The sequence below is a fragment of the Amblyomma mixtum genome, chromosome 3 (assembly GCF_055824585.1).
Source record: "Amblyomma mixtum isolate Tamu chromosome 3, ASM5582458v1, whole genome shotgun sequence".
NCBI lineage: Eukaryota > Metazoa > Arthropoda > Arachnida > Ixodida > Ixodidae > Amblyomma > Amblyomma mixtum.
This window is the reverse complement of record NC_143014.1, coordinates 425,379,564-425,450,589: the sequence shown is the minus strand read 5'-3', so window position 1 is coordinate 425,450,589 and position 71,026 is coordinate 425,379,564. Positions and strand designations below refer to the sequence as shown.

The following is a 71,026-nucleotide window of genomic DNA, read 5'->3' as shown; positions in this document are numbered from 1 at the left end:
CCCTAGGCCGTCAGCGTTCGTTGTGTTCATTGGCGTTGGCGTTGACAAAGTTTTACACTCTGGTCATTTTAAGGAAAGGAGAAGTGCGCATGACTGGCTTCCTGGGTAAGTGGACGCCTGAATCGCGCTTATAGGTACGTGGGGTGATGAGAAAGAGAGATGTGGGCTGCATGCGTTAGCGCTGACAACGGTGAGCGAACTCTCGCGATCAACCATTAACTGCCACCTGCCAGGGTGGCAAAGTGGGTGGGGACTTTAATGTAGATATAAAGGCAAACAGGAATTCCTTACCACTTATGCGGGATAACATCCCGTTCCTCTCGCTCGCATAACGCCTCCCACGGCTGTGACAACCTCGCGAAATACTTGCACAGACCTCGTCTTTGAGAACCCAGCATTGGTGCAGCAAGTCGAGCATATATCCATCTATTTCCTCGACCACAAACTTCCTTCATGAGAGTCAAGAACTGGTAGTGGAGTGTTTCTTGAAGAACAAAAATGTGTGAAAAATAACAAGTTGTCTGCAATCGTACATACATGTCTTGCTCGAATTCTTTGCCTCTATCTATCGAAAAGCAGAAACAGCTGATGAGCTGCGCTCAAATTTCACATTAAAAAGTAACGTAATCGTCGGCAATTTTTTTTTTCCGCTTTCATTTCACTCAGGGCAGATACTGCGGCCGCGACAGTAGGATTGTCCCTCGATGTGTGCTTAAGCTTAAACAGCTTGTTGGTTCTCGGAAGTTGCCACTGATAAGCTCCATCTTGATGCGCACTGCATGGGGGATCATGGAATGTTGGTTTTCGCAGCGTTGGCTACAGTCGTTCTCTGAAAGCGCACGCTACAGTTATCGCTACACACGAACGTTTGCCGCCAAAACTCCCACTGCAGCGTATTACGCAGCTTCACAGCCGCCCAACGAAGCACTGGCGCCCATATTTCGCTTCCAACAAAGCATTTTATGTCTGTAAGCAACAGGAAGCGTCGTTCGGTCGAAGGAACGGATGGTTGCAACCGCGAAGGAAGACTGAGGAAATTCTGTGAAAACAGGGGGTGTGTGCGTGTTTCTATTGCGTTTGCAATCTGGTTCAGCCCATGGCAGTCACTTATTTTCTTTATTTCGTTCTTTTTGCGCTGCTCTTTCCACTTGGTCGGTGCGGGAAGTTATAGCGCGCGTATTCTCTGTACGTGCGTACGTAACCTGCCACGAAGCAAGCCATCCATATATCTTGGTGTTTGCCGCTGTGTTTCAGTGTCACGAAGCATATTTTTCGCGTTGTTGACGATAAATTACGCCATTGCTTTCGCCATTTCGCTGCAAACTGCTCGTCAGTCTATCGCCCTAAAACCGGCTTCTCGGTTCTTGTCGGCGAGCTTCACCACAACTCTCGACCCCAAAATATATGCAATTTCCACGTTCCCGACTCCATAATTTTCAGCCTATTGTAAGATTTCATCGCAACAACTAATTATATCCGAACATCTACTCACGGCAGGCCTCTCGTTTTGCGTACTTTGCAGTCAAAATTACGCCCCATTAGTTTCTATGTTAGTCGTAACTACCAGGTGAGAGCTTTGGAATCCTTCCCTAAGGCAGATTTTGCGACGCGTATAGGAAGATCAGACCCTTCTGATCAATGCGTTTTCAAAGCATCTATCAATATTCAGCAGTTGTCTTAAAATTAAAGGTTGAAAATTTTCCCATTCAGTTACGGAGAGCTTGCCGCCAGCGGCGGACAGATAGCGTTAGCAGGTGTTGTCCAGTGGAGTCACTGGAATAACTTCTGGGCGTCCGGGCTTTGCGCTACTGCCAGAGCACCGCAAAGAGCCTCTCCCCGAAAACGGATTTGGAAGGGATAAGGTGGCCGCTGCGTGACGCTCGATCGCTGCGTGGCAATTACGTCGGTGGTGTCCTGCGTATCTCCCATCGTAACGTTGGTGTTATGAAATGCAAAATAATCTTCAGCAGAGTTAGGAGAGACACCTTTAGTGACGTTGTGAATAAACACTCAGAAGAAACTGGAAGCAATGATTTTTGCAACTCGTCTAAGCCGCAACTTGCATGTGTATGCAGTCCCTAAGCCCAAATGCTTTGCACGGCCGCCAATCCATGCATTTCCCTGCAAATTTGGTGCTTGTTGTTCCGGCAACGTGGGACCATAGCGACCATATTCCTTTCAAGCCCAGCGCGCGGGTAAAAGGTATGCGGTACGCTGGCCCACTAGGGGCCTGGATACCCGCTCGCCTCCGCCATCGAGGCACCCTATTTATTGTCCACAAGAGCTGGACTTGCGTGTACTTCCCTTCGAGAAGCCAGAGGCGGTTACGAGCTCGTTTTGTGAGTGGAGCCAATGGTATTGTAATCCTTGTCACACGGGCAAGTTCAGTGTCACTTTCAACGAGTGACACTCGTCTTTAGTGTCACTCGCGCAGCGTCACACGATCCACTTCAGCGATTTTCGCCGCAGAATGTACTGGGTGCGAAGCGAGTTCGGCGAATTCATTATCCTCAGCTTTTAACGCTGTCCGCGTGCACAGACAGACCGTGCACTAGGTAGTCAGGTTGGCACTTGATCCGCGTTTTTCCTACTCAAGGCAGCTAGCAAGCCAAACTTAGTCTTCTTCCTCTGTTCAGGTTGGTGCGGGGACTACGTCCACATCTGCCTGAGCCAAGAAGATACTAGCACAGCACCTAATATATCGTCCCGAAGTCCGTCGTTTCATTACTCGAGGAATAACTTGTCCTGGATGAACAGGTGCGGCGGCTTCGTCTCGCGAGAATGCATGGTGGCGAGGAGGCAACGTACCGTCGTCAGCTTTATGAAAGGGAACGCGGTAGTGCGTGGCAGATAGTCTCGAACTCTACTTGTGGCAATAAGCGGTGGCCGCTTTCAGAAACGACGTGTAAAGGGAGGTTCGATCCTCCATGCCAGAAGCAGACAAGGCAGCAGAAACCGTTCCGCCACGTTGGGAAACGCGGCCGGTATGTATCGCCACAAGTAGAGTTCGAGATTGTCTGCCACACACTCCCGCATTCCCTTTCATAAAGCTCACCACAGTACATGTGCAGTACGCTGCTGGAAAAGCTCCATTCTGGATGTCATTTTCTTTCCCCGTGTAGCAGCATGCTGCCACACTGACATTTCACGAGGTGAAGTGAACCTGACATCAGTGTCTGATTTCGTTAATATCCCCAGTGGACACATTACCTAAGTCTGATGATATTGCCACGGACGAGCGAAGACATGGTGGTAGACAGACGGAGGGCTGATTTTGAGAGAGAAGTGGATGTTGGGTCGGCTGGACGCTATCTGCACCAGACCCAGGGCCATCCCCAGCGTGGGTATCTGTCATCGCTTCAGAGGCAACAACAACATCGGGAGCTGACTTGGTACGCCTGGTCCGCCTGGCGTAAACCGACCTTGAGTAAAGGCATAGGCCTTCTATGGTAAAGGTTATGCGCCGGTATTAACAACTTTAACAACATTAACAACTTTCTGGAGGCTTCCTGAGTACGCCCTAACCAACAACGGAGCATTCGCCTGAGCCTCGCTGGAGTCGACGTCTTGGCGGCCCACCACCTCCCGTGCCCGAGGTGTCCCTAGATGGAGAAGCCACCCCCGGGCTTGCACTCAGCAGCTCCTGGCCGCATTACCGTGAACCCCGCACCTTCGCTCGCGCAGCTGGTGATGACGCGGACGAGTGGCTGACGCATTACCAACGAGTGAGCCTCTGTAACAAGTTGGATACAAACTTGTAATGCCATGAAAGGTTATGCGCAAAAAAGACGACACGAAGAGAGAAGACACGGCAGGACGCGCGGAAACTAACAACTGGTTTATCCATAAGCTGACACCTCTAAATATAAGACGATCAGATGCACGCGCGGCGGAAACACCCACAGCATGCCTGGGAAACGTGGTAACACCATCATACCCTACAAGACAAAGCTGACTCGCTTCTATACAAGGTAAGAGACGTATCGTTGACGCAATTTTGTGCATTTTTAATCAAGAAGGATTCCATTATTTCTCGGGCCACGGCGCGAGAAATAATAAATTCATGGCAGTATCAAGCCAACTAGCCCGAAAACATCTCTTGCTGCGATACAAACGACCAGCTAACGAACGCCGTTTTCTCCTTCAGGCACATGGTTCTTACATGGTACGAAAATCATAAGCGCATCAAAACATATAGAAATATGTCATATATCTGTGTAACATATGTACAAAATACATGTTACATGTACAAAATATACAAAAACAGCTAAACATATGGACAAACTTGAGACAATGCAAAATAAAGCAGCTCGATTTGTTATTTACGATAAAAAATTAAGCGTGGCCAACAGAAAACGTAATTTTGGATGGAGTGAACTGAAAGACCGCGGGGAAAATCTTCGCCTTGAACTATTCCATAGTATTTATTACACTCAGGTATAAGTAACGCTCGACTCTGGTTTGTTTTCGCTGCGGGAATCCTGGACAAATTTCAAGATTTTGCCACCGCCGTCGCTCTAGCTCGATCAGTCAAAAGCCTTATCGTGTGTCGCCGTCGGAGCGCAAAGAAATTGACGAGCAAGTCCAAGAGATGCTTGAGACGGAGGTCAGTCAGGAGTCCCTTGGGCTGCTCCCGCAATTCTTGTCCGCAAGAACGACGACACGTGGCGATTCTGTGGGAAGTACCGCCGTTTAAATGCCATCGCCGAAAAGGACCTTTGCCTCGCACTGATGACGCCATAGACTGCTCCTCTGGCGCTTCTTACTTTTCCTGCGTAGATCTGCGATCAGGTTACTGGCAGATTCCGGTGCATCCGGCAAAGAAAAATCGGCGTTTGTAACGGGGGATGACCACTTTGAATTTAATGTGATGTCGTTTGGACCTTGCAATGCGCCTGCGTCTTTAGCGAAATTTATGTACACGGTATTGCGCGGCATGAAGTGGGACATTTGTTTATGCTATCTTGATGGCGTCGTCATTTTTGGAGAAACGCTTTGCATCCGAAATCATGGGCGCCAAAGCCAGACCATATCGACCATGCAGAGCGTAGACAACATGCCGGCGGCGGCTATCGTAGCGGTCCTTGAAGCGCTCTCGTGAAGCAATGGATCGCAGGCGGGCAGTCCTGCGAACTTCTTCAGCTAAAGACAGGATCTCGTCCATACGAAGGTTCTCACTGTTAGAAAATGGCAGGGTGGTGTCCAGGGTGTAGAGCGGTGGGCGAGCGTACAAGAGGTAGAATGGACTGTATCGGGTTGTTTCATGAGTGGCGGTATTGAAGGCGATGAAGAGCAGTATGCTGTCCCAGTTCTTATGGTGAGAGTACACACGGCAATCGTGTTGGCGAGTGTTCTGTTTTGTACGTTCCGTCAAACTGTTTGTCTCTGGGTGATAAGGCGTTGAGTGCCTGTAGGTAACTGTGCACAAACGTAGCAGCTCTTCAACGATATCGGCGGTGAATTGGTGGCCTCAGTCATTGATTACCACTCGCGGGGGTCCATACCGCAAGAGGACAGAGCTCAGAAGGAATAGCGACACATCATGCGCGGTAGGGTTGCAGTTGGCAGATTTTAAAAGCAGCCAGAACTCAAGCTAAAGGTAGCCAAAAGTAGCCATGCCATTCATTCTTGGCGCCAGATTTCTTGCCAAATGTAACAGAAGCCATATTATGAGTGAAATTTTTAATAATTAACAACAAATAATAGAATTCTGAATAACGCAAGAATAAAGACTGCAAAATTTTGCCCTTTTGCTTTGTCTTCGAGCAACAGGTACGTTGCAAATAAACAAATAAATTAAAATTTTGTGCGTGTGCAAATAGCTAATCTGCAATTGATAGTTGTCTTGCTCCAATGTTTAAGGGAATCCCCCACAGTGGAGTAGACTTGTAATAAGGGAGTAATTACTCATTACTAGCAACCCAAGCGCTTTCTCAGAGCTTTCACAGAAAGTTTGAAGCTGGAGAAAAATTCTTTCTGGTCCAGGGTTCCAACCCGGGACCACCGCCTTTCCGGGGCAGGCCAGAAGTTCGCAAGAAGCTAAGCAGTGCCTTGGAGGCCTTCACCGCCGACGATCGCCGCGGCCAGTGGCCGAGAATCTTCATTTCCGTCAGTGGGCGTGGATCTAGGCGCACCAGCGCACGGCTGAGAGGCTGCCTTTCGGCGCTGTAGGCAGGGAGTCACAAAGAATGTGGGTTATAGTCTCGTCATACCCGCAGATGGCACATGCAGGGCTATCAGCCATACCAATTAAGAAAGAGTAATGGTTGGTGAAAGCTACACCAAGCCAGAGGCGACACAGCAAAGTTTCTTCACGTCGTGGTAGGCCGGATGGAAGCCGGAGCTTCAGATCTGGGTCCAAGGATTTTAAACGTGAATTGCAAAATTGGCCGGAATTCCACGCGGCAGAAATGTGACAGAAGCGATATTATGAGTTAAATTTGTATTAATGGACAACAAATAATAGTATTTTGAATAATACAGGAATAAATACTGCAAAATTTTGCCCTTTTGCTGTGTCTTCACATAACAGGTACATTACAAATAAACAAACAAATTAAAATTTCGGTGCGCATGTATATAGCTAATATGTAACAGATAGTTTTCTTGGTCTATTGTTTAAGGGAATCCCCCATTGTGGAGCAGATTTGTTATAAGGGAGTATCTTGATGAAAAAACAGCGCAAAAGGAACACGAGGAACGGAAAGGCAACGATACAGACAAGCGCTAATTTTTCATCATGAACGTTATCCAACTTGCCCAACTTTCGACTTTACTTAATAAGAGAGTAATTACGCATTAATAGCAAGCCAAGCACTTTCATACGGGAGCAGAGGAAAGCTATAGAGTTTTCACAGGAACTTTGTAGCTGAAGAAAAATTCTTTCTGGTCCAGGGTTGCAACACGGGACCACCGCCTATCCGCGGCAGCCTCTTTATCAACTGCGCTAACCAGGATGGCTAGCGATGGTAAGGCGAGAGTGAATTTATCAACTCGAAGTGGGAACGGTGTGGTTTCAATGTGTCAGGTAATCCCACCAATGTGGACCGTGGAGTAGATAGGGAGGGAGTAAAGTAGGGAGTAATTACTGATTACTGATTCCTGAGAACAGCCAACGGCTGCATCAGCATCCACTCAACTTTCTTGTCCTTTCACCATTCTTCCGGGAAAGTACGCTTTGTACTTGTGATCTTACCTATGGCAGGCGGCGATCTCGGCAGACTGAATGCATTAAACAGAAGCTCTGTCCCCTTGAGCTGCACCAGTGTTCCTCTCCGGTACTGTCCTTCTCGTGTTCTAGGGTTACGTTGCGCTACGCCGTCGACATGGTTTCAGGTTCGCGCATTGCTTCAGGTGCTTCGATGCACACCATTCCCGCTGGCGGCGATCCCACTCGCGTGTCCAGAAAAAAAAACAGAAAGAAAAGGAAAACCCTTGTTATGCAATGGAGGTACTGTACTACACGCTATACTCCGCCACAAGCAAAAAATGCAGCGGCGAATGCCCCTCAAAGGAGGCCTTCTCGCCAATGACGCCGACCGTTTGTTGTTGTTGCGACTGAAGGAAGGATGAAAAGAAGACTGCACGGGCCTGCCCACTGGCTCGAGCTGCGCCACACTCGCTGCCATGTGCAAACAGAGGAGGGGTGAAAGATAAATGGGATAAACAAGACATGACAATTTGTAGACGCCATTGGCCGAAGGGCCTCCTTTGAGGGGTATTTGCCGCTACGTTCTTGAGTTCTATCCGACTATAGTAAATTTCAGTCTGCAGGATAAACTAACCATACACGTCCTCCACACTCTACAAGGTAAGTCCACTTCTCGTCATGGCTTAACTAAGTCCACTGCAAGACAAAGGCCCCTCCCACTGACCTCAACTTAACCCACTCCTGCACCAGCTGCACTCACCCTATCCCCCCCTCCCCGACTCACTGTTAAACCACACTACCGTGACATTCTCTGTGACCATAGGAACCAATGGTTATGTGTTCTTTGCATTACATCCCCTGTGCATATTTATTTCCTCTTCTTGATTTCAGCTTAAATATCATTAACTTCTGTGTCTCCCCTAACCCACTCTGCTCTCTTTCTGTAACCTCCACAGTTTTCCTTTCCGTAGCTTGCTGCACCGTCCAATTAAATTCAAGCCTTTTCGTTAACCTCAAAGTTTCTGCCCCATAGGTGAGCACTGGAACCATTCGGCTGTCGTAACTATTCCATCGAAGGACACTGGTAAGCTGTTCTTTGTTACTCTTGTTCTTTGTTATTCTTATTCTCCCTTCTATTTCACTCTTAACGTATCCCGTAAACTCCTGTTCCTTTCCAAGATAGATCCATTCCCTTACCTATGCTAGTGCTCAGCAGCCTACCGTAAACTCTTGTTTCTTTCCAAGGCTGCTGAAAATTGCTTTAAGTTTCTTCATATTAATTTTTTAGTCTTGCCGTTCTGCTTCGCCTGTCTAGGTCCTCGATCGCGGTCTGCAATTCATCCATCGAGTTATATAGCAAGCAGTGTTGTACGTAATGCGTTACAAGTAATTGATTACTTGTAATTAATTACACTTTTGTTATTGCGTTATTAATCGATTAACCTGTACATCATTATGCAACTATAGCCAGTCATGTGCACCACAATGGTTCGCAACTAGCGCTGATGTGGAACTGCATGTATGAATTTTGTGAGATGCAATGTGAAATGCTTCTCAACGATTTGCTGATGACCTTCCAAGATACAAACAAAATAAAGTATGATGCCAGCACTATCACAATTTGTCGAGAAGCAAAGCAAGCCTCACAGCGGTGTTTCTGGCTTTTTCTTAAAACTGCAGCCAATAAGGGTGGCATGTCAGTTATTAACACTAAATTTTGGCGCTAACTGATGTACAGCGGCGATTGAAAGAAACGAGCACAGAGCGGAGCCTAGGCACTCCGCTGTTCGCATTTCTTTTCATCACGCTTCTACTTCGCTGGTCGCAAAAAGACGCTAGGGTTGTCTGTGATGCATTCTAGGATGACTCTAACATCCTTTTTAACAAAGTAGGTAAAAGCGCAATCAAATAAAGTCAAACAGTGGAGTGCGTTGGCGCCGCGTTCTTTGTGTTTTTTTCCATCGCCACAGTATGTGGTAACAATGTCCGGCAGCTGGAACTTCAACACAGTATCCTACTACTGCAGAGCTAAATTACTAGTTTCATGTGCTCATAACGACTGTAATAAGAGTGTTCCTAAATTCTTCAAATAAAATTTGCAGACGACCGGCACCGTATAAGAAAATGGCCTTCGGAACTTGCACCATCAGGAAGTGCACTGAAGTTCTACTTCGACAAACTTAGATTCAATCCTACACAAAATAATATTTCGACCCTTTCATGTGCTCTTTAGACACTACAAAGCAGCACTCTGGCACTTGGATGTAAGCCAGACAAATTCCTGAGACTAGACAACCTAGCCAGCAGTACATTGTTTGAGGGGGCAGTAAAGATATTTTCATGTGCCATTGATATGCTTCCAGAAGCTGTAATTGGGTCTTAGATCACACTCGTTTTTCTATAAACGTTTAGAAGCATTCTGTTTGGAGAAAATTGCTTTAAATCAGGCTGTGAGTAGTTTCTGCATTTTCCAGAGGTGAAAACATCCATGAAGTCATTCGAGAAATCTCAACTTGATCTCCGAAAATAATTTCGTTCACTCTCTTCGCAAAACCCTGAAAGGCAATTTTTCTGTGGCGTCTATTTCGAGAAAAGCGCTGTACAGCTGTCCATTTGGCTCATCTTGGTCACTTACCGAATGACATGACACACTGTTTAGGCCAATATACTTGAGCTAGCATGACGAAAAATGGAGTCTATTATGTCAGCCATGACACAGATTCATGAGGTGTTTTAGGCAAGCTAAGGCTACGAAGGGTATTAAAATGATCTACCAGTGTCTCAAAGTTTAATATGCAAGAAGCAGGCTGTACTGACACATTAATGTTCCAAAGAGGAGTACCAAATGAATAGCCAAGTAATATGACTTAAGCCAGAGCCTACCTGCATGTAAGGCAACATGGAAGAAAAGGCGAAAAAAAAGAATGGCTGTGTGACTACATTAAAAGTGCCCCAGATCACGTACATGAACTCCATTTCGCTTCAAAAACCATAACTATGCGTTTATTGCACACTTGCTGCCATGCTGCTACTACTGCAGTATGACTACAGTTTCAACTACGGCTGTAAAATGTTCGGCACTGAAATTAAGCCACAAATACACCCTTTACACTAGAAAATATTGGAACAAGTGGCAAAAGAAATTAAAAAAGGAGCAGGATAAAGATACAATGTTCTCAAAGATGTATGCTAGTCGTATGCTTATTGTCAGTTATGCAGGTTGTCCCAGCTGAAAGCACTAAGATTTAAAGATAGCTTCTTAAGAGAACAGAACCATATGCACTTGACAAGGTTATATACGTGGTGTCCCAGCTAAACGTAATCAAGCTTTTAAAAAACACGGAGGGTCCTAGTTCAGTGAATTCAACTGAGATCTGTTGAGAGTCACCTGGTCTAGTCAGCAGCCTTTTTTCGTTCTCCAAATTTCATTAATTAGCTAAGACCATTTAGATAACTTTTAATTATTGGCTTCAGGAACAATGTGTCAATACAGAAGTTGTAGTTCGTTTTGAAAACCAGCTGACTTAAATGTTTGCGCCAAGATACCGCTTACGTAAAGTAGTTGTATTAATAAAACAACAAAACTTCTGTTTGGGCTAGTTGGTGCATTTTGAACCCAAGGAAAGGAGCAGCGCCAGAGCATGCAACCACAGACGAAGAAGCGCTGACTATCAAATGAATATAATTCAAGGAAGGCACAGCTTAAATGAAGCGAGGAGCAGAGGTGAAGAGGAAGAGAACGAACAATCGTGAAAGATAACAGCAAACCCAAGCAAGCAACCAGACATAAAAAGTCAAACGTTAGCTGCTTCTAAAAAGTCGACCTCTGCTGAAAATAGTGATAGTGGGGGAGTGCTGATGCAAGTGTCGCCATATCTCTTAATACAGTATGCTTCCAGGCTAACACACGCAGTCTTTGTAGTGTAGGTTGCGCTGTATGACATTCCGCGCCCTACATGCTCTCTCATCATGCCTTCAGGAGGGATGCGATATAGCGAGCGTCAATAAAGGCTCGGGGGGAGTTTTCCCGCCCCCGTAACAATGGTGTAACGTCTGTTCACCACGTGAATGTTCTCGGTTTGTTGGAAAATGCTAAGGTGTTCTCAAAGCTGGATGCTACCTCCCGTTTCCACCAAGTGAAGCTGGCAGAAGAAAGCCAAGAAATGACCCTTTAAACGCCTTGCGGGCGCTATTCTTTTTGTCGACTTCCGTTTGGAATAACTTCTGCGCCCGAGTACTTTTAGCGACAGATGTCATATATTCTCGAAGGCCAAGAGGGAGTCGTCAACATGATCGATGACTTGTTAGTGATCCGCAGCGATCGCAAGGAGCATGACAAAAGACTGGCCGAAGTGCTCGACCGCCTTAGGAAAGCTGGGCTGACTTTGAACAAGGAAAAGTGGAAGTTCAGAGTATCAAGCTTTGACTTTCTGGGAGTAGTGTCAAATGGTATTTCGCCAGATCCGACAAAAGTTGAAGCTGTCAAGAAAATGGAGCCACCCGTTGATGTTGGAGGTGTCCGCAGGTTTCTAGGCATGGTAAATCACGTTGCAAGGTTCCTGCCTCACCTGTCTGACACCATGGCCCCAATTCGGGAGCTGTTGTGCAAGAAGTCCACTTGGTCTTGGGATATACCTCAGCAATCCGCCTTTTAAAAGGTAAAGAACATGCTTTCTTCAGACATTTGCATGGCCTGCTATCATACTGAGCGCCACACAGTGATCTTTGCAGACTCAAGCTCCTATGGACTGGATGCAGTCCTCCTGCAGGACCAACCCTCAGGTGAAAGTCGTCCTTGCCTTTGCATCTCGTTCGCTGACTGCAGCTGAACAAAGGTATAGCCAGGCAGAGAAAGAAGCCCTCGCAATGACTTGGGCTATTCAACGCTTCGGTGAGTTCGTAAGAGGCCTGCAGTTTATGGTTGAGACTGATCATCAACCACTTACAGCTCTTTTGGGCAACATAGACGTTGACCTTTTGCCGCCCAGAGTACAGCGTCTGCGGCTTAAGCATGCGATATCAGTATAGCATCAGCTATGTTCCTGGCAAGCTACTGGCCACAGCCGACGCACTATCAAGAGCTCCGCTTCCATATTGTCACCGACAAACAGCTAAAGAGCACAGCCCAGGTTTTATAAGACAAGATCGGCGTTCCAGACAGCAGGGAGCTCGAGCGAGGAAGAAGACGATCTTCGAGCCCCTCGAATGCCCAAGGCATGGCAAGTTGCAGCAACAACAGTTCGGCCGCGGTACGGCGCCACTGAATGGTTCGTACGGTGGCATTGCTCCCCCTCTCCGAAGGGCACCGACTCGGTGCCGCAGCAATGAAAAGCGCGAAGAGAAGGGACGCCACATGTGTCCGGCGGCAGGCGTAGACACGCCTGAAGCGCTAGCGGGCGTGGTACGTCTTCATCCGTGCGACATGGACGACTTCGGAGGTCGGCCGTCTAGAGGAGCGAACTGTTCCTTGGGGAAGAACTTCGTAGTTCACCTCACTGACTTGGCGCAGTACCTCGTAGGGGCCGAAATATCGGCGCATAAGCTTTTCGGAGCGCCCACGCATGCGGATTGGGCTCCAAACCCAGACTTGTTCGCCGGGCTGGTAACTAACAGCTCTGTGGCGGAGGTCATAGCGGCGAGCGTCGTGGGTTTGCTGGTGCCGGATGCATGTCGAGCGAGTTGGCGGGCGGCCGCGGCATGACGAACGAAGTAAGCAGCACCCATAACTGATGAGGGAGTACTGGTCGGAAGCAACATTGCCTCCAGCATGGCGGTGGCTTCGCGACCATGCACAAAACGAAATGGAGTGAAGCGCGTCGTTTCTTGTAGAGCAGTATTATAGGCGAATGTTACGTAAGGGAGTATGGCGTCCCAGTTGCGGTGGTCTGCGTCAACATACATGGAAATCATGTCGGCGATCGTCTTGTTGAGCCGTTCTGTGAGTCCGTTCGTTTGATGGTGGTAAGCGGTTGTTTTGCGGTGACTGGTGCCGCTAAGGCGCATAACCTCCTGCGTAAGGGCCGAGATGAACGCCGTTCCCCTGTCAGTTACAACGATGGTCGGTGCACCGTGACGAAGCACAATGTTTTGAACGAAAAAGTTCGCAATATCGTTCAGCGGTACCACGAGGGACAGCTTTAGATTCACAGTACCGGGTGAGGTAGTCGGTGGCGACCACAATGTAGCGGTTACCCAGCGAGGATTCTGGAAATGGGCCGAGTAAGTTCATGCCAACTTGGTGGAAGGGGGCTTGTGGCGGATCAATAGGCTGCAGTAGTCCGGCTGGCTTAGTCGGTGGTGTCTTGCGACGTTGGCACTCGCGGCAAGTTATGACGTAACGCTATACAACTGCAGCAACCCTGGGCCAGTAGTACTTTTTGACGTATCCGCGCCAAAGTGCGGGAAAAACCCAGGTGACCAGAAGATGGGTCATCATGGCACGCCTGCAGGACTTCGTCGCGCAAGGCCGCAGGTACGACGAGCAGGTAGACAGCTTGCGTCGGGTGGTAGTTTTTCTTATACACAACGCCATCGCGCAAACAGAACGACGACAGTCCACGAGAGAAGATTCGCGGTGGAGACTCAGTGCTTCCTTCAAGACACTCAATGAGAGGCCGTAGTTCACTGTCGTCTCTTTGGTGTTGAGTGAGGACGGACGTGGAGATGGCGCCGAGTAAAACCCGGGGATCGAGTCCGTGTCTCCCGGGGATCGAGTCCATGAATGATCCCTCGGAGTGTGGTGGCTGGAAAGGGGACGTACGCTCGCACGGGGTGGGGGTTCCCGTCCAGGGTGAGGTGGGTGATTTGGCAAAGCTCCGCCGCTGTTTCTTCGTGCGGGGTGCTAACCACAGGATGTTGGACCCGACATGAGGTCGGAGTATCTACTTGTCTTTTACCTTGGCCGGGACTCGACAGGAATGAACGAGTGCTGCCGCAATGACCCGAGCCGGGTTGGTCTTGAGTGCTAGTCCGCGCGTCGGTCGGGTGACGACTTTGATGTCATTTTTCGGTAGTGGTTGAAGCTTGGGACGGCAAGTTCCCGGTTGACGAATTGCGTTCGATGATTGTCCAGACGTGTTCGGCGGGTTTCCGCCCACGGAGGCAGAAGAGTCCGGAGTGGATGAATTTTGAGTTTGCCTGGCCTGTCTGCGGAGCTTCTTTGCCCGTCGCTTGCTGAGTGCGTGCTCCCAGCATGGGCCACCGCCAAGAGGTAAGCCCGCACTCAACACGGACGAAGAGGACAGAAGATCCTGGTTCTGCGGGGAAGTGTCACGGGAATCCATTTCGGAGTAGTCGTGGAACGGGTTTGGAGAGAATGCATTCGCAGAGGTGCGGCATAGCGGTGTCGCACCGCTCATCGACGGCCCAGTGGCCATTTGGTGGTCCTGTGGCCTCACGGGAAATTAGTTCGCTGAAAACCGCCAACACGAAGCACGGAGACGAGGCGCGGGAGGCGAGCGGAAGGCCCTCATACCGTGGCGCCGTCGTTCCGGCAAGCAGGTTCCGCGCCGAACCGGTCGGGTCGGTAGGGAGGCGGTCGGGGCAGCCGGCTCACAGCAGGCGATGGTGGGGAGAGATACTTGCAGCCTTCGGGGTCGGGTGGGAGCCCATCCGCGCACGTCTGCTCCGGTCGGTGGGCGCGAAGCGAGACCCACTTCTCCCGAGGCCGGGGCCGCCGCTAGGGTCCCTAGAAATATTTGCAAGTATTTCTAGGGACCCTACCGCCGCCGCTGCCGCGAACTCTCCATTGCCTCTCTCTCTTTCCTCGTTGCTTTCGCAATCCTCCAGGTTTAACCAGAGCTAAACCACTGCCAATTTTTTAGACTGGAAACCAAAGTTCTCTGAAAGACATGTTTGCTGGGGCTATTACCCTCGTACGAAAAAGATTTTGCTGCCTTATGAATCGGCACAATCGAAGACTCTCAAAAGGGCCATTACGTCGCACTGTATGGAATTCTGTCTCAAAAAATCGTGTCCCCATCAAATGCAAAGCAGTTTTCAAAATCAATTTAGCTGACTTTTGGCGGCGGGTTCCCCGCTTTCGGTTTTGATTACTGTCGCTGAAACCCTACTTTAGAAACTGAAGAATGGAACAAGGAGAATGGATGGGGATCATCGGAAGCCCGATAAGCCTGTGGTTTTCCCATACTTGCACAAGGCATCGTACAACATCAAGAAGGCGGCCAAGAGGCATGGCGTGCCCTTTGTATTTTCGGCACCCAACAAGTTGGGAAAGTTATGCCAAGGCATTTGCGGCTCCAAAAAAAGACGATGCCAGATACACGCCAACCTCTTATCCACTCTATGCCACCTGTTAGGCTTTAGAACCACGACCTCAAGCCTTGGTACAAGGTTACATTTGTCGGTGCAATATTAGACTTCCACCTGAGGTTTGATAAACACTAATGATTATCTGGGGAAATTGGAGTATTCTTCAGGATACTAATCAAAGCGCGCTAGAACTTTGCGCACCACATACTATCGGTTATGCATTCATTAACAGTAACGGCGATGTTGCCAGTCAACTTATCGAAACACGCACATTCAGTTTCTTGAGCATTCAGGCTCAAACATTGACTGTAATCGCTTTCATATCACCTGGGGCACACGGGGCTCATTTTTTTATTTTTTTTAAACATATTGTTGCCTTGTCAGCGACGAAGTGGCTATCTGTGCTCTCAACGACGACGATGCTGAAAGTGTGTGTGCGCGAGTGTTCAAGCCTGAGGTCATTGAATTCCACCCAACGCAGCACAGTCATTTGTAGAGGCCTCCTCGTAACAATATTGATACGTGGCGGCAAGCCAAGGAACCGAACGACATGATGACCGATGAAATATGATTTTAATGGCTGCGGGCTTAGCGCGTGCGCTCCGTCCCGCGCCACAGCCCGCTTCTTCGTCATCTGCTTCGTAACAATATTACCATTGGTCTACCTTTTACGAAAGACGCTTACTTTACTGGCGCATTATTTAGTAAATGTTAATGCATTTATTTATCCTGTCTAATATAATTCTAACATTTAAAACTGCTCCGGATTCAGTTGCAGCAACCTATGGTACTCTACCTGGTCGCATTCAAGAAGGTCCTCGTACACCAGATTCTGTGCACCCTAGCACTTTTCTCCAACCACTGATTTGTCAGACAGAACGCTTTTTAGTCGCGAAAGCTTCCCCGTCGCCCTCGGACACTTCATTGACAACTGCCAGTGCACTGGGAGGAAGTTTTCGCTCGGCGTCCATATTGAACCTCTCGGAATCAGTCTTCGGCGCCGCGCAAACAGCGCAAGAACGCCGGGGATGGGGGGGTCCAGGCTGAGAGTGCGCAGTGGCAGATGCAAGGCCACAGCAGGCCCCTCGAGGCCGTCTTCGTATGCACAGATAGCCTTGCGTAAGTGTATCCAGGATCGCGCTGTGCTAGGGCTCTCTCTGTTAAGACATCCCACAACACACGAGTAACCAGCGCAGCACGAGGCGAGAGGAAATCAGCTTATTTCCAGCATAAACTCAATGCTGCAATGGTGCCGAATGCGCTGTGGATCAGAGATGGTCTTCCTGGTTATCCGACCCAAGGACAGCGCTCCATATAAGGAGCGGTGGTTGCAGAAGGCAGAGAGATTCATGCGGGCGGGAACACAACAAGGGGATGTAAGCCATGGCGACAGGATTCAGTGCAGCGTAATTTTACGGGCAAAGCACTTCGGATGCACCAAGCCCCTGTGGGATGCACCAGTGGGCAAGGGAGCAGCCATTGCGCCAGCATGGCTAACACGCATCTGTTCTTCGCACCCCAGGCGTTCCTGTCCCTGGCGACGTGTTTCCTGCTTGCTTCGCAGCCAGTCACACTTCATGAAGCTGGCTGTCTACCCGATGCCGATGCGACCGATCGCTGTTGCCACGCATGCGCCTACATCGCGGAACAATCTCCTGTCATCGTACCAGATATCAGGCTCTTCGCTACCACAGCGACACCGCAGCAGCCTGAACACTTAAAGGCCCTGCAGCCCGTCACCATCTTCAGTGGGCAAGGGAGCAGCCATTGCGCCAGCATGGCTAACACGCATCTGTTCTTCGCACCCCAGGTGTGTAACCGGCACTCTCTTTTCGTTAAGAAAAACGATAACAGATTCCTTATTTCGCTCCCTTGCCCAAGGGTGATTGTGCTGTTGCCCGCGATTGCTTTGACTCTGCATATCTGTTGCTATGCTGCGGCGACGTCGAGTCCAACCCTGGTCCCAACACACGTACCGCCTCTGCCTCTACTGATCCGGAACGCGATTCTCAGCAAATTAATGAGATAATTAAATTACTTAGTCATTGACAAAAAAACGTCTGAACTCACGACTGGCCAAACTAAACTGAGTGCAGACGTTAACACAATCAAATCAAGCCAGGCAGTCCTCGAAACTAAGTTGGTTGACGTGTTCAACCGTTTGGAACTGATTGAAAGCAGATGCAAAACTCTGGAAACCCTAGAACTCGACGTCGCCGCAACTCAAGATACTGTCGAACAGCTGACTTCGCGACAGTATGAATTACAGGCTCGTATAGATGACCTTGAAGACCGTTCACGACGGAACAATTTAATCTTACGCGGTATACCCGACGCACGTGAAACCTGGGAACAGACTGAACAAAAAATTATCACTGCATTTTCAACTTCTTTAGGCACTGATTTTGATCAACCGGTCATTGAGCGCGCCCACAGGATAGGTACGTTTTCGCATCAGAAATGTCGGCCTGTAGTTATCCGGTTCGGCTCATTTGAAGACCGTGGCAGAATACTAGCATGTCGAGCTAAACTTAAAACTAACAACATTTCTGTATCAGAGGATTTTTCGCCAGCAACCCGTAACGCGCGCCAGCAACTTACTAATTTCGCTAAAAGCCTGCCTCAGTCACCAAAGTTCCAGCTTCGTTACAACAAACTCTACGTTAACAATAAGTGCTACATGTACGACAGCGTGACAAACAACATCGAACTGATAAAGGAATTTCCCACCGAAGTGCCCGAAGAGGACACACCGCGGTCGCCTTCATCAAATGCCCAAAACACCGAAAACGCCCTGTAGCATCACGAGAGGGGACGTGGGCAGTCGTCGCCTTCACCACGCACATCTGTTCTTTTCGCTAACGTAAGAAGTATCGTAAACAAACGTGACGCATTTCATTCCGTAGCTGACACGTGTAACGCAGGTATTATTGCACTTACTGAAACATGGCTTCATTCTAACATTCGTAACACCGAAATTTTCCACAACTCATCCCGATACACTTTTTATCGCTGCGACCGCACGTCACGTCAGGGTGGTGGCGTATTACTTGCCATTTGTAGAACACTCCGGTCTTACGCTATTAACATCACAACAGATCTCGAGATTGTCTGGGCATGCGTGGAACTTGGACACTCAAAAATTGTTTTCGGGGTATGCTACCATCCTCCCAGTCACTCTGCTAACTTCCTCGTTGATCTGCACGATGCCATAAATGCTGTTTGCACACGACACCCCCTGGCGCCTGTTTTCTTACTTGGCGACTTCAATCTTCCTAACATATCTTGGTCTTTTGATACCCCAGTTCAGAACCCTTCTTCTAACTTAAGCACCGATTTCTTAAACCTTTGTTCCACTTTTTCCTTTTTCCAACTAGTCTCTCAACCGACAAGAATTACTAATACCACTGCAAACACGCTGGACTTAATACTGACTACCCATCCCGATATGGCCTCAGAAATCACTTACTTACCTGGTCTCAGCGACCATCTATCGCTCTCATTTGACATTTGCATCGTTACTCCCCCAGCTGAGAAGATTTCTAAACACATCCGCGACTATAAAAAAGCTGATTTTCAGGCCATTAACAGGGAACTCGCCGAATTTCTCGATTATTATTGCAACGGGTTTGATGACCGCTCTGTCGATACTAACTGGAATCTATTCGTTGCCAAAGTTAAAGAACTAACAGATACATACATACCATTACGGACAATCTGTTCCCACTAGAGAGCCCCGTGGTACAACTCCTATCTTAAACGTCTGTCCAATCGAAAAAAAACGTTTTTACAGAGTTGCGAAAAGGTCTGGTAGTAACGCAAAATGGGAGGCGTACCGCGAAGCTAATGACGTTTACGTAACTGCACTTAAAAGCACAAAAAATAATTTTCTTCACAATACACTTCCTAGCATTCTTTCCACTGATCCTAAAAAGTTCTGGCGCATTGTCAACCCCAGCCACAGCGATACCATTAACTTATTAGACGAGAATGGCCTTGCCATCCCAGATGCAGAATGCCCAGCGGTACTGAACTCCACATTCTGTAATAACTTTGTTCATTGTACTAACACCATTTTTCCACAAGCGCAGACTTACAACTATTTAACTATGGATCCCATTTGCATCGAAGCTTGCGGTATTGAGAAGATTATTGAATCCCTTAAACCATGCTCCAGTACAGGTACTGACTTAATCAACGCGAAATTTCTTAAGGGTTCTCAAATTTACTGTTCATTGCTGCTTTGCAAGATATTTCAAGAGTCCCTCAACACCGGTGCTCTGCCTGCTGACTGGACGGTCGGGAAGGTGGTCCCAATCCATAAATCAGGTAACAAGAATTCACCCCTTAACTACCGTCCCATATCTTTGACAAGTATTCCATGTAAAGTATTGGAGCACATATTATACACAGGTATCGCGAACTTCCTGGAGTCAAATTCATTTTTTACAGACATGCAGCACGGTTTTCGTAAGCGACTATCTTGCGAAAGTCAGTTAGCATCATTTACGCATAAACTTAATCTCATCCTTGATCGCCGCTCAACAGCTGACTGCGTCTTCCTCGACTTCGCAAAAGCCTTCGAAAAGGCATGCCGCAAATTACTACTTTTTAAGCTCAGCAAACTAAACCTTGATCCGAGGCTTTTTTCCTGGCTCGAATATTTCCTTTGCAACCGCACTCAGTTCGTAACTGCTAACAATGCCACCTCTCCATCAACCCCCGTCCATTCTGGAGTGCCACAGGGATCCGTCTTAGGCCCTCTTTTATTTCTTATTTACATTAATGACCTACCTTCTTGCGTAACCTCTAACATACACTTATTCGCTGATGACTGCGTAATTTTTCGCGAAATTAACGACACTAACGACGTATGCGCTCTACAGAATGATCTATCTGCTATATCTGCATGGTGCAACTTATGGTTAATGCAACTTAATTCTTCTAAATGCAAAGTTTTACGTGTCTCCCGCACATCATCTACTACAGGTGCATATTGTCTAAATAATACCATACTGGAGGCCGCCACGTCATATCGCTACCTCGGAGTTCATATATCTTCCACTCTAAATTGGTCGCTCCATATTAACGTCATAATTAACAACGCTAACAGCATGCTAGGCTACCTACGCCGGAATTTCTCCAATTCCCCTACCTCCCTAAAACTCATGTTATATAAAACCCTTGTCCGTAGTAAACTAGAATACGCATCTGCAATTTGGGACCCCAGCTACGCAAATTCAATTAATGCACTCGAGCTTGTACAAAATAACGCCGCCCGTTTCATCCTACTTAACTTCAATCGTACTGCAAGTGTCACCTCCATGAAAAATACGCTCAACCTCCCACCCTTAGCCTCCCGTCGAAAATTTTCACGGTTATGTTTATTTCATAAAATTTTTTACAACTGTCCCAATCTACGCGATGAATTGATATCTCCTCCGTCTTTCATCTCTCCACGGCTAGATCACGTTCACAAGGTCGGTATAACATCGCACGAAACAAAAGCTTGTTCTCAGTCGTTCATTCCCCGTACATCAGCAGATTGGAACCACCTTCCCGGATCGACAGCCTGCATTCAAGACATCCTGCGCTTCCGTAACAATTTAGCTTACATTGTATACTAAGGCTCACAACAAATGTACTTATCATTCTCCATTTCCTTTGTTTACTTTAGTTTCCTTTGTTCTCTTACCTTGCACTTACATATTATGCTTACTTCTTTTACTGAATTCTATAACCAGGAACATGACGCTTGTATGTTGAATTTTTGTTTTTGTTCACTTTCTGTAATTTGTAACCACTCCCCTCTGAAATGCCTTTGGCCCTGAGGGTATCAATAACAAATAAATAAATAAATAAATAACCGCCTTTAATTATCCTTGACGTGTAACACTTTTAAACCAATTAGGCGTTTCACCGTTAACCATGCCGTAAACTTCACGTGAAATCAGCGTGCGGTGAAGGACAGCGCCACTCGGCCTTCCAGTCCCACGTCTAACCTCCCCTCCCCCCTCCCTCCCCCCCACACAGTGGCCCGTCTGGCTCGCCTCTCGGGACCTGAACCTGCAACGAGCACTCGTCACCTTGGCCCAGGGCCTATTAAATGCCTAACGTAAAGGCTGTTTTAATAAACGTGTTACATCGCCACCACCACCCTATATTCTGCCTCTCTGTCTGTTGGCGCTCATGTGGAAGCTGCGGCATCCATCTGTAAATCAGGGGTCCAGCTATCAAAGCACCTCGCCAAGAACGCATCGCGACCGACACATCAGCGATCGTGTTAGCTCGGTCATGGCTCGGCGTACGCTCCTAAAATCGCACTCATGCGCCGGTATTCGTAATGCGGCAGTAAGAGCTCCAGCGGCAGCGCGGCTATCGTAGCAAGTGCCGCACGGACAGAAGAACGCGCCACCATGCCAGCGGCCCGTGAGTTCGCTGCCGCGGAACTCACGGCAGCAAGCGTACCACCGGAGAATTACCACAGTACACATATATCGCTCGGTGCGAAATCGCCGAACAGGGTGAAAATTGCACCTTCGCAGCAAACGGCAGCCTCAAGCAAACATGACGCGCCCTGTATGAAAAGTGATTCAGTGCGTATCCTCGATTGCCGCGAGAATCATGCCACAAACGCGCGGAGCAGGCTCACACGAAACACTGCCAAGCGCCGCCCGCGCGAGCGAACCCTGCGACGTGACCGCGTGTGACCGTTCGAAAAAGCGTCGCCTTGAGCTCGCCGGTGAAAGGAAGGCATGCAGATGACAGGAGAGGTCCTTGCACGAAAGGTTCATGCATAGCACGGTCCAAATGGACGCTAAAGAGCATACACCCGCGCCGTACAGCCAAAGATACCCAAAGCAAAGTCGGAACCACAGAGTCAAAATACTACCAAAAAACTTATCTAGTTAGTTACGATGGTCGCGAGGTGATGGCGCCACTCGCAGAAATCAATGGCGGTATCAGTACCGTTCAGTCGCGCTTGTTATCGCTACATATTTTGCGTGCTTGACTGCAATGCAATTTTCGGGTAATATTTTAATGTTTAACGTTATATTAAAAACTAAAAACTAATAAGGCAGAAATTAATTTCACAATTCCTATTAAAGCGTCGTTTTAGCCCACAGTACACGCATCGGTGGCGCTTCAAGCGCAACTTCGAGTCCAGTCTGACGCAAACGTGCCGCAGCGATACCAGCGTGGCCACGTGTGGGAACTTCTCGAGGGAGATTCGCGTGCAAGATCAAAAAAGGTAACTTTCTTTTGTATTATTGTATCGTTTGATTGATTCGTGCATCACAGAACAGATTTTTGCTGGAAACTTTTCACTGCCTGAATTCATGCCAGGGCTACAAGTGTACAGGCGCGGACAAAAGTAAACGGAGCACGCCATTGTCTTGGAATATTTTTCACGCGTCACCTAATTGAAATTTCCAGCAGTGGTACGCGCATGATGGTAGAGGAGGTTGGTGGGCTTTCTTGCAGGCAAACAACGCTTCTTCATTACCAATGGAGAAAGCGTGATTGCACTTTGAACGCAATATCATGCTCCGTTTACTAATGGCCGCGCCTGTACAAGCGACCTCGGAGCCGTACGAGATGTTGGCGAGTGCAGCCTCTCCTCGCGTTCGTATTGGCTAGCGGCGAGCAACCGGTTTCTCCGCTGGACCTGTTGCGGTGGCTCGGTGTCTAGCCCTTTAGGCGCGCAGCGGCATGTTCGGCTCCGGGTTCGAACACGGCCGCGCTTTGTACGCAAAAGGCGCCCGCGTGCTGTGCGATGACGCTGCACGTTAAGATCCCCAAGTGGTTGAAATTATGCCGCAGCTTCCTCTACAGCACTTCTTTCACTGCCACCTTCCATCCTTCCCTCACGGCACGGTTGAGGTGTGCACCTTTTCATCTCCTAAAGAAAAAAAAAATATTCCCCGCTGGCAGAAATCGGTTTCGGGCCGATCGCGCATTCCGCTGGGTGTTTCAGCCGATCCCCAGCCGCAGCTAAAGTATTCACCAGAGCGGTGGGTTGCGCATGCTCTCGACGCCGGATTCCCAAGTGCGAATGTGCCTGGACAGTCGCTACTTTCTTTACGGTGCTTTTAGCTCTTTGCTGTGGCAAACTGCTTTCCGCGGGAAAACAAACAATTTCATGGTGGTGTGGGAAACAGTATTCTCCCAAAATTTAATAGGTTTGCTTTGTTCCAATCAGGTCTCTTTTTAATGACACACGCACAGCATATGTATTACGTACGAAGAAAAAAAATCTTCCATTGGAAAAATTTCAGTGACTCGCGGATTTGTTCAGTCAGAAAATTGAGAATAAAAAATCTATCATATACGTTTTACGCGTCACAATGTCCTCAACGAGAATTAAAAGTTACCGAAAGCCTCATGCTAAATTTTCCGATCGGTACAAAAAAAAAGAAAGAAATGCTCGCGCGAAGTGCTTTGGGCTACTCCGTAGTGTAGTGCCAAGGTCTACCCCGGGCCTTTTTCAAGGAAACTCGATCCAACCACTGCTGGAGGCTCTGAAAGCTGCGAATCTGGTATAGGCAATTGCGAAAACTAACGTCACATACAGGCAGCTGTCGATGGTCGGGGGTTGGGGCTTGGCGGAGCAGTCATCTTTCCACATAACGCTTTGGCTTGCACCTACAAAGTCTAGTGTCGATGCTGCGAAATCGCGAGAACAGCCCCGTTGCTAAGCGTGGTCGTCGCGTGACGCGGTCCCCACTGTCCAGAAGCGGAACAGATCGCGCATAATGGGTCATTTTGCGCCTTCGTTCAAATTGAGTGATTTGAATAGGCACGGTAAGGAAAGAGTTACAAGGTACTTTGACTTTTCGAGGGGAAAGTTTTGCTCGGAGTGAAAAAAAAAATTAGGGGAAAGCTTCGAGCCTCTCCAGATATCTTGTTTGGCGGCCGTGGGGCCTTCGCGCGAGTGTCGGAGTCATGACGTCGTGTCCGTCAAGCGCAGTACAGCGCTGCGCGGACTCGATAACCCATGAGTTGCGCGTGGTTCATTGAGAGTCAGATGGCTTAACGGCGCGGTACACGGTAGCGCACCGATATGTCGGATTCGTGTCGCTGCGTGGCGGCTGTTGCCTTCGCGCTTAGAATATACTGGCTAGTGTGTCGACCGCGGCCTCCCGGGTGGCACCGGGAGCAATGAATGCCGGGGGCCGCCGCGAGGAGCGCTGCAGAGCCGGTGGGTGCGGGCCGCCGCGCTCCTACCGCGCTCTCTCTGCAATTGCTGCAAGGGGCCTGCTCATTTTTTTGCTTTCATTAAGGTGTAACAGACCAAAGCTTTCAGCTGTCACGGATGCATCTGACTACAAGTTTCAGGGTTTGTTTCGAGTATTTGACAAGAGGCGAAGTATTTAACGGTTGTATCTTGCGAAAGCTTGAACGAAGTTCGGCGCTCAACTGAGCTTCAAACATCCGTGCTCTCAAAGGAAACACGGGATTTGTATTCTAGCGAAGATTGCATAATGGTCTCTTTTTTGATACAAAAACAACTTGAAATGCTGCAGTTATATTGGCTTGCATCTATGCGTTCTCTCTGTGTATTCTACGTTTGCTGACAAGTAAAGTTTTATTCATATCTTGTGTATGTGAACAACGCAGGCAACAAAGTTGCGCAACACTCGTTTTTATTTACAAGGAACAACAAACGCAGGGAAATGGCAGAATTGCATGGTGACTGGGAGCATTTATTGGCAGCTGCGCTGTAGAAGCAACTTTTGCAGTTTAAGCAACTTTTGGTAATTGACGGTGTCTGTGCACCATTATTTTGCGATCCACCGGCGCTTGCTGGCTGCTTCACGACCAAAACGTGTGGAGCACTTTTCAATCACAGGAGCTCCGTTGTGGGCACCAGATCCTTCCGCGTCCACCGATTCGGCACTCTCAACAGCTAAACACAACTTGGAGGCTTCCGACGGGGCCCGCCTCTGGAGCTTAAATTTGCTGGAGGCTCTTGCTCGCACAAATTTCTATTTTTTCTCTTCGCTGGCACTTAGAGCACAAGGTGTTTCGGATAATCCGTAAATATTGTAGGTACGGCGTCGGGTTTGAAAAGCGGTTTATCGCGGTGGAGCTCACTCCGTTTACGGTGACAACGTGCGCTCGTTACAGGTGCTCTCAAAATGTTTCTCGTAAACCACAGCAGTTGGCGTCAATCTTCTGTCTTTCCTTTTGATGTTTTTCTCTCATTCTGCAAGCCGTAGATGGTGCAGTAAACATAGAAACGCACTCTTTGTTCGAGCGGTAACCGCTTTTGCACAGCGGCACAAAGCAAGTCTTTTCCTTTCGCTGCCTCTTTGGCTTCGACATCTTTCTGTGGCGTTTATAGACAGGCAAAGGAAAACAGCAATCCGGGACTCACTCCATGAATTGACAACAGTGTAAACGACACGGCGAACGACATGCTGAACGACACAGTGAACACACACGCACGGATACACGATCGCACACAACGCTCGCACATAACCCCGATGCAATCCGAACGAAACTGCTAGGAGTACGGAATGGCTCGCATGTGCGAGGACCTACGCAGGACAACAAACGCTGTACCTCGCTGAACAGAAAAGACGTCCATAAGCGGGCTAAATCACGCACGTGTAGACCAACCGCTTGCTGCCATCCGAAGCAAGGCGCGCTGGCCGCGTCGTCTGCTGCGGCAGCACCCTCCCGACAAGCAGCGCCCTCTGTCGCCGTCGGTGGGCATTCATTGCAAACGGCGCCACCCTCTCCCATAGCGCAGCGCCGGCGGTCGTCACACTAGCCAGTATATTCTAGGCACTATATTCGCGCTTCGGCTGCTTCGCCTTCCGTGGCGCGCGGCTTGCCGCCCGTTGACGTGGTTTCTCCGCTGCCCGGCCGATGTGGGTGATCGTCTCGTTTGCGAACGGGTTAAAGCTGGAACTCAAAGCATCGACGCAGGGCCGGACGGCGTCTCGTCTGGCGGCGAAGCCAGTGGCTAATCACCGACGTCTGGGGCTGGGCGGAGGGGACCAAGTCGCCGTGCATTGGCAGCCGCTTCGGAAGGCGCCTTATGTCAGCGTGCGCGATGTGCGTCGCCGTTGTGGTGGAGTTTGTTCTTCGATGCTTTGCACCGTGCTACCGCGCGCATTGATAAGTGTATTAGTGACTCGCCCATAGGTGGGACACTCACATGCAGTGTTATTGTTCTGTCCCTGTAGCGGCAGCTTGTAAATATGCCATGACTACAGCGAACGAACGAGACAAGAAGGACACAGGCAGAGACACAACACAGCGCTGACTCACAACTGAATTCTTGTGGGAAGCAATACATCGGGCAAACCGGCCGATGTATCAATGAAAGATTAAAGGAGCATGATTATAATGACGCACGTGGGCCTATCGGCCACGAAGCGAAGCACTGGAGAAATGGCAAAAGTGATGATGCTGATGACGAAGATGACAACGATGCCTGCGAACCATTGTACAACGAGTGCGTTGTGATAGGTACGAACCGCGATTCGTTGACAAGGCAAATCATAGAGGCACATATGATAGCAAGGCTCCAGGAAGAATGCATAAGCGCACCATCTGTATTGCTGTCAGGAAAAGAAAAACGCTACCTTGAATGTGAATGTTGACACGCGTGTGCTTTATTTTGTTTTTATTATTATTTTTGGAATTTTTTGAATTTTGTTTTCCCGCTGCATGACTTGTGCCCATTTCCTTCCATTTTTGGCCGCCAGTTGGGTATTTATTCCGGCTGGCAGCTAATAACGATTTCAGTTGTGAGTCAGCGCTGTGTTGTGTCTCTGCCTGTGTCCTTCTTCTTGTCTCGTTCGTTGCGCTGTAGTCATGGAATATCGGAATCAACTCGCCCAGCAACTTACCTTGTAAATATGCGCGTGCCTTCCAGAGCGCAAGATTAGGCGGCTACCGTTGATGCCTCGTACCGAGCGCAAGTCATTTTCGCGAGTAAAAGTAACAAAAAGTTAGACAAGAGAGACACGCAACTTGAAGAACGTGTGATTATCGGTTCTTAAGCGAGATAAAGAAGGCAGAGCAGGGGTCCTTCGAATATCGCTTTGCCGTCCACGTTCATCTGTTAAAGGGGCGTTCGCCTTTGCTCCACTCTTTTAGCTGCAGGTTCTTTCAAGCCGTTGTGTTGGACGCACAAGCCATGTCCGGGGGCCTCCGCATGTACGACTACTGCACTCTTCCGGACGAAATCTGGCTCAGGATTCTCGTGCACCTGGACGCCCGCTCACTCTTGGCGATTGAAAGCACAAGCAAGCGCTTCGAGAGCGTTGTGTATGATGCCGTAGTTCTAAGGGAAATCCGCTGCAGCCCCAACGTGAGCCATGAAACCATGGGGAATTTCTTCACACGCAGGCGAGTGCAGTTCGTCAGGAAGCTGATCCTCGACAACTGCATCATGACTGACCCGGCGAACGTTATCCTCTGCGCTCGCCTGTGTCCGAATTTGACCTCATTCAGCTGCTTGAGCTGCAGAGTGGATCCCGCGGGCATCGTCTCCCTGCTCATCGCACCGCAGAGTTCGTTGGAGAGCCTGATGTGGTCCCTGTACCCGGAGGACATGTACCCCAGTGCGTACACCATCCTTCAGCGGCTGCTGGAAAACAGCCCAGAATCTCGCGCCCTGCGCCTCCGCTATATGTACGTCGAAGTTGCGAGGCACGACGCGTGCGCTGAAGTAGTGCGAGCCATTCTGGACCGCAGCAGTGCCCTGGAGGACCTGCATCTGCACGTGATGCAGAGCGAACACTACTGGTCTATCGAGCTGTTCGGTAGCATGGTCGGAGAGAACTACATCAAGCGGCTTCGCTCATTCACATACTCGCTGGAAGAGCCCACTAGCCGGCAGCTCAAGTCTCCGTACTTGCGGCTGGCGGGCAAGAACCAACCGAATTCAGTCTTCAAGATCGCAGCTGCCCTCCTTGGTAACGTGGTGGTTCGCATGCAGCCCGTCGAGAGCGTCAACTGCGTGTTCCTGCCGGACGTTGTGCAGAGGCCGGCGGGCGCCTGGGGCTTCACTCAGCTGGTCCTCGCCATCAAGGATCCCAACAGGAGAAGCGCCGAGCAACTGGCCGCCGCTGCGCGCCAGCACAGCTGGTCGGAGCTGCGCAGCTTGGCCCTGACCGCGGTGCCTCGCGACCGCGTGTGCCAGCTGCCCATCGTGGGGGTCGAATTCGTGGAACCGCTGCGCAGCCTCTTCGCAGTTTGCCGCGCAATCACTGCGCTCAACTTGACATCGCTCCACTTTACCACCAGCGTCAATTGCTGCGAGATTGTGGCGGCCAACCTGCCCATGCTCCAGGAGCTGGCCGTCGCACCGTGCAGCATCAACTACGAGGGCTCTGTGGATCGGCTGGCAGCCGGCTGCAGCCGCCTCCAAGAGCTTGACGTGCGCGTGTCCCGAGACGGCGCCAGCGGCTTCTGCAAGACTTGCGCGCTGCCGCTGAACATCCCGCAGCGCAGCATGGCGGCGCTGCAAGAGCGCACCGAGCTAAAGCGGCTCAGCTTCTGCGACGTCCGGGTGATGCCCTCCCTGGAGTTCCTGCAGGCTTGCCGGCTGGTCAGCCTGCGCCTGTTCACGGTCTCCTGGGGCGACGACAAGAGCTACCGGGGAATCGGGGCGCTGCTGCGCTCAAGTCCCAGCCTTCGCTCCTTCACCTACGGGAACGCCAACCTCGACCTAGGCTGCCCGAGGTTTCTCCGCGAAATCTCGCGTGCCAAGCACCTCCGCATCCTGACGCTCTACTCGGAGGTGTTCGCCGGCGCTTCCGTGGTGAGGGAGTTATTCCGCAAGCTGCCTCGCACCATGCCTTGCCTGGAGGTCCTCCACTTGCACTACAAGATGCTGACGGGCGCCGAGGTGCCGGTTACCTGGATCGCCCACGAGCGCGGCCCCGACACGGACCCGAAAGCGCGCGGCGTCACGGTTGGCAACCTGCCCTGCATCTTCTGCCACGGCTCCACATTCATCGGCCTCACCAGCCCGCGAAACCGCAGCGACGCCTTCTTCTAGGCGGATTGGTGAGCTTTTTCAAAAGCACCGTGATTCCCAAGAGGCGTCGAAAATTTTTTCAATAAAGTTGCCACAATTTTCCCAATGCCTTCATGTGCCCCTGATATGACATCATTGCCGGACTACGGTCCACCGCCTCAATTATGGCTTGGACGCACTGTCCTCTGCTTGCATTCGTGCTGAGCTTGCGGTTCGCGCAATTGCTGGCACCTTTATTAAGGCGTATTAGTGGCACTGTTACCAGTCCGCCCCTGCAAAGTTCGTTTTTGGAGAGTAGGCTTGAATGGAGAACTCATATGAGAGGGAGCAAAGACAGCTGTTTCTCTCTACAGGTGACAGGTACACAAACGCAATATTACTGTAACAAAAAAAAACGTTTAACAACGTCGCCGTTCCTAGAATACGCGTGTTTAAAATATGCCAAAATGCACCTTTAAGCATGGTAGAGAGAGGTTGGGCAGGTGGTTCTTGATAATCGCCAAGTGAATGAGGGGAAAATCCTCGGGGTGCTTGCCAGTTTCGACAAAAGGATATCGTCATACGAAGCAGTAATTTTATAACTAGGGGCACACTGAGGCTCCGCCTTGAGGGTATGAGGCGACAGGGTTAATGGTTTTTGCACTTTCTTAATTAGTAGATTTCTCTACCCAGGCAGTCGGCCCGATATTGGAAATGGATGGTCTCACTCTGGTCTTCTGTGGGACCGGCCTTAGCCAATGCATTTCCGATACTGGGCCGATTAGCTGTGCTGCTGGTGTAATTACACATTAGCATACTAGACGTGATAGCCCACTTACAACGACCATCGTTATAAGTCCACTCGCCTGTAGTCTTCACGCACATCTTTCATCTTTGCGGCGTAGAGTAACACGCGCCACAGCAATTGATTTTGGATTGATGCACCTCTGTACTTCCTCCTCCGAACCTCGCAGGTTCGGAGATGTATACACATTGTTCTTAACGTAGCCTCAAAGAACTCGCAGTATAATTACGGTAATCGGTAATACATACTGACAGCGCAGCTGTTGTGGATGATTTCTGCGACCCAGTGAAGAAGGCCTTCTGTTATTTATGTATTTGAGGCTAACTGAAGCATTAAAGAGACCTCCAAAGGTGGGTCTTCTCGACGACCGCGCTACGCTTCTGCTTCGGCAGCATTTTCAGCCATGCCCAGATTTCCTATCATCATGAGGATTGCTTCTGGTTGCTCGCTTTGTAGCAGGCGCACACGGCATGTGCATCCCAGCCGGTTGAGAGAAACATGAAAAAAAAAGAAATAAATATTGCCGGCTATCAATTGGTTTGATCCGGAGGAAATGCGACAGCATGCGGATATCAATCGCCAATCTATTCCAGTTCTCACTGTATTCCAATTCTCAGTTCGTTCTTTCACTTCCCCATCTATTCGATATCTGACTCTATTCCAATTCCGACTACGCAACTGCGGGAAATTTGCTCCACATAGAATGCGGTGGGTCCTCGTGCAGTGGCGTAGCGTTCAAGCGATGCACCACTGCACTGGCGGGTTTCAAACGCAGCCTCCGGTGGGGCTGGTGGAACGCAGGTTGCTCTTCCCGACCAACACGGGAAGGATTGGCTCCTGCAAGCCTCGTTTTGCACTGAACAGTTCTCTGGGAAGCTGTATATTTACTGCGTATAGGCCTGCTGTTTTCTGGGTCATTTTCTTAGCCATTTCACTGTTTGCTGGGCGGTTCGGGCGTCTCCTTGCTCTCCCCCTACAGGTGGAGAAGGGGAGGGGGATAGGAACAGGAGAGGTGGACGGTTCACAGGTGGTGAGAGTATAGTCCACCTAAGCACCACTCAGCTGGTGGAGGCTTCGCACAGACACCGCCGGACAGCATTCGCCTTCATGACCCACCTAATGGTATCGCATTAAACACGAAGATGAAACAAGCTTCGCCTTGAGATTAGACGCGACAGCACCTTTTCCTTCTTTTTTTTCTCTTTTTATTCCTTTCCCATTTCTCACCGATTACCAATACACAATGACATTGTCGATCACGTTACCGATTTCAAATCGCCAGTCAAAATTATCTATTACCAACCACTGTCTAGGTTACACTGAGCGACATACTACGTCACTGCATATACACATGCACATACCATGGCCGGTTGATCATGGTTTATGGTTTATGAGGTTTAACGTCCCAAAGCGACTAAGGCTATGAGAGACGCCGTAGTGGAGGGCTCCGGAAATTTCGACCACCTGGGGTTCTTTAACGTGCACGACATCGCACAGTACACGGGCCTCTAGAATTTCTCCTCCAAAGAAATTCCAGCCGCCGCGGCCGGGATCGAACCCGCGTCTTTCAGGTCAGCAGCCGAGCACCATAACCGCTGAGCCACCGCGACGGCGGCCGGTTGATCAGCAGCAAGCGGCCGTGCACATACTTACCTCATGATGAAAATGGGGGCGCTAACAAAACGGAGACAGAGAAAGGAGACAACAAGACGAGCGAGGAACGCGCTCCTCCACACACACCATTTTTTTCACTACAGTGAAACACCATAACATGGCCTTTTCATTGCGCGGAATTTTCTGGCGCCTGATTAGCACATTTATATTTGGTTTTATTTTTAATGACTATAACGGCAGTACACATCATTTAAAAGGAACAAAACAGCGCGAATGAACACAGACACGCGAAGAAACGACACACACACGAGCGCTGACTGACAAGTGAAATTTTATTCTGGTGGACAGATGTTTAAATAGAAAACATGAGAGGGTGGGTAACAGGGCTGCTGCAGCGATAACCCGCCGAGGACGAGGGAAATTGTCGAAGCCCTCAAAATCCATCAAGCCGGTGAACAATGCGTGAGCACTCCATCCCTCTGCTTGTCAAAAAAAAAAAAAAAGAGCCCTATTACCCACCCTCTCATGTTTTCTATTTAAACGTCTTTCCGCCAGATAAAATTTCAGTTGTGAGTCAGCACTCGTGTGTATGTCGTTTCTTAGTGCGTCCCTGTTTCTTCGCGCTGTTTTTTCTTTTTAAATGCACTACCGACTAGCCCGGAACCTTGCTCTTCTGAGTACGCATCATACCTACCGCGGTGTGAGCGTCTTGTAAATCTGGCTAAAACAGACGCTTGGGCGAGTCGGTAATCCATGATTGTAGACAGCGCGAAAAAGACGGGGACGTGGGAAGAACACAAACATGAGCGCCGACTTCCAACAGAAGCTTTTTGATTTGCCACGCTAATACATATACATCAGGCACAACGAACAAAAGAAAACATGATGAAACGGTGAAAGGGGAGCTGGGCGCTCACTGCAGGGATTGCAAAGATTGCACGCCGCACTTAACCCAAACGAGAGTGATAAGTAAACATCGCAGTCAGCTTGCCCGCGAAATTCTAGAAGCCGCAGAAATCGCGAGGATTGAGGACTCATGTGGAAGTAGTGCTTCAATTGGCATTAACAGCGGGGGAAATAAGGTTTTTGGACGCAAGATAACGACGCCGCTGTTGCAACCTTCAACGGTTGTTAACAATATCTGTTCACGTGATTGCCATCATGTTTTCTTTTGTTAGTTGTGGCCGATGTATATTTTTTCGCGGGTCAAGCAGTACAGTGCAGCTTCAGTTGAAAGTTGGCGCTCATGCTTGTGTTCTTCCCATGTCCCCGTCTTTTTCGAACTGTATACAATCATCAGTCTTGTAAATCGCCACCACTGGAATAGCCTGTCCTTGGTTGTCCACACCCCCGAGTGGTGGCGGTGGTACCTTTAGGATATTTTTTTAAACTACGTCCAGGGATACTGGACAGCTGGCTGTCCGCAGTCACCAGGCAGCAGGTCCTCCTCATCAACAGCATCGGCTCCAGGAAGGATGGGATGAGCCGCCGCGCGTTGGGAGTGGCTCGCACGCGTCGTCGGCTTGCTGGAGGCAAGCAGTCTGGCCTCCGACCAGCCACAAGGCTAGCCAGGGGCGCAGCAAGGACTGCGGGGCAGCAGTGGCTGTCCGCAGGCGGCCTCCACGTTGAATGATCCACGTGGCAGCAGGATGGACCGGGCGCGGCGACGGCTGAAGCGTGACGGTGAAGTCGGGAGGCACGAATGCTTCGCGAGAAGAGCAGCTGGAAGCATCCACTCACCTCGGAGGTCCAGACGGAACTGCCCGAGTGGTCATCATTCCGATCCACCGCAGTCGAAGCACTTGCGAGGGTGGTGAGGAGGCAGCTTCGCGCACCCTGGTAGTAGATGTTAAATACTTTTATGCGAAGCATACTACTTTAGCTACCACTTCAGCCCTTCACCGTGGTTGTGCGCCTCCAAATCACGTGATACATGACGTCACACCACGTGACACGATGACGTCACGACAGTGGAGAAACGGGGGCCCACCTCGCGCCGTCGCTGTGGTTGTGCGCCTCCAAATCACGTGATACATGACGTCACGACTGGAGAAATGGGGGCCCACCTCGCGCCGTCGCTGTGGTTGTGCGCCTCCAAATCACGTGACACGATGATGCCACACCACGTGACACGATGACGTCACGGCAGTGGAGAAACGGGGGCCCACCTCGCGCTGTCGCTGTGGTTGTGCGCCTCCAAATCACGTGACACATGACGTCACACCACGTGACACGATGACGTCACGACAGTGGAGAAACGGGGGCCCACCTCGCGCCGTCGCTGTGGTTGTGCGCCTCCAAATCACGTGATACATGACGTCACACCACGTGACACGATGACGTCACGACACTGGAGAAACGGGGGCCCACCTCGCGCCGTCGCTGTGGTTGTGCGCCTCCAAATTACGCGACACGATGATGCTTCGCATTCTGCAGGCTTAACCAAGTTAAGCCTCAGCCATTTTTTTTCCTCCTCTCCCCACACCCGGTACTATGCGGCTGTCACTGCTGGGTCGGGGTCAAACCGCCGGTGGCACACGAGTGCGTAAGCCGCCTTTGCGCGCTTCTAAGACCAGTGCGCTTTGAATTCAATTACCGTCCCTTGTGAGGTGGATTCATACAACGCACCATTAGACCGCGGACCAGGTGTCACGTGACTGCCCCACTTCCGCTCCGTGAGGTTCCCGCCCGGCCAGGAAAGTTGGTGAACCTAGTATGGGGAAAGACCTTCGGCATGATTAATCCGCTTATCGCTACGTGCGACGGCTGAGCGGAGAGGAAGGGGCTATGATAAGCGGCTTAGAAACGGTGGACCTCACGTGACGGAAGTGGAAGGTCATGCGATGCCTGGTCCGTCGGCCGATGATCAGTCATTTGAATCCACCTTAATAGCAGCAGGGCGCACCTTTTTAGACCCGCTGTTTGCTAGCGAGCCGTCTCCTCTTCGCGCGCCTGTTTTCGGACTAATTTAGCCGATTTGTGTTCGGTGTCTGCGTGGGTAGCAAAGAACTCGAATTGTGCCCACAAATTCTGGACAAGCGCATTTTTGTAGCGTGAGCTACACTGGCCACAGTCTCGCCGTTTCGCGTGCTCTCTTGCTCGTCCATACTGCGCATGCTCGAGGAGCAAGTGACGTCACTACGGACAGCTGGCGTGCCTCGCCGCGCGCTCTCGGCGTCCACTGACCCAGGAAGCTATTATGCGCACTTCCTTTCCTTAAAATGATCGGAGTGAACACCAATGAACACAACGAACGCCGACGTCCTATGCGTTTCAGCGCCGCGTTTCTGGCACAACTTTGCCAATGCCGATGCATGCAGCGCACACCTGTCACTACCGCCACTTAGCCTAAAGCACGGTTGAGGTGTCCACTGTTCCAAGAGGGCAGTTATGCGCCTTCCCTCTGGTTCGGGTGTCCACCGAGATGTGGACACCTCGCCGCAGCGGGCTACTGCGCATGCGCGAGGAGATTGCGCCGCGTGTATAAATGTGGAGGGATACACAGCTACTGCGCCGTGTTCGATGGAGGAAAAAGAGAGTCGGGCTGCTGCTGAGCGGCACAGGAGATTTGAAAAACTCCATTCATCGGACCCCGAGGTTGTCGCCTGGCAGTTAGCCGTTGAGCGTAGGAAAAATGACACCAACCTGCCAATTTCACTGCCATTGACAACTGATGACAACGAAGGAGGAAGTAAAGAAAGCCTTAGGAGCAATGCAAAGAGGGAAAGCAGCTGGTGAGGATCAGGCAACAGCAGATTTGTTGAAGGATGGAGGAGAGATTGTGCTACAAAAACTAGCCACCCTGTATACGCAATGCCTTGTGACCTCTAGAGTACCAGAAGCTTGGAAGAACGCTAACATTATCTTAATTCATAAGAAAGGAGACGTCAAGGACTTGAAGAATTACAGACCGATCAGCTTATTGTCCGTTGCCTACAAGGTATTTACTAAGGTAATCGCTAATAGAGTCAGGACAACCTTGGACTTTAGTCAACCAAATGATCAGCCAGGCTTTCGTAAAGGACACTCGACAATAGACCACATTCACACTATCAATCAGGTGATAGAGAAATGCGCAGAATATAACCAACCCCTATATATAGCCTTCATTGATTACGAGAAAGCATTTGACTCAGTGGAAACCTCAGCTGTCATGCAGGCATTGCGGAATCAGGGTGTAGAAGAGTGTTGTGTGAAAATATTGGAAGATATTTATAACAATTGCACAGCTACTATATTTCTCCATAAAGTCAGCAATAAAATTCCAATACGGAAAGGTGTCAGGCAAGGAGACACGATCTCGCCAATGCTCTTCACTGCCTGCTTACAGGAGGTATTCCGGGGACTGGAATGGGAACAGTTGGGGATAAGAGTTAATGGAGAATACCTGAGTAATTTGCGATTCCCTGATGACATTGCCTTGCTAAGCCACTCAGGACAAGAACTGCAAAGCATGATCAATCAGTTAGACAGGCAGAGCAGAACGGTGGGGCTAAGAATTAACATGCAGAAAACCAAAGTAATGTTCAACAGCCTAGCAAGGGAACAGCAGTTCGCAATTGGTAGCGAGGTGCTGGAAGTAGTAAGAGAATATGTCTACTTAGGGCAGGTAGTGACTGCAGATCCGGATCATGAGAGGGAAATAACTAGAAGAATAAGAATGGGGTGGAGCGCATATGGCAGGTTCTCTCAGATCATGAATGGTAGCTTACCAATATCCCTGAAGAGAAAAGTATACAACAGCTGTATCCTACCGGTACTCACCTATGGGGCAGAAACGTGGAGGCTAACAAAGAGGGTTCAGCTTAAGTTAAGAACAACGCAGCGAGCTATGGAAAGGAAAATGATAGGTGTAACGTTAAGAGATCGGAAGAGGGCGGAGTGGGTGAGGGAACAAACGCGGGTTAATGACATCTTAGTTGAAATCAAGAGGAAGAAATGGGCTTGGGCAGGGCATGTAATGCCCTGCCCAAGCCCTTAAGGACCGTTACCCTTAAGGACCTCTGGTCCTTAAGGGTAACGGAGTGGATTCCAAGAGAAAGAAAACGTAGCAGGGGACGGCAGAAAGTTAGGTGGGCGGATGAGATTAAGAAGTTTGCGGGGATACAGTGGCGGCAACTGACAAAGGACAGGGTTAATTGGAGAGACATCTTTCTTGAGCCATCCGCGAGGTGCCTGACCCTATCCTAGGTTGCTTGGCAAATTTCGAAAACGGAAAAGTGCAAGATCCTACCTCTGAAGGGGCGCTTCCCGGCTTGTTTTCCGTGGAAAGAACAGGGAATGGGTTGGAGACAGGTATCGTCGCAACCACTTGAATGGCTTCGTCATCCGCCATGCTTTCGTCGGCGCCGAGCACGGCGTCAGGTTGGGCCGCGTTATCTGTGCCGCTGCAAAACGATGTTACCGCGGCGTCTTGCCGAGGCTGCTGCGAAGCCATGTTGGCGGCTTCGGCGGTAGGCGTATCCGATGCATCCGGATGGTTTCCTGGGGTAGTCGTTGACGCGGAAGCGTTGAAACCGTCGTCCACAGGTAGCGAGGAACACGATGGGTGTGGCCCATTCATTTTTGGGAGCCTAGCCCAAAAACGTCCGGGCCAAAAAGCTTCAAAAAGTCGGAGCGATGCGAACGTGCGTCTGTTCGAGACGGCTGCTTGCAGCGCCACCCCACCGTTTTTTGTTTTTTCGCGACGTCACAGACCTGTTCTTGCGCACCGTGTGCCAAGTGAAGCTGCGGCGATTGCTGCCGGAGTTTGTGGTATCCACAGAAGAGCTCTCTGGTGGAACTTTTGTTTACTACAAAGAGATTGTAGCAAGCGTTCGGTTTCTTTCGGCACGTTTTTCCACCGATTATTTGTGGAAAAGTAAAAGGAAAAAGTTGTACAATGATCTTTGTGATATTGTTTTCCCAGAGCCCCTGTACAGGGCCTTGTACAGTGGAGGCCCGGGAGGGGATGTTTTAAAAAAGGTGAAGAAAATGCAGGTGCCACCAGGAGTAAAGACTTTCTTTTTTAAGTTACACACCGGGACGTTACCAGTTAAAAAGTTTCTAGAGGGAAAGGATTTATTTTTACCGTGGGGATCGAACTGCTTAATTTGTAAACAGCCTGAAACGATAGACCATGTTTTTTTGCATTGCTGGGAAGGGGTTTATTTTTGGGATGTGTTACAAAGGACCATAAAGAAAGAGCTACCACTTGACGCGCACGGAATTCGCTATTTAAGCACTTATAATGAGGATGGGGCACCTTTTGATCTCATAATGCTCTTGGGCCTCCACTGTATATGGCGCTCCAGAATGGCCGGCTCCCATTGTGACAAACATGCACGACCGGCCCGAATTTATTTCCGGGAAAGAATGGACTGGTTTCTTGCCATCCAAAAAGCAGCTGCGGAGCCTCCCGAGTGGCTCTCAAGACTAGAGCCGTTGTGTACGTTGCGGGAATTTTAATCTGACGAAGCCAGTCTCGTGCTGGCTGACCACGACAGTGTCGTATGTATATAGCGTTATGTGTGTTTTTGTTGTGCGATGTCATGAGCCAACTTTTCCATGTTTGCAAGAGCTACGGTGTGCAACATGTTTTTAATAGCGAGGATTTTTTACGTTCTGCAAGCGTTAACTTTGCCAAGGACTTCAGTGCAAAGGTTGCACAGAGTGTTTGCAACATTTATTTGGGCGTCAACATGGGAACGTACCAGCCGATGCAATCTGTTCCACAAGGTGCGGAACGGGGGGCTAGGGTTGTCAAATTTATTTCTGAGACAGATAGTCACTAGATTCTTTTTCTTGCGTCAAGATAATGATTTTCTGCGAACTGTTATACAAGTGCGATTGTCAGAATCACTGCCTGATTATGTTGTGTCATCTATGTCTGCAGGGCGGAGTGGGTTAAGTGCTTTTTTGCAAGAAGTTGTTGCAGCAGTCCGTATTCTTCGGTCAAAATTTTCCGATGAGTATCTAACCATTGTAACAAGGAAAAAGATGTACAAGGACCTGCTTGATGTGTTTCTGCCAGTGCCTGTTTATCGCAGTGCTTATCTTCTGGGTCCCGAAAGGGATGTGCTAAAAAGAGTCAAAAGAATGCCGGTGAAGCCTTCAGTGCGTTCTTTCTTTTTTCAATTGCATACTGGAACCCTCCCAGTGAAGCCATGGTTGCAAAGCAAAGGCCTTTTTGTACCTTGGTCAGTAGAGTGTCTTATTTGCAAGAAAGTGGAAACTATAGAACATATCTTTCTCGACTGTCATGACGCTGTTTTTCTTTGGGATGTGTTGAAGCGCACACTGAAAAAAGATTTCCCCCTGACTCCTTTTGGAATACGCTTCCTACCATGTGCAGAGCCAGGTGAAGTGCCTTGCGACCTGCTAATGTTGCTCTGCATGCACAGCCTATGGCGTACGCGAATGGATGTCAGGCATGAACATGTTGTTGTGAATCCGGCTCATCAGTATTTCATTGAGAGCATCATGTATACTCGGGAAGTTTTCGGACAGCAAGCTCCTCAGCCTGAGTGGCTGCCTGTCCTCGACCAACTAAAATCATTTAACCCATTTTATCATCGTGCACTAGCTAGAAACTGACCTGTGCTTTTATTGTCATGTCACTGTATTTTTGTTTTGTTTGCCCGGCCAAGTCGGTAATAAAGAAAAAAAAACATGACCCAAAGCCAGGCAATAAAAAAAAAGCCGAGCGGTTAAGGCGATGGAGTGCCAATCCATTGGGCTCTGCCCGCGTGGGTTCGAGTCCCACCCTCGTCGTTATCCTTCCTACTCTTTTTTGTTGCCCATACAAATCCATTTACCGTTAGCTCCTGGAAGAAGGGCACAGCGGGACGCAGAAAGAGAGCGAGAGAACTGTGGCTGCCGTTGATTTTACAAAGTTGAGAAATTAATTGCGTCATTCGGAAACCTGGTGCCTCTGCTTGCAGTTATGAAGGCCGGTGCTTCCGTTGCGGCGAGGTGGCCGAGCGGTAAAGATTAAAGAAAAAAAAAAGCGAGGTGGCCGAGCGGTTAAGGCGATGGACTGCTAATCCATTGTGCTCTGCCCGCGTGGGTTCGAGTCCCACCCTCGTCGCTGTCCCCTCCTACTCTTTTTTGTTGCCCATAAGAATCCATTTACCGTTCCCTCCTCGAAGAAGGGCACAGCGGGACGCAGAAAGAGAGCGAGAGAACTGTGGCCGCTGTTGATTCTACTAAGTAGACAAATTAATTGCGTCATTTGGAAACCTGGTACCTTTGCTTGCAATTATGAAGGCCGGCGCTTCCGTTGCGCCGAGGTGGCCGAGCGGTTAAGGCGATAGACTGCTAATCCATTGTGCTCTGCCCGCGTGGGTTCGAGTCCCACCCTCGTCGCTGTCCCCTCCTACTCTTTTTTGTTGCCCATAAGAATCCATTTACCGTTCCCTCCTCGAAGAAGGGCACAGCGGGACGCAGAAAGAGAGCGAGAGAACTGTGGCCGCTGTTGATTCTACGAAGTAGAGAAATTAATTGCGTCATTTGGAAACCTGGTACCTTTGCTTGCAATTATGAAGGCCGGTGCTTCCGTTGCGGCGAGGTGGCCCTACTTCCGGCCACCGAGCGTGACGGACGTGTGTATCATGGGCTCCCAAGGAGCGGATTCAGCGGCCCAGCCGGGCCGCGGTATCAGGAGTACGATCAAACCGAACGAGGACTACCAGCTGATTTTGCCGCATTTGCCAACAGGTTCGAGCGTTTTGCATACTGTTTTTTTGCATGGCGACGTCCAAGCCAGGCCATACCGTGTTGAAAACTTTCGTGACGCTCTTGAGCGTCTGTCATTGCTGCCGGAAGTGGTTGCCCTCGGGGCATATCAGATGAATCATGTTTGGGCCGTGACATTCTGCAATGAAGAAGGAAAAAACAAAATGCTACAGGCGGAGGCGTTCAACGTCAAGGACCACCGATGTGTGGTCATTGACCCATGCAACCAGGGCGTCAGGCTGAAGCTGTTCTGGCTGCTACACGGCGTGAAAGATGACGACGTGAAGGCAGCTCTGGCGGCTTTTGGAAAAGTGACCGACTTAACTCGGGACAAGTGAAGAGTCAAAGGCTGCGTCGACAAGTCGTCTACTACGCGCTCAGTGACATTGAAGCTGAAGGTGGGCGTTACCATCGAGGACTTACCGCACCAGCTGCGTGTTGGAGAGGACGTCGCACTCGTCCACGTTCCTGGCAGAGCTCCGCTCTCCCTCCGGTGCCGCGGCACCGGACACATACGTCGGGAGTGCCGTGTGCCATGTTGCGGGCTCTGTCGTCGCTTCGGCCACGACGACGCCCAGTGCGTGCGAACATATGCTACCATAGCTGGTCCTGGTCGTAGGGATACTACTGAGGAGCATATTATGGACGAAGTCGACGCGGTAGAGGCGACCCGTGAGAGTCGGGAAGACGCAGTACCGAAAAGCATAGCCTCAGAAAAAGCAACGCTTCCCACGGAACATGAGGCTGCCAACTCAGAAGAACCACCTGTGCCTGACACCAGAACTGAGGCGGACGCGGGAAAAGCAGATGATGCTGCGGTAGGTGCAGCTGAGACGGTTTTGGAATCGACCGACGAGAAGGACGTTGACACGGAGATGCCCGCGGCGTCAACTTTGCCAGCGAAGAGGACGCACGACGAAGCTGATGACAAGGCGACGAGCTACGACGGGACGGACCATGAGGAACCTCTTCCCAAAGCGCCTCCTGTTCGGCGTGCGGCCTTCAAGCCCAAGGCGAATATCCCTCCTGATCGTAGGACTTCGTCGGGTGTCCCTCCTCCTTAGCGGAGGTGCCTTGCAGGGTCTTCGTGTTGGTGACCCGGTCTTCGATCGGGTTCAGTGCTGACACCGCCGTACTTTGCAAGCTGGAAGGATTTTTGATGAGGTGAGCTGCAAACCGATGTCACTTCGAGAGCGGCGAATCCCAACCATTTAGATGGCGTCTCAACTAACATCTAGCTTGCGTATTGCCACACTGAACGTGAGAGGTCTTTCTGCGCGAAGAAGGCAAAATCAGCTTAAACGTCTCTTGTTCGAAAACGAAATCGATCTGTTGGCTGTTCAAGAGACAAAAATTGAAAGCGAAGTGGCGACAGATGCGATGGCAGAAATTTACCGTGCACAGTTCAGTGTTTGCGTGTGCCATGCAGAAGGAAAGTCGGGAGGGTGTCTGATTTTAACTCGAAACGGCAAAGTCGCCGTGGAAACTGTATTTTCCTGTGAAAGTGGCCGGATTGTAGCATGCGATTTTTATTTTTCTGGTGTAGAGTGGAGAGCTGTGTGTGTATATGCACCTAATAGAATTCCCAAACGAGATGCCTTTTTTCGCCGTGTTCAACTTTTCCTGCTGACAGAAAAGCGTGTACTATTGCTTGGAGATTTTAACTGTGTGTGTAGACCTGAAGATAGAACAACGAACAAAACCCTGCAGGACACGAGTGCCGAGCTGCTGTCTGAGTTAATTAATGAGGCAGAATTGGAAGACATTGGCATTATAATGCAAGGTTCAGAACAAGCACAGTACACGCATTTCCAAGGCGTTAGTCACGCAATGCTGGACAGAATCTATGTTTCTTCTGAGGTTGTGCCCTTGTGTTCCCAGTACCAGACTGTGCACGTCAGCTTCAGTGATCATTCTTTAGTCGTGATCACACTTGGGGAGAGGAAAAGGACTGTCAAGTTTAGTTGGGAACTATGGAAATGTAATGACTCATTGTTGGAGGATGACGAGTTTAGCAAGAAACTAAAAGACTCAGTCAAAAGCTTGTTAGAAAAAGAGACAGACTTTATACAAACATGGGAACAATTTAAATGCGACGTGAAAGTGGCCGCTATAGAAAGAGCATGTGTTTTAAAGCGTAAAGAAAAACAGCAAGAAAAGGAACTTCGTACCGAGCTTGATTTCATGCTCAGCATGGAAGGCGTCAAGCCGGGGTTGTACAGACAAGAAATAAAAGAGACCAAAACTAAGCTTGAACTAATAGATGAAACGAAATATCGAGGTGCTGTGATAAGGGCGCGCAGCGAAAGATTTTGGCTTGGGGAGACGCCCACAAAAAGGGCGCTCAGCGACGAAAAACAGTATGCAGTTTCGAAAGAGATAAAGGAAATTTGTTATCGCAATGACGTAACTTCCGAATCTGAGGTGATTGAAAGGGCGTTTCTGGAATATTACCAAGACTTGTTCAGCCTTAAAACGCCTGATGTTGAACATTACAAAACGGCATTCCTGTCGCTAATGCCAAGAGTCGAGGAGGACCTGGGGCAGGTACTTGAGGAGCCCATAACGGCAGCAGAAATCGAAGCTGCAATACAGCAGCTGAGCTTAAACAAGTCGCCTGGGCCGGACGGCCTCGGTGCCGCACTTTACAAGGCTTTGAAAACAGAAATGGCAATAGCATTGCAGCGCGTAATAAGCGAGTGTTACGAAAGAAAGTTAACTCCGCCGTCTTTTCGAACTTCCCACGTGGTGTTGATCCCAAAATCGGACGACCCTAGTAGGTTGCAGTCAGTTGAGTGTTACCGCCCAATAAGCTTAACTAACGTAGACTACAAAATTTATATGAAAGTGCTAGCCGGACGATTCCAAACAGTAATTAAAACCCTTGTTGGCCCAAACCAGACCTGCGGCATAAAAGACAGATCCATTTTTAGTAACATACACCTAGCTAGGAGTGTCCTTGAATGCTGTGATGCAACGGAGGGTCGTGTCGCCATGATGCAACTGGACCTGCATAAGGCGTTTGATAAAGTTGTGCATGAAATTTTGTTCGTGCTTTTGGAACATGTGAATGTGGGATGTATCATCACTGATGGCGTTAAAATGGTTTATGATGGCTGTACATCAAGGTTCATAATTAATAACCGCCTGAGTAATAGTATTAATGTCTTGTCGTCAGTGAGGCAGGGTTGCCCTCTTTCTCCACTGCTTTTTGCACTTTACCTGGAGCCCTTTTGTTTAAAGCTGTTAACTACGCAAAACATTCGAGGTTACGCCTTTTGTCATACTGAAGTGAAGGTATTGGCATATGCAGATGATATAGCAGTGTTCTGCAGAGACCAGGAAAGCGTGCAAGAAGTGGTGAGAGAAGCCGTAAATTTTTGTGATGCAAGTGGCTGTGCGATAAGCTGGCAGAAATGTTTTGGTTTTTGGCATGGAATGTGGCAGGCCACGCCAGAAGTATTCTGTCGAATGAAGTGGGTAGACACGCCAGGAAAGTACCTCGGCGTGCCGCTAACCAACTACAGAGAAAGCGAAGAATATTGGGCCCATGAAACCGAACGAGTCAAAGCTCAGACAAGCAAATGGGGCGGTCACAACTTTTCCATGTTTGCAAGAGCTACGGTGTGCAACATGTTTTTAATAGCGAGGATTTTTTACGTTCTGCAAGCGTTAACTTTGCCAAGGACTTCAGTGCAAAGGTTGCACAGAGTGTTTGCAACATTTATTTGGGCGTCAACATGGGAACGTACCAGCCGATGCAATCTGTTCCACAAGGTGCGGAACGGGGGGCTAGGGTTATCAAATTTATTTCTGAGACAGATAGTCACTAGATTCTTTTTCTTGCGTCAAGATAATGATTTTCTGCGAACTGTTAAACAAGTGCGATTGTCAGAAGCACTGCCTGATTATGTTGTGTCATCCATGTCTGCAGGGCGGAGTGGGTTAAGTGTTTTTTTGCAAGAAGTTGTTGCAGCAGTCCGTATTCTTCGGTCAAAATTTTCCGATGAATATCTAACCATTGTAACAAGGAAAACGATGTACAAGGACCTGCTTGATGTGTTTCTGCCAGTGCCTGTTTATCGCAGTGCATATCTTCTGGGTCCCGAAAGGGATGTGCTAAAAAGAGTCAAAAGAATGCCGGTGAAGCCTTCAGTGCGTTCTTTCTTTTTTCAATTGCATACTGGAACCCTCCCAGTGAAGCCATGGTTGCAAAGCAAAGGCCTTTTTGTACCTTGGTCAGTAGAGTGTCTTATTTGCAAGAAAGTGGAAACTATAGAACATATCTTTCTCGACTGTCATGACGCTGTTTTTCTTTGGGATGTGTTGAAGCGCACACTGAAAAAAGATTTCCCCCTGACTCCTTTTGGAATACGCTTCCTACCATGTGCAGAGCCAGGTGAAGTGCCTTGCGACCTGCTAATGTTGCTCTGCATGCACAGCCTATGGCGTACGCGAATGGATGTCAGGCACGAACATGTTGTTGTGAATCCGGCTCATCAGTATTTCATTGAGAGCATCATGTATACTCAGGAAGTTTTCGGACAGCAAGCTCCTCAGCCTGAGTGGCTGCCTGTCCTCGACCAACTAAAATCATTTAACCCATTTTATCATCGTGCACTAGCTAGAAACTGACCTGTGCTTTTATTGTCATGTCATTGTATTTTTGTTTTCTTTGCCCGGCCAAGTCGGTAATAAAGAAAAAAAAAAGCGGCGAGGTGGCCGAGCGGTTAAGGCGATGGACTGCTAATCCATTGGGCTCTGCCCGCGTGGGTTCGAGTCCCACCCTCGTCGCTGTCCCCTCCTACTCTTTTTTGTTGCCCATAAAAATCCATTTACCGTTCGCTCCTCGAAGAAGGGCACAGCGGGACGCAGAAAGAGAGCGAGAGAACTGTGGCCGCTGTTGATTTTACGAAGTTGAGAAATTAATTGCGTCATTCAGAAACCTGGTACCTTTGCTTGCAATTATGAAGGCCGGTGCTTCCGTTGCGGCGAGGTGGCCGAGCGGTTAAGGCGATGGACTGCTAATCCATTGGGCTCTGCCCGCGTGGGTTCGAGTCCCACCCTCGTCGCTGTCCCCTCCTACTCTTTTTTGTTGCCCATACAAATCCATTTACCGTTCGCTCCTCGAAGAAGGGCACAGCGGGACGCAGAAAGAGAGCGAGAGAAATGTGGCCGCTGTTGATTTTACGAAGTTGAGAAATTAATTGCGTCATTCGGAAACCTGGTGCCTTTGATTGCAGTTATGAAGGCCGGTGCTTCCGTTGCGGCGAGGTGGCCGAGCGGTTAAGGCGATGGACTGCTAATCCATTGGGCTCTGCCCGCGTGGGTTCGAGTCCCACCCTCGTCGCTGTCCCCTCCTACTCTTTTTTGTTGCCCATACAAATCCATTTACCGTTCGCTCCTCGAAGAAGGGCACAGCGGGACGCAGAAAGAGAGCGAGAGAACTGTGGCCGCTGTTGATTTTACGAAGTTGAGAAATTAATTGCGTCATTCGGAAACCTGGTGCCTTTGATTGCAGTTATGAAGGCCGGTGCTTCCGTTGCGGCGAGGTGGCCAGGCCAGTGGAAGACGGATTTGAACTTGAATTTCTTTCATTAGTCCCATCATTGGACTGAACTGTTACAGCAGTACTGGAAGCGCCAATCACTGTCTATGAGCTCGAAAAAGCTATTGAGGAAATTAGTCCTGGAAAAACACCTGGTCCAGACGGTATTGGCGCGGCATTGTATAAGATGTTTAAAAGTGAAATGGCAATAGCTTTGCACCGTATGATCTTTCAAGCGTATGATGAAAACTGCACCCCTCCGTCCTTTCGTCGAACTCATATTGTACTGGTACCTAAAAGTGAAGATCCTTTAAAACTCTTATCTGTAACCTCATATCGTCCAATCAGTCTGACTAACGTTGACTATAAGATTTTTATGAAGGTGCTAGCTAGAAGGCTGCAGAAGGTCATTAAGTAAATTGTAGGACACCATCAGACGTGTGGTATTAAGGGCCGAACAATATCCACGAACATTCATGTGGCTACAAGCATTTTGGAGTGTTGTGACGCTTGGGGCGACCACGTTTCAATGCTCCAGATAGACCTGGAGAAAGCCTTCGACCTTGTGGTTCATGACGTCCTTTTAAGAATACTAGAACATGTTAAAGTTGGGTCTATTTTACTGGATGGAATTAGAATGTCATACAACGAATGTTATGCTAGTGTTGTTGTCAATAAGCAACTAACTGAAAGTTTTTAGGTTAGGTCCTCAGTTAGACAAGGCTGCCCCTATCGCCCTTGTTATTTGCGATTTACCTGGAACCCTTTTGTCAGAAGGTCATCCACTGTGAAGATATTCATGGATTTAGACTAATGGCTAGCGAAGTGAAAATTTTGGCGTACGCCGATGATATTGCTGTTTTTTGTCAAGACAAGGAAAGTATTAGGAAAACAGTGGGTTTGGCAAAGACGTTCTGTCGAATGGCAGGTAGTTCCATAAACTGGAATAAATGTATAGGGTTTTGGCATGGCAGTTGGGATTCCACCCCTGAATCCTTCGAAAACATAAAATTCTCGAATTTACCAGTGAAGTAGATAGGGGTCCCACTTGAATGTTACTAAGACGCAAGTGATTATTGGGTGCAAGAGATTGAACGTTCTCGTGAGAAGACTCTAGGATGGGGCGGAAGGGAGCTCTCCATGTTCGCCCGGCCTACTGTATGTAATTTATTTATAGTCGCTAAAGTTTGGTATGTTCTTCAAGTGTTGTGCATGTCGCGAGTCAGTATTCAAAAGCTACATAGAGTGTTTGCTGTTTTTTTTTTTTTTTGTGGGGTTCATTGTGGGAAAGAACAAGTCGAACCAATCTTTTCCGACCGGTCAGAGAAGGGGGACTCGGTCTTGCCCACTTGTTTCTGAGACAGATTGTGTCTCGTTTTATGGTTTTGCGGACGCAGAGTCATCCTTTATTGCAAACTATGATACAGGTGCGTCTGTGGCACGAGTTACCAGAATTTGTTGTGTCTTCTTCTGGATTAAGGCCAACAAGTATTCGTGGTTTTTTGCGTGAAGTGATATTGAGTTTCATAATGTTAAATGTTCGATTTTCCAAAGAGTACTTGTCTTCAATAACTAAGAAAAAATTGTACAGAGATTTACTAGATGTAATGCTTCCAGTTCCAATGTATCGCTCCATATACGGTGTAGGCCCAGGAATGAACGTCTTGAAAAGGGTAAAAAAAAATGCCAGTGCGCTCGTCAACTAAGACCTTTTTTTTTCAATTACATAGTGGAACGCTGCCGGTTAAACCATGGCTGGAGGAAAAGGGAATATTTGTCCCCTGGTCAGTTGACTGTACACTCTGTCGAAAGCCTGAACCGGTAGAACACATTTTTCTTGAATGTTGGGACGCGATATTCCTCTGGGATATTCTGCAGCGCACGCTCAAAAAGAAGCTGCCAATTTCACCTCGCGGCATCCGCTTCCTCCCGGTTACTGATGAAGGAGGGATACCCCTCGATATGGTCACTCTTCTGGGCTTGCACAGTATATGGAAGACACGCATGGCTGTGAGAAATGCCGATGAACATGTTCGCCCCGCGTGAGAGTACTTCATTGAAAGTGCGGTTTTCATCAAGGAAGTGTTGAAAAGCCAAGGTCATCCACCAGAATGGCTACCGGAAATGGACAAGTTAGTCAACCTGAAGCGTTTTTAAGCGACGCACCGTCCAAGAGGGCCGGGCGTCTTTTATTATCCATTGTAATGTGGTAGTGTTGATTATCTGTATGAGTGTTCTACAGGCAATAAAGGAAAAAAAATGGCCTGGCTTAGCTTATGGTTAAGCCTAGGATGCGAAGCATACCGCCGGCGGAGGCTGCGCGTCCGCAAGCGAGCGCACGAGTTGAGCCCCAGCTTTCACGGCTGTTGTGACGTCATATCACGTGGTGCGTCATATCACGTGGTGAAACACCCTGTATGTATATACATACATACAGGGTGTTTCACGTAACTATAACAAAGGATTAAAATAAAGTGGCACCCCAGAGCTGGTTGAAGCCAAACGCATATTGTTTCATGTCATGTGGCGCTCCTCGCAGTATTTTTTAAATTCCGCTTAATTAGTTCATTAGATAAGATTATTTACGCAAAATTTTTAATATTTTCTTTTGGGTCGCGCGCGTTTCATTAAGCTCTAGAGTGGGTTCTTTCGTATCAACGTATGTTCTATGAGGTCCTTTTTCCAGCTTTTTAAGAAAGCCCGCGAAATGTGAAGAAACCACGTGATTGCCCTCTTGCGCTACCGTTCTGTAGCGCTGCCAAGCGCGTCCTGAGTGAACGAAGCCTGCGTGCTCACCGTCTCGGTGTGAGCGGCCGACGCCGCTCTCAGCATTGCCTTGAAAGTGCGTCAGCACATTCTTCGCGAACATGGAAAGCGCACGCCGCCATCTGCGATAACTGATAAGCAGGCTATCAACAGCCAATTCAGACTTAGCTTGTATTTAATCATCGCATAAACAAAACAAAAAAGGAAGAGAAAGCAGTAAGCAGTAAAGTTGCGTATTTCAAGGTAGCCTCCGTTTTTTTTATTAAGGCGAAAACGTTTAACGGCCCATCGTTGTACGGCCGTCCACGAAAACTCACACTAATACTCACCACCATCCTGATGACGTCATCAGTGGTGTAATACTCTATAACCAAAAATCATTGAAGTCATCATAAGTTTAAAAAAGCAAAACGAAATAAAAATCAACATAAGACTAACATAAAAGTAAAAATTAAAAAAATACAAAAGTAGACAATACAAATTAAAGTAAAATTGAAATAAAAATGGGAATAAAAAATCAGTAACAAAAATATAAAGAAAAATAAAAATAGGTTTATGGTTTATGGGGTTTAACGTCCCAAAGCGACTGAGGCTATGAGGGACGCCGTAGTGGAGGGCTCCGGAAATTTCGACCACCTGGGGTTCTTTAACGTGCACTGACATCGCACAGTACACGGGCCTCTAGAATTTCTCCTCCAAAGAAATTCCAGCCACCGCGGCCGGGATCGAACCCACGTCTTTTGGGACAGCAGCCGAGCACCATAGCCACTGAGCCACCGCGGCGGCAAAAAAAAAAGTAAAAAAGAAAAAATATGATGAGATTTTGCAAAGACAATAGAGATAAAAAAACGGAAATAAAAATGATAAATAGAAATAAATAGAGTTAGAAATAGAAAATAGCCAGAAATAAATAGAAGACATATTAAAAATTTAAACAATACACATAAAAATTAATAAAACCAATGACGTCAACAAATGGCACAATATGTGGCAACCAGAAGTGTACAGCACTTGCGCGTATCACCATAGTAACAGGAGCAGCAACCGAGGCGGAAGTGGCTTTCGCCTCATCGCACATTAATAAGAGCAAAGTGCCAAATTTATTTTTTTTTATAACTTCACAGCCCGTCGAACTCAGTAGCTGCCGCTCACTTGGACACGGCCAGCACGCATGTATCGTTCGTTGAAATCGTGGTTGGGAGCGCTGAAATATGGTAGCGCATGAGTGCAGTCACGTGGGTTCTTTTCTACATTTCGGGGGCTTCCTTTAAACGCTAAAAAAAGGACCACGTATGGGTTTCGCTGCTGCAAAAAACTGAATCGGTTTTTTCTTAACCTCCTCTATAACTCAAAAGAAAGCACGTGACCCTAAAGTGAAGAATAGTGAATTTGTATAATTAATCTTAGCTAATGAACTAATTAAGGTGAAATAAAAGATACTAGGAGCAGCGGAAAACAATGTTGTTGGTTTCGCCCAGCTCCGGTCTTTTTTAAATCCTTGATTTGTGTTACGTGAACCATCCTATATATATATATATATATATATATATATATATATATATATATATATATATATATATATATGTATATATATATATATATATAGTACTAGGTGCTCCAAGGGGAGAGTGCTAGCTAGGAGTTACAAGAGGGTTTCCCCTCAAGTCACCTCGAGTGCCAATGGGCCAAAAAGAAATGGCTGGTGATTTAGCATTGCTAAGAACAACATATTGTGCAAAAGCACCTTTTTTTGAAGGTGGAAAACACACCCACGTACCTCAAAGCGCGATTAAGTTGTCCGTTGACCCTGGGAGTCAGTTATGCGCCTTTCCTTTCCTCAAAATCAGCGGACTCTACAACATTGTCAACGCCAACGCCAATGAACACAACGAATGCCGGTGGCCTATTCGTGCAGCGTTTCTGCCATAATGTTGTCAACGCCAACGCATGCAGCGCACATCTTTGTCACCACTGTCACGTACCTCAAAGCGCAGTTGAGGTGTCCGCCGACCCAGGGTGCCAGTTACGCGCCTTTCCTCCCTCAAAATCAACGGAGTCTAAACCTTCGGTTGGTTTTGAGAAAAAGAAAAGCACATAGCTGCGCCAATTTGTAGGTGGGCGTCACGCCTGCTCGCAGCCCGACTGAGGTGTCCAGTGAACCCGTGAGCCAGTTACACTTGCTACTCGGAGGCTTTAGACACATATCGCACAAACCCGGGCAGTGCGGCTAGGAGCGCTCAGAATGTCCTCAGAATCGCAACACTCAAGAATGGCATGTGCAACATGAACGCTCGTAAATATTGATCTCCTTTTTATGTCGCACGTTTTGTGACCCCCTACAATATCCGTAATTACTCTTTGGAGCCTTTTAGCAAGCATTTTCATTTAAATTTTATAAGTACTCTCGCTTTCTTATTTGAACGGGTACGTGCTTGCGCGAAGAAGACGGGACAGAACAAAGGAACACACACGACATATACAGAGGGCAAATTCCAACTGGTTTATTTTCGTAGAAGGCAGATACATTTATAACGGCGCTGGGCAATCACAAGACTAACAGGCAAATATACGCACTGTTCATGTCAGCATTCCGCTGCCAAGTGTGCCACCATATAGCAAAACGTGTAAAATTGATAACCTTCAATACAATAATCAAATACAAGAAAAGACCATGACGCAGACAAAAGGAAAGACGATGCATGAGGTGAACTATGAACACACAAAAAACATCTCTTCGCAAAAGCAGTGTCAAAGTAAATAAAAACAATAAAGCGGTCAATGCGTAAAATCTCCATATCGTAGCAATAGCAGTGTCAAAAGGTAAGAAACAACTAGAAGCCGAAAGACCAGTAACTTGGTGAAACCGGTGTAGAAAGGCTGATTTAACGAGACACCAATCGAAGGCTATAGGCCAACAAAAACCACCAAGAAAACTAAGGTAAGGCAATCAAGCAAAGGAATTCACACGTGTCCATCTAATAATGTAATCTCTTTGTCTAGCAGTACGACAGAAGCGGTGCTAATGCATTTGTCACCCGTGTTAGTAATGTGGAAGGCTTCTATTATTTCCCTCCTAAGTTTGGTTTTTGCATGTGCCAGGATCGAGGTACTGCTGAACAAAGGCTTGCATTTATGATTCGCGACATGCTCTGGGAGGCGGTGTCTTTCACTTCTTTCTACTGTCCTCTCATGTTCCCGCAGTCTGTCGCTGACGCATTTTCCCGTTTGTTCAATGTATACACACCCCCAAGTTAGAGGAATGCTGTACACTACGTTTGTGGCGCAACCGACATACCTATTTTCGTGCTTTTCTTTTCACATGATTCCTGCTTCCTGGACAGGACAGTGCAAATACTAGACAGACGATTGGGAGCTGAGAAAAGAACCTTCACGTCATGTCTCCAGCCAATCTTCTTTAAGTTGTGGAAAATTTTGTGAATATACAGAATGAACTTCATGCCTTGTCTGGTGACTGCGAGAATCGAAGGCTTCTTGTCTCCTTTTACCTTCTGTAGAAGACTCACAGTGACACTCCTGATGACGTAGTAGGGGTAACCTGTGAGAGTGCCCACTCTAAATTGATAAAATGTGGCATAGTCACGGCTCTTCTTCGAGCAGCGCTATTCAAAAGTTGTCCTCACCTCATTAAAAACAGCTTCGGAAATCAGGTCGCCCGTCTCGAGAAAGCAGGCTACCCCTACGACGTCATCAGGAGTGTCACTGTTACTGGCCTTTACTGGCCTTTCGGCTTCTATATTTGTTTCTTACCTTTTGACACTGCTATTGCACGATAAGCAGATTTTACGCATTAACCGATTTATTGTTTTTATTTACTTTGACACTGCTTTTGCTAAGAGATGTTTTTTGCTATGTTCATCGTTCACCTCATGCATCATCTTTCCTTTTGTCTGCGTCATGGTCTTTTCTTGTATTTGATTATTGTATTGAAGGTTATCAATTTTACACGTTTTGCTATCTGGTGGCACACTTGGCAGCGGGATGCTGACATGAACAGTGCGTATATTTGCCTGTTCATCTAGCGATTGCCCAGCTCCGGTATAAATGTAACTGTCTTCTACGAAAATAAACCAGTTGGAAGTTGCGCTCAGTATATGTCGTGTGCGTTCCTTTGCTCTGTCCCGTCTACTTCGCGCAAGTACAGGTGCCCCAAAAGTAATACGGAGCATGCGAGCGGTGGCCGAAATGGAAGAAACTGCATGCCAGCGCGCTCTATTAGCAGATGCGCGGCGAAGAGCGAAGGGGCGTCGGCACATACGGCTGACCCATCTCGATAACTTGGTGCTCGTGTTATCGCCGCCACGAGCGAAGCTGCGCTGCTACCGTCCCTGCCCGTCAGGGGCGCTTTCAATACATCATGGTTTGTTGTTTGTCCGCGCCGTGTAGAAAGTGGCGTTCGGCATGTTGCACTTTTTGCTTTTTCAGGAATGCCACCATTTTCAGCCTGCGAAACCGCCGTGGTTCGCTGTTCGCTTCGCGGCGAGTTTGTGACAATGAAAACAGAGCAAAGTTCACGAAGAATGCAGAAAGGGATGACGAGACACAGACACTGACATAACCATGGAACGTCTTACCCTGATCGTCTTCCCTTTCTGCGTTCGCCATGAAGTTTGCGCTGCTTTTATCGTGATGGACAAGCTCACGATGTGTTCGTCGAGTTTGTGCGGGAGCTATAGAATACAGATGCTTCGTCCGTAGGTTTGGCAAGTGCGATCAACTTTCTCTTGGTTCAAGGAAGTGCATGAAAAAAATATCAACATTCATGTGTTGCCTTCGTTGTTTTCAATATAAACGTAGGGGCTCAACTGTATAGCAACTGAACTAATTAAGGATCACTTCCCTTGGCACAAATTTGCTTTCTTACAATGGAGGAAAAAAAGACAAATAAAAAACGAGCATGTCTCTAATTTAGTCGTCCCCTATCGGCTATATTTTGCAAATACGAAAGGAGAAAAGGGCAACAATGTGGAGGCGATTAAAAAAACTTCCAAAGGCACTTTTCATGCAAACTCAAAGTTTAATGACGGGTGAATCTCCCCCTCACGTTAATGACACCGACCATGCGCCGAGGAAGGGACTCGTATAATGATTTGACGCATCCGGGTTGCTCTCGAAGGTTGTCCAGTGTAAGAAAGTGAATTTGTGTTGAAGAAAATGGTCCTCAATTATAAGCCCACTTGCTATGCCGTTGAGCACCTATTTTTATCAGACAGCACATGCATGCTATATTTTTTTTTTTGTCATGCGTTCCCTAGAGCTGTCACCGCATTTGCCAAAACGTTGCTCGAGTGCATATACTCGTCAGCGCACAAACTCGCCGCCATGTGTAGCACAAACTTCGGCTGTTCCGCGCACAAAGTAACGCTGTTTCTGACGAAGCATAAAGCGCACAGTGCCGATGGCAAACTTTTCTGCACGGCTCGGACGAACAAAAAACCATGATGTATTGAAAGCGCCCCTGGCGGGCAGGGACGGTAGCAGCGCAGCTTCGCTCGTGGCGGCGATAACGCGAGCAACAAGTTATCGAGATGGGTCAGCCGGATGTGCCGACGCCCCTTCGCTCTTTGCCGCGCATCTGCTGATAGAGCGCGCTGGCATGAAGTTTTTTCCATTTCGGCCACCGCTCGCGTGCTCCGTATTACTTTTGGGGCACCTGTACGTACCCATTCAAAGATCAACCAAATCGCCCAAACAAGAGTTTTACTTGCTTTCTTATTGCGTCCCGCTGTGCCCTTCTTCGAGGAGCTAACGGTAAATGGATTTGTATGGGCAACAAAAAAAGAGTAGGAAGGATAACGACGAGGGTGGGACTCGAACCCACGCGGGCAGAGCCCAATGGATTAGCAGTCCATCGCCTTAACCGCTCGGCCACCTCGCCGCAACGGAAGCACCGGCCTTCATAACTGCAAGCAGAGGCACCAGGTTTCCGAATGACGCAATTAATTTCTCAACTTTGTAAAATCAACGGCAGCCACAGTTCTCTCGCTCTCTTTCTGCGTCCCGCTGTGCCCTTCTTCCAGGAGCTAACGGTAAATGGATTTGTATGGGCAACAAAAAAGAGTAGGAAGGATAACGACGAGGGTGGGACTCGAACCCACGCGGGCAGAGCCCAATGGATTAGCAGTCCATCGCCTTAACCGCTCGGCCACCTCGCCGCAACGGAAGCACCGGCCTTCATAACTGCAAGCAGAGGCACCAGGTTTCCGAATGACGCAATTAATTTCTCAACTTTGTAAAATCAACGGCAGCCACAGTTCTCTCGCTCTCTTTCGGCGTCCCGCTGTGCCCTTCTTCCAGGAGCTAACGGTAAATGGATTTGTATGGGCAACAAAAAAGAGTAGGAAGAATAACGACGAGGGTGGGACTCGAACCCACGCGGGCAGAGCCCAATGGATTAGCAGTCCATCGCCTTAACCGCTCGGCCACCTCGCCACAACGGAAGCACTGGCCTTCATAATTGCAAGCAGAGGCACCAGGTTTCCGAATGACGCAATTAATTTCTCAACTTTGTAAAATCAACGGCAGCCACAGTTCTCTCGCTCTCTTTCTGCGTCCCGCTGTGCCCTTCTTCCAGGAGCTAACGGTAAATGGATTTGTATGGGCAACAAAAAAGAGTAGGAGGGGACAGCGCGGGCAGAGCCCAATGGATTAGCAGTCCATCGCCTTAACCGCTCGGCCACCTCGCCACAACGGAAGCACCGGCCTTCATAATTGCAAGCAGAGGCACCTGGTTTCCGAATGACGCAATTAATTTCTCAACTTTGTAAAATCAACGGCAGCTACAGTTCTCTCGCTCTCTTTCTGCGTCCCGCTGTGCCCTTCTTCCAGGAGCTAACGGTAAATGGATTTGTATGGGCAACAAAAAAGAGTAGGAGGGGACAGCGCGGGCAGAGCCCAATGGATTAGCAGTCCATCGCCTTAACCGCTCGGCCACCTCGCCACAACGGAAGCACCGGCCTTCATAACTGCAAGCAGAGGCACCAGGTTTCCGAATGACGCAATTAATTTTTCAACTTTGTAAAATCAACGGCAGCTACAGTTCTCTCGCTCTCTTTCTGCGTCCCGCTGTGCCCTTCTTCCAGGAGCTAACGGTAAATGGATTTGTATGGGCAACAAAAAAGAGTAGGAGGGGACAGCGCGGGCAGAGCCCAATGGATTAGCAGTCCATCGCCTTAACCGCTCGGCCACCTCGCCACAACGGAAGCACCGGCCTTCATAACTGCAAGCAGAGGCACCAGGTTTCCGAATGACGCAATTAATTTTTCAACTTTGTAAAATCAACGGCAGCTACAGTTCTCTCGCTCTCTTTCTGCGTCCCGCTGTGCCCTTCTTCCAGGAGCTAACGGTAAATGGATTTGTATGGGCAACAAAAAAGAGTAGGAGGGGACAGCGCGGGCAGAGCCCAATGGATTAGCAGTCCATCGCCTTAACCGCTCGGCCACCTCGCCACAACGGAAGCACCGGCCTTCATAACTGCAAGCAGAGGCACCAGGTTTCCGAATGACGCAATTAATTTCTCAACTTTGTAAAATCAACGGCAGCCACAGTTCTCTCGCTCTCTTTCTGCGTCCCGCTGTGCCCTTCTTCCAGGAGCTAACGGTAAATGGATTTGTATGGGCAACAAAAAAAGAGTAGGAGGGGACAGCGCGGGCAGAGCCCAATGGATTAGCAGTCCATCGCCTTAACCGCTCGGCCACCTCGCCACAACCGAAGCACCGGCCTTCATAACTGCAAGCAGAGGCACCAGGTTTCCGAATGACGCAATTAATTTCTCAACTTTGTAAAATCAACGGCAGCCACAGTTCTCTCGCTCTCTTTCTGCGTCCCGCTGTGCCCTTCTTCCAGGAGCTAACGGTAAATGGATTTGTATGGGCAACAAAAAAGAGTAGGAGGGGACAGCGCGGGCAGAGCCCAATGGATTAGCAGTCCATCGCCTTAACCGCTCGGCCACCTCGCCACAACGGAAGCACCGGCCTTCATAACTGCAAGCAGAGGCACCAGGTTTCCGAATGACGCAATTAATTTCTCAACTTTGTAAAATCAACGGCAGCCACAGTTCTCTCGCTCTCTTTCTGCGTCCCGCTGTGCCCTTCTTCCAGGAGCTAACGGTAAATGGATTTGTATGGGCAACAAAAAAGAGTAGGAGGGGACAGCGCGGGCAGAGCCCAATGGATTAGCAGTCCATCGCCTTAACCGCTCGGCCACCTCGCCACAACGGAAGCACCGGCCTTCATAATTGCAAGCAGAGGCACCAGGTTTCCGAATGACGCAATTAATTCCTCAACTTTGTAAAATCAACGGCAGCCACAGTTCTCTCGCTCTCTTTCTGCGTCCCGCTGTGCCCTTCTTCGAGGAGCTAACCGTAAATGGATTTGTATGGGCAACAAAAGAAACAAAATTCGGGGGGCACTTTGGCTGTCTAAAGTGCGTAGAGGCGAAAGCGTTTTCCGCACCACTTTGCCTATGTGACACTGGTGGTGACGTCACCACTGGATGACGTCACACATAATTGATGAAGTAATGACAAATTACTAAGTAGTGGCTAATTACTGATTGATCACTAAATACTAATCAAGTGCTAATTAATTACGCTTAAGCTTCGCATTTAGAAGTGGAACGCGACAGCATGTTGCAGCGCTGTCAGGCAGTCCACGGAACGACACCACCCGTTCGGCGCGATGCCTTGCCCTTTGAACGCAACGCTTTTTGAGGAAAGGAAATGGCGCAGCCGCCGCGGTGGCTCAGTGGCTATGGTGCTCGGCTGCTGACCCAAAAGACGCGGGTTCGATCCCGGCCGCGGCGGCTAGAATTTCTTTGGAGGAGAAATTCTAGAGGCCCGTGTACTGTGCGATGTCAGTGCACGTTAAAGAACCCCAGGTGGTCGAAATTTCCGCAGCCCTTCACTACGGCGTCTCTCATAGCCTTAGTCGCTTTGGGACGTTAAACCCCATAAACCAACCAACCAAATGGCGCAGTAATTCTGTCATCTCGGTGGACACCCGAAAAGCACCGTACAGGAAGGGAGGAACGCCACCACTCGTTCGGCGCGATGGCTTGCCCTTTGAACGCAACGCTTTTTGAGGAAAGGAAATGGCGCAGTAATTCTCTGTCATCTCGGTGGACACCCGAACCGCACCGTACAGGAAAGGAGGAACGCCACCACCCGTTCGGCGCGATGCCTTGCCCTTTGAACGCAACGCTTTTTGAGGAAAGGAAATGGCGCAGTAATTCTCTTTCATCTCGGTGGACACCTGAGCCGCACCGTACAGGAAGGGAGGAACGCCACCACCCGTTCGGCGCGATGGGTTGCCCTTTAAACGCAACGCTTTTCGAGGAAAGGAAATGGCGCAGTAATTCTCTGTCATCTCGTTGGACACCCGAACCGCACCGTACATGGAGGGAGGAAGTGGGAATGAAAGAAGAAAGATAAAGAGGGGTCCTAATGAAGAAGCTGAAAATTGTATTTGAGGAAAGGAAATTACGCAGTAACTATCTCGCATGTCTCGGTGTACACCCGTTAAAACAAGGACACATCTGACGACACATCTGCCGACACATCTACCGACACGGCTGCCGACACGGCTGCTAACGACAGTATGAGGCATTAAAGGCTTTCGCCTTAAAAGTGTAGTAGGGACAACGACGAGCGTGGGACTCGAACGCCAGTAGAGCGCTTAGAGGCTAGTCGGCACGACATTATAGTAGTAGTAAAAGACCTTTATTCGGCCATAATTTACAGGCCGATCATGTCGACCGCCTGGGCAACCAGAAGTCGCTGTTCTTCCTCCCCTTCAGCGCCAAGCCAGTCGAGCCAGGTGGTGACGGATAAAGAAGGTGGGGGGTAGGAACCCGACTGCTGAGCAGCGGGCAATAGAAGAGGCAATGGGCCAGGTCGGCATAGATAAAGGGGCAGTTGGGACAGGAAGGGTCCGATCGATAGCGATAGAGAAAGAGGCGAGACGGGGTGATGACTGCATTCATTTGTAGGTGCCGAAGAAGGCGAGCCTCCGGCACCATGAGTGATGGATGAGGGGGAGGGTAAAGGCGCTTGTCGAGGCGGAGCTCGAGGTAGACCTCTTTTATGGTGCGGCGAAGGGTGAGTCTCCCACCGTCCTCCGAGGGCTTGGGCTAGGGGATCAACGGTGCCCGGAAAATAGTGTCGCGGGCGAGCTGATGGGCCAGCTCATTGCCGTCAATCCCTGAATACCCACGGACGCAGCGGAGGAAAACGATGCAAGGCTGCAATGCGGGGACCGCTCGTTCGACCTCCTGTTGGACAGAAGGGGTCAGGGTGCGTTTCTGTATGTGGTGTATAGCGGCTTGTGAGTCTGAATAGACTTTGTACTCTTGGAGAGAGGGAAGGAGGGCAAATGACTGGAGGGCATGCGCGCCATTATATAAACACAAAAACAGCTCAAATCATTGGACATACAAAAGAAACTGGGCTAGTCCAGTGCGCTTCCTTTCTGTGTCCTTCCTTTTGAGCAGTTTTTATGCTTAAAGAACAAGTGCCAAAAACGTAAATACAACAACTCTCGCAGTAAAAGCTTTCCGGGTTTGTTAAGACAGCGTTAGCGTCGACATCTTCGGCTTGGTGTCGTGACGGACTAAGTAGAGATGAGAAGTTGCGAGGAAAGAAAGAGCTCCACGCACAAAGTTTACATGACCCGCGTTCAGTATCGAGAGACAGTACAGGACGATGGTGCCCTGTATTGGTCATTTTTACAACCAAGAGAGGGCGCTTAAATCATCCAACATGGCGGCGCTACGAAGGACTACGTAGGAAGGGAGGTTAGTGATCTTTCTTTCCCTCATGTTGTTGTGAGGGGTAAACGTTGGCGACCGTTATAGGATGCAGAACGTATTCCAGGCTCGAACTTGCTGGATCGTATTACTCGAAGACAACTACAGGAGTGTTCAACTCTTTAATTACACGTTAAAAAAATTAAACAGAACAGAATTGAACAACAAGGAGAAGCTATTTACAGATGACTGTCTCGCAGAACGACCTGACGAAACCTGCCACCGGTTCCCCCAAAGCAGTCTTTTTTCCCGTATGTCCCCGCCCTCAGTGGGAACAGTAAACAATTTGGTAATTTCTCAAGTGCTCGTTCAATGAATGCTTGGGCACAGGACGACAAAGCAAATCAAAGACATGGGAAAGAAGATAAGCCTTCCCCATTCAGCACTACATATGTAATTGCACTCTCCACAAGCTTATAGCGAACATCCTCGAGAGAGAGAGAGAGAGAGAGAGAAATCCTTTAATGAAAAAAAAACTGAAAATTTAGCCGGTGTTTAAAAATCGCTGGCATACTACTCAGCGTGGGGAACGGAATTCGGGAGCCAAAATATGGAAGAAGAGTGGTGAGGAAAAGGTAAAATAAAAGAAATAAAAAGTAGAGAAGATAAAATGCGGCCATTAAATGCATACTAAGGCCATCGGCGAGTAATCATACGTTACGTATGAAACGATGAACTACATAGTGCGACAAATGTGCTAACAAAGTTCACTGCGTGAAGAATCCATGAGGGTAACATGCAATGTGAAATCAGAGCTTGTCAAAATGTTCAATCTGATTTAAATATTGTTGAGACGCGGGCTCTCAGTTGCCGTCGGGACGCGGGTCCGCTGTCGCCGACCAGCCGGAGCAATGAAGAGACGGGGGGGTTAAGGAGCAGCGTGAAAAAAAAAGGTATATGTATTTACATATTTACAAGTAGCGAGAAGCACGATACATGGCACGATGTATCTCAACAGGAAAAAGACACAGACACAGGAGACGGGAGCCCTTAAATAGAGTCGGCACAGACTCCCGCCCCTTTTCGTCCAATCAGGAGCGTCCTGTTGGCTGATTGGCCGGCAAGGCTTGAACGCCAACCCGGGTAGCGTTCCCGTAGCTGTCCGGCCCGAACGCACAACGCGCTCCACGATGACGACGCGCAGGCTCGGAGAGACGCCGGCTTGGACGCCGTCCTTGGGGAGCGTCTCTGTAGCTCACCGGCCGAACGTGCAACACTGGGAGCGTTCCGGTGTTAGAAATTCACGTTCACAACAATATGCAAACAAAAAGTTCGTTACTTGACCCTGTTGTCTAAGGCAGGATAAGGGATCTAAAACACTGTCCATTGTTAGGAGCACTAGGGAGCTCTTCTCCTCGCGTTCCCAAGCTTCAGCATACTTACGGACTAATAAAAGACAAGCGTAATATTCAGAAGAGGCTTGCAAAAGAGGCGAAACATTCAGACGTTTTCTAAAAACCTTTGAGGACATCTGTACGGAAGAACAGCTGAACAAGGGCGATTGGTCGATAATGTTGCTGGCAGTCCTCCCATGTTCTGTGGCCTGCGTACTAGCGCGCCTCTCTGACGAAGATGCCAACAACTATCAGAAAGCTAAAAGTGCACTCTTCTGGTGCTTCAAAATTCGCAGGATCTGATTTCAGATGCCAAATTCACAGTCGGCAGCGTCAAAGTCGGCAGAGACAGTCGGCAGAGACAAACCTGGGAGCTCCGCTCGTTTGCCTGATGAGACGTCCGCTGCTCTGAAGTGCAGCGATAGGACAGTTTTAGTCCTAAAAAGAAAGGCCGCTTTGGTAGCGATTACCGATGATTTCGGTCGGAAACCTAGTGAAAAGCGCAAAACCACGAGGGCTGGTTTGGGTGCAAATGCTAGGAGAGAAGCAAGGTGCCAGAGGGCCATTTCAAGCCCACCAAACAATGTCGCCTCATCTCATCAGAGCGTAACGGTTGAGAATCCAGAGGAAAGTGTCTTTTTTTTTTTCTCAGAAGAAGCTCAGAAGAGGCTGTTGCTCTAAGTCGGCAAAATGTATTGGTGAGACTAGAAAGAGCCGTGTAGCTCTGCAGAAAGTAAACTGCCCACTAGTTCTTCAAAGCTCGCAGCATGCAGTAAGCCACTGAGAGCTTCAGCTCATAATCTGAATTCAAGAGAGAAATCTGGCGCAGAGCTGGAACAAACTGAAGAAGGGCTAAATGGCGGTGTGATCAAACCGTAGGAAAACGAGCCAGCGGGCTACGAGAAAATCACAGGAGCAAACGATTTGCCAGATTAGCCATCGCCTGACACCGAGGGCGAGGCACAAGAGGATGCTTGGCGAGAAAAATATCGTTCGCGACAAGCTGCAGGGCGACTGTAAACCAGTTTCGGAAGCTGAGGCGAAGGCTGCTAGCTTGAACGGATGAGCACTGCGACAACTGCAGAAGGTCAGTTTCGAAAATGCGGCAGCGCGCAAGGAAAGCCGAACCCGACGGTTTCGTGAAAAAGAAAAACTTGCCGCTCCAGAAGTTCGTCATATCGAAGGCCCGCCGCGTGAAATGTAACTGCAGCTCAAGAACTGGAGGCGCGCAGGATAGAGCAGCTGGGGAAGTTTGCCGATGTCGGCCGCGCGCGAAGAAAGACAAACGAGACGGTTTCGCGGAAAAGAAAAAAGTACGGCTCAAGAAGCCTACAAGTTTCAAGGCTGGCCCTTCCATGTACCCGATCGAAATTGTCACCCCGGCGCTCACCAATTTCCTAGCGTCGCAATGAAAGCTAAGCTAAGGCGTGCCCAGGCAAAGCGAAATCCAAAGGCGAAAGCTATTGTGTAGGCATTGCGGGACCTCTTCCAGTGTGGTTGATACTTGCCGCGCGCTGCCTAGAACCATGTACAGGTACCGCGTGAATAAGCGCCGCCGATGTTGATAGGAAACATTTAACCGGGGAGGGGGGGGGGGGGGGGGGCAGGCTCCTGACCGATAGAAGGGTAAAGCCATTATCATCAATCCATCCAGAAGAGTACACGCAGCAATTTCGATCGGCCCCTCTCACTCTCACCTTTCCAAACGATACTGAGGGTTGGAGACGTGCAACCGGGGTGCGGAACAAATCATGACCGCGACAGGCCTACACCTTTCGTCTTTTATCGGGTGTCGGCTGCTAAAACCACTGCCGGCCGCGATCGCGCAGGGCGCTGCTGAAGAACACCCTTTCGAGTCGCAACTCCTGGCGTTAGCCGATTGCGGGAATCAAAGTATCTGTTGTTTGTTTTTTTTCTCTTTTGTTTACATGTAGAACCGTTCAGCTCCGTTGAGCTGCAACCAAGGGCGTCCGCAGAATTTTTTTCAGGGGGGGGCCCATTGGTTGTTGGCGCCGGAGGGGGGGTATATTCGTAGCGAAAAGGCACTATTTGCGGAGTAAATTTATTTATTTATATATAAATAAAAAATAAGTAAAATACACACATGAAAGAAAATTACAAGCAGCAAATTAAAGCGCGGATTGTAGAGATACATTGGAGTTTATCAACAAAGAAACAATTAAAATTAATAAAAATGCAAAAAGATACTATCAATACTTGAAGTGCTCAGTCTTACTGCATACGGGTTCTCGACTCACCCGAATTGATGACCAGCACACAGCGCAATATGTTCACAAACACGCAACTACAGTCACTCAGTCAGTCTTCCTTGAACAGCAACTGTAGGCGCCTCGGATTTTTCTGGGCGAATTGCGTAGTTACACGGGTGATAAATTCATTTCTGTGCTTCATTACACGCTCTCAGTGCACAGTCATCATATATATTGATTGGAAAAATGGTTGAACGAGTACGTTGAAAACAAAAGATGACTATATACAACGAAAACTTATTTACAAGATAAATGCACGCTCGCAGCTTCATACACCTCGCTCCATCTTGCTCGCGCATCCGCACAGTCGAGCAACCGCACACACACTGCTCGCCGCTCGTCGTTTTCTCGTCCGCTGTCTTTGTTGTTCTCACCTTCGTTGACAACCCGCCACTAAAAACACCGAAACACAAACACAGAGGCGCGCACATGTGCAAGGGCTTACTTGCCACAATATCCACGAATGCGCACTTTTGGGGTGTAAGGAACGCCGCGCGACTTCCGAGGGGAAAGGACACCCGCAACTAATTCGGTCGGAAAATTTGTTTTCGTGCTTTTATGGGGTTCAGAGCCCCAAAACGACTCAGGCTATAAGGGACGGAGTAGTACAGAGTTTCGGATAATGTCGACCACCTGGGTCTCTTTACCATGCACTGACACGCACAGTACATGGGCGCTGTTGTGATTTGAGGCCCAGCCAGAGGTGACAGGCGAGCCAGGCAGGCGCCATCGGGCTGCGTTGACCAAAGGCGCTGGTTTTCGGAGAAGACGCAAGGAACGCTGGTGTGGGGGCGCCTCTGGAGACTGCGTCGCCGTGAACAAAAGCAGCTAATCCCCTTTGCCGAAGGTTCTGAAAGCGGCGCTTCTACCGCACTGAGCTCTCCCGTGGATCGGAGGAGACAGCGAGCGGCGGCGGCGCCAACTCGTCGCCCGCTTGCCCCTGAGCAGCCCGACAAAGCGGGGGTGGACACGGCTGATTTGTCCTTCCCCCCTGAAGAATTCATCGGTGGCCGGCGTACGAACGTATCCTGATTCTAGCGAGCGACCTGTGCCCTCTTAGCGCGCGAGCGGCGCGAACTTGATTACTTTTGTATTTTGTAAATAGTGTACAAAGCTCTCCCCTGTCCTTTCTCGCTGTCGCTCCCCTCTATACTTCTCCTCACTATCCTCTCCCTTTCCCTTTCGTTTCCGCCGGCTGCAGCTCGGGTGCTTAAGATATTAGATAGCAATTGCCGCGGCCGGCAACACTCTTTTGCTTCACTTTTTATTTTTATTTTTTTTTAAAATAAACCACTACCACCACCACCACCTGTGCCCTGTGCACTGTCTGCCTCCGTGTCGCTATCTCTCTAGAGATCAAAGAAACAGACACCCATCTCAAGACGGCTCGAAACACATGCTCGCCGGTGCCGCTGCATGTCTGCAACAGGTCGTCCTTCAGCAGAGCTGGCGGTGGCGTGGTTTGAAAACGGCGGAACGACGCGCACCCGGACGCGGCATTTCGCAGATGTGACCAAGCGTCGAAGCGGGGCTGCTTTTACCCTTTTGGCTGAGCGCACCACCGCCCCTGGCGTGCGGCCATCACTCACGGTTCGAGTGAGTGATTTTCCAGGGGGGTGCAGCCGCCCCCCCTTGCCCCCCCCTCCGGACGCCCATGGCTGCAACCACTACGTGGCGTCTTCTTGGCGGCGGACGAGCTGTCATGATCGGGCACCGACTTCCAGCCTCAGTCACGGTGGACTGTCAGCTGTCAAAAATTGTCAGAGATACGTTGCTTCGGTCTGTTTTGCTAGACTGTACAGCAAGCCGGACACGTCCGTAATGTGGATCAATAATTACACCATTAATTAACATAATTAACTTAAACTTTTTTTATTTTTTACATTAAGGAACAAAGTTATATTACGAAATTGATGGCCATCGACATCGAAGGTAAGCCCTGTTCTTAAATTTCCAAATCGCTAATCTGTTTTCTCACAGGTTCACATGCAAGTTCACATTCATATTAAACTTTCTTATGTGGGTTACCTCCGCTTATTGATTAGCTTTGATAGCTCTGTGCCAGTTCTATTCTATTCTGCTTATTCTGTAGTTAGAGGCTTTCATCCTTTGGAATTTCTGAAGATCTTTCGTCTCCTGAGAGAGCTTTCCAGTATCCTAACCATCCAACCGTCTACTTCTACTGAGTGTAGAGAGTGTGCTCCCAGAGTGTGCTGGGAGTGTGCTCCAGAGTGTGCTCCCTCTTGGTGGCATGCACAGCTTTGCCTCCTTTCTAGTGATCTGCTGCCTCAAAGTGTTTGGTTTTGGGATGATTTTATACCGATAGAAGGAGGCTTTGTAAATAGTTCATGTGCATAGAACATTGTATTACTGTAATAACATGCGCCGCAGCCAACTGATCTAACGCTACATCGCACAGATAATCGCAGATTGCTACCACAGCGTATTTTCAACGCGAGAGCGTCAGTACCCGCATGTCGGAAAAAACTGTCCAGCGTCGGCGTTGACAACCGTTTCAAGCCTCGCAGCTGGAGCAACCGGCCACTCCGGCAACCTAGGTCATGTGACCTTGTGGTATCATCACAATCTGCCGGCGGGATTGTGAGCAAACTGACCATTCTGGCAGGTGCCAGTTAAATTAATCGTTGATCGCGAGAGGCTGCTCGGAAAGAGCAATCTGGATCGCACACGTCTTACTGATGGAAGCACCTGTCATCGTAGGGCAGTAGCCCTTCGCTTAACCGCTCCACCACATCGCTAGCACCCATATGAGCCCTTCCGGGCACATTCGAATGTAAAGTTGACAATTACCAATCCCGCATATATGAGAATTAGCCCATTAAAGCTCCTTAAGGCGAAGCTTAAGTGTCCCCTCTAGTTTTTTTTTTGTTTTCCCGCAAAAGGTACAGCCGTTACTTTCTTGTCAGGCGTAACGAGATGGCAAAGCAAGGAACGCTGTTCTAAATTCCTGGTAACGCGCTCGTGCTCGTTGCCAACGGCATGGTCAATTTCTGAGGCCTTGACGCTGATGACAGCGGGGTGGGGATTGCTGGGCAGAGTATACGTGCCCGAGAATAGGTGTGTCTCATCTGCCAAGCGTGAAATAGAGCAACTTACAGAGCACAAAACATGACGCAACACAATATGACGCGTCACCTTTAAGCGTGTAGAAACATCACTACTCAGTAACCATGCAAAATATCAGCAAATGCGCGCGTGTATGGTGTGAATTTTGCCTACAGCGCGTACTTTATTCACTTCCGAGGCTCCCTCCAGAGGCGGAGTGGCAGAGTTGTGCGTTCAGAACCTCAGAGTTGCGTTGGTTCGAGCTGCAGTCTGCTTGAGCGGTGCATTCGCTCCCAGCCCCCGTCCGTGGGTGGTCGGTTCTTCGATGGCCGCGTGTACACCACAGGTACAGCAGCGAGGGAGGGAAGCTGTTCTGCGTAGCCGACCGAGTCTTCTTCGGCGCTCACCGCGGGCAGCCTCGTCGCTGCCTGGGTCCCTGGTTGGTAGGTCGGGGGCCCAACAGCGTCGAGAGAGTGGAAATACACAGTTGCTGTCAGCATGGATGCCGCGAACATGAACAGGCCCAGGAACAACAACCTGCGCATTAGTGTTTCGGAGCCGTCCTCACGGGCGACCCGGGGCTCCCAGCTCGAGGAGTCCTCGCTCGTGGGCAGGGAATCCAACGCGGGCGCGCCGGCCTCTGGATCTGCGCCGCTCCGCTGCGACGCCAACAGCGTAAGTGAAGAATGCCCTGATCGCAGCGCGTTCCCTGCGGCTCGCAAGACTCGGCCGAAGAGCGCGGCCGGAGAGGGGGGCAGCACCGCTGCCCGAGGCTGTCCGTCGGGTGGAAACCGCTGCACCAACTCGTCGGGACGGGCCTGTGGCCGGCCACTGGTCTCGGTGTCGCCGTCCATTCGCGGGTTCGTCTGTCGCCCGCCGCGAGATGTGGTCTCTTGGGAGGTCTCCATTCTCCCAAACATGACCTCTTGGGACATGGCGGCACGTTCTCTTGTCACGGTTCTGGCAAGTGCGGAAGCGAAACGCCGCAATACGGGCGAGGCTTCTGGTTTCCTCCAGCCATACTTTTGCCGTAGCTCCAGTAATGGGAGCGAGGCGCGGCGCTTCGCCGCCGGAGCGGCAGGCACTTCGTCAGCAGCTTCTATAGAATTCGCGGGGCTAATACGCCCGACGTGGAGCTGCTCCGAGTGAGTATTCCCTAACGAGTTCTGACTCACACTCCTGGCAGGCGCTGCAGTCCTCGGGGTCTCAGTCTCAGCGGGTGCTGGCTTGCCTTCGTCGGGGGACAGTGGGCGTTGCATGTGGATGTTTGGCAACGAGAGGTACCCTGTCCTCATCTCGACGTGCCGTTCTGCTGCGCTCATTGCCGATGTGTTTCGAATGGCGCCGCTCGGGTGTTGCCCTCAAGAAGAAAATGGCGCGTGCCCAGTGCAGGGGATTGGCCGGATTGGCCAAGGCACAGGCGCCGACTTACAGGTCTTTGTTCTCTTCCGTGTCAGAACAGCACGCGCAAAAATCTATCCTTTCCTGAATCAGACACTTAATATATGTATGCAACATGTTGTCCGAACACAAATAACACGGGTTGTTTTCCGTAGTGAACGGCATCGTTGCAGCGGTCTAAGAAAATCTAACGCAAGAGGCGAGAAGATGATAAAGAACTAATGTGCGCTTAACAACAACAGTGAGGTACAGGCGTGGACAAAATTAAACGGAGCATGCTACTGCATGGCTTCTATTATATTGGACGCGCTGCCTAATTGAAATTGCCAGCAACGGGATGTGCATGCTGGTAGCGGACGTTAGCACGCTTTGTCACGGACAAACAGTGTTTATTTCTGTAGGTAAAGCGTGATTGCACTTAGATTGGAATAGCATTCTCCGTTTACTTATGTCCGCACCTCTACGTGGGTTTCTATACGCACGTCAGATTTCGTAAGGTGGCCTGGATTGGGCACAGCACACAACCACGTGCAGTGTCGTAATGTGACGATTTTGGTTTCCTCACTGAAGAATCCCCAGCGCATACAGTTGCTAACTATTTAATAGAAGTAAAGCTGGCGGCTCTGCACTTCTTTCACCATGGACTCCTGATGCATGCCAAGAGGACAGCGGTTTTGGATTGACATCTCGTGGTTTGTTGACTGTGCCACGGTTTGAGTTTTTTTTATTGTTCAGTTTCGTTTTCACCACTGTAGATTTCAATGATTTCTGCGCTTAGTGGCGGTGTAGTTATCCAGCTGAAGTGAGCTGAGCACAGTGTCGGGTGCCTGATAGTCCTGAAGCCGAAAAATTATATTTCTGCAGTCGTAGTCATTCTTTAGGGCCAAGTTAAGTACGATACGCTATCTTCCCGACATTCCCACGGTGGATGAAGTGTCCACAAGAAACTCGCATAGACAGTGGCGCCAGCTTAAACTGTATGCCCCAGGGCAATTAAGCTGGCTGGTTTGTCTCTAACAACATTGTTCTAGCAGCTAGTACACGACGCTAGCTGCTACAGGGTGCAACATTCTCAAAGGCCTGCAAGCTAGCCTGCGCTGTACATCTTATAAGTTGGTCTCTGCATCCAAGTGTCCTCATCCAAGTAGAGGATCTGTCATATTACTGGGTATTGGGGCACTGTCGCATTACAAGAAAGAAACCATTGCGCGGTGGCTTCTTGTGAAGACTCCCATCCTGCCCAGAACAACAATCTAAAGGCCGCGAGTAACACACAGTGGATAGGGTCGGTTTGCTTGCGTGTCAGCTTACGTGTCAGCTTGCATTGCGTAACTGTTGTACATATTTCTAAATTCACTCTATTACTTCTAGGGTACTGACCTGCACTTGCACCATCTAGCATGACGTGATGCAACATTGTTGTATGTACCGAATCCTGCGAAGAACGGCGCAAAGATGCAGAAACAAAATTAGACACCGCTGTGTTTGTTTGGTGCCTTCTTCGCCTACATACTTCAAACGTTCTTAGCATCGAAAAGCCAACTTGACTAAAGCTGCTCTTTCTTCCAGAGGTCTGTTAAGTTTATCTAAACATAAGCCCCTTCTGTACAACAGCGTGTATGCCAGAAAACTGCTCCTGCGACAGCCCACTACTCGCCTTTTTCATTCACCGGTGAGAACCAATCGCAAGTTTGGTGCGACGCAATGATCTAAGACGACTAAGTGTAGCCTGGATCGTTCTTGCTGTATTTACCCCTCCTTGAAAAAAATCACCTGCAGCCCATTATAAAGTTCCCGGTTTCCTTCACACACATAGTCGAGCACACTGAGCGTACGCGATGAATCGATGACGCGTCGGTTCGAAAAATATCACTAATTTAAGCGACTAATGTGAATCACTGTGTCATTCGATTGTCAGAAGTGTGGAAACTCGTAGTCTTTTGTTTGCTGCCTTGCACCTGACTAGTGCTGCAAATATATAAGCGGCGGTTGAATTTCTTTGGAGGAGAAATTCTAGAGGCCCGTGTACTGTGCGATGTCAGTGCACGTTAAAGAACCCTAGGTGGTCGAAATTTCTGGAGCCCTCCACTACGGCGTCTCTCATAGCCTTAGTCGCTTTGGGGCGTTAAACCCCATAAACCAAACCAAACCCAATATATAACCGCATATGTACGTCAAGTCAAGTGAAATTCAGTAAGTTTTTAGAAGTTCTATGTTTTTAGAAGGGCTATCTTTTTATCTTGCTTCGACCTTTGTTGACTGGAATGGGCGGTTGTTACTTCAAAACACCGGCGTATGCATCGGATCCAAAGTATGTCCAGTCCTCAGTGATAGCTTCCTATCTCAAGGTGACTCTTGCATTGAAAAGAATCTGAGTGGCGTTTCGAAAAAATATTTTTAGGTACGTCGATGATTCTGGTGTTTGTTGACAGACATGAATTTGCAAGGCAGGTGGTGGACGTTATCAAGATTATTAAAGGATATAGGTGTGTACTGGAGTGTAAACCTTTGAAATGCCTACAATTAAATGATTACTTGCAGTTTCTTGACATCAAGCTTCGTTTTATGCAGGATCATGTGTGCTCGATGTATTCTCCGAGGTCAGTGGAAACTCTCTTAAATTTTAAGTACAGTCATTAAAAAGGTGGTCGAAATTTCCGGAGCCCTTCACTACGGCGTCCCTCATAGCCTGAGTTGCTTTGGGACGTTAAACACCAATAAACCAACCTATTCACTTTATGGTCACGTGTGTTTCCTTAAGTTGTAGAGGAGGTTAAGAAAGAATCGATCTAGTTTTTTGCAGCAACGTAACTCCTACTTGGTCCTTTTTTCGGCGTTTAAAGAAAGCCTGCGAAATGTGAAAAAGAACCCACGTGACTGTGCTCATGCGCTACCATACTGCCAAAGCCACAGAAACCGAGGGAACTCAGGAGATTTTTTTAATAATATTTATCCACTTAGTGGTGTTGATCAATGGAGAATATTACTTAATATGTTATCATTTAAATATAATTGATTAGAAAAGCAGAAGAAAAGACAACCACGTGCCACCGGTGGGAACCGAACCCACGACGTCCGAATTACACGTCCGGTGCTCTGCTTAATTGCTTAACGAGGGCTCGGTTCTGGCAGCCTTGATGCCTTATTAAGCACAAGAGGGTTCTCACACAGCTACCACCCTCGTCGTTCGATGACGTTACACGTCACACCAGCGGTAACTCAGGACATACTACGTTCGCCGCTTATGAACGTGGGTGGCGCTGGTGAACACTCTCAAGGTT

General features: G+C 49.0%; 1 protein-coding gene, 8 non-coding genes and 1 pseudogene across 10 annotated transcripts; 7 read left to right on the top strand and 3 right to left on the bottom strand.

The window, feature by feature from the left end:
- Window positions 1-17,001: 17,001 nt before the first annotated feature.
- LOC149357957 (uncharacterized) lies at window positions 17,002-29,567 on the top strand. Of its 2 annotated transcripts, none has more exons than XM_089577998.1 (2): window positions 17,002-17,231; window positions 27,539-29,567. In XM_089577998.1, the coding sequence occupies exon 2, from the start codon at window positions 27,579-27,581 to the stop codon at window positions 29,445-29,447; it is 1,869 nt and encodes a 622-aa protein (XP_089434124.1). In that variant the 5' UTR covers window positions 17,002-17,231; window positions 27,539-27,578; the 3' UTR covers window positions 29,448-29,567. The 2 variants fall into 2 exon arrangements, with proteins under 2 accessions (XP_089434124.1, XP_089434123.1); XM_089577997.1 differs by lacking the exon at window positions 17,002-17,231 and adding an exon at window positions 22,607-22,673.
- An 8,803-nt stretch (window positions 29,568-38,370) lies between these two features.
- LOC149357951 (uncharacterized) lies at window positions 38,371-48,244 on the top strand (annotated as a pseudogene).
- TRNAS-GCU (transfer RNA serine (anticodon GCU)) lies at window positions 39,811-39,892 on the top strand. The gene has a single exon. It is a non-coding gene; the product is annotated as a tRNA-Ser (tRNA).
- Window positions 40,089-40,172, top strand: TRNAS-GCU (transfer RNA serine (anticodon GCU)). The gene has a single exon. It is a non-coding gene; the product is annotated as a tRNA-Ser (tRNA).
- TRNAS-GCU (transfer RNA serine (anticodon GCU)) lies at window positions 45,252-45,333 on the top strand. Its single transcript has one exon. It is a non-coding gene; the product is annotated as a tRNA-Ser (tRNA).
- On the top strand, window positions 45,530-45,611 carry TRNAS-GCU (transfer RNA serine (anticodon GCU)). The gene has a single exon. It is a non-coding gene; the product is annotated as a tRNA-Ser (tRNA).
- On the top strand, window positions 45,808-45,889 carry TRNAS-GCU (transfer RNA serine (anticodon GCU)). Its single transcript has one exon. It is a non-coding gene; the product is annotated as a tRNA-Ser (tRNA).
- A 6,423-nt stretch (window positions 48,245-54,667) lies between the features above and the next one.
- On the bottom strand, window positions 54,668-54,749 carry TRNAS-GCU (transfer RNA serine (anticodon GCU)). Its single transcript has one exon. It is a non-coding gene; the product is annotated as a tRNA-Ser (tRNA).
- Window positions 54,750-54,944: 195 nt separating this feature from the next.
- Window positions 54,945-55,026, bottom strand: TRNAS-GCU (transfer RNA serine (anticodon GCU)). Its single transcript has one exon. It is a non-coding gene; the product is annotated as a tRNA-Ser (tRNA).
- A 195-nt stretch (window positions 55,027-55,221) lies between these two features.
- On the bottom strand, window positions 55,222-55,303 carry TRNAS-GCU (transfer RNA serine (anticodon GCU)). The gene has a single exon. It is a non-coding gene; the product is annotated as a tRNA-Ser (tRNA).
- Window positions 55,304-71,026: the final 15,723 nt, after the last annotated feature.

What these genes read in the sequence shown, in the direction of transcription:
- LOC149357957 (XM_089577998.1), top strand. Translation starts at nt 27,579, where the DNA reads ATGTCCGGGGGCCTCCGCATGTACGACTACTGCACTCTTCCGGACGAA.